At 38.5% G+C, this 54673-nt stretch overlaps 1 protein-coding gene across 1 annotated transcript; it reads right to left on the bottom strand.

Moving 5' to 3' along the window:
- Nucleotides 1-14259: 14259 nt before the first annotated feature.
- LOC139696179 (transcription activator GAGA-like) lies at nucleotides 14260-51132 on the bottom strand. The gene is made up of 10 exons (XM_071594856.1): nucleotides 50778-51132; nucleotides 47329-47539; nucleotides 41052-41234; nucleotides 35809-35914; nucleotides 33472-33542; nucleotides 27752-27876; nucleotides 25434-25606; nucleotides 23169-23384; nucleotides 18110-18629; nucleotides 14260-15921 (listed from the first exon to the last, which is right to left on the bottom strand). The coding sequence occupies exons 2-9, from the start codon at nucleotides 47512-47514 to the stop codon at nucleotides 18124-18126; spliced, it is 1566 nt and encodes a 521-aa protein (XP_071450957.1). The 5' UTR covers nucleotides 47515-47539; nucleotides 50778-51132; the 3' UTR covers nucleotides 14260-15921; nucleotides 18110-18123.
- Nucleotides 51133-54673: the final 3541 nt, after the last annotated feature.

Consider the following 54673-nt stretch of genomic DNA (forward strand, 5'->3'; position numbering starts at 1 on the left):
TAGAATAACCAACTTTCAACTGATTAAAGAAGAGAAACCTACACCCGAAGGTAAATGAGCCAAATGCTCAAGGAATTTGAATTGAAAACAGGCATAAAATTAGTGCCAAAGAGTGAAATAATTCAAAGATAGAATTTGGAAATGAGACACATCCATTGGCAACTATTCCATTTTGGCCTGGAATGCAATTACAATATGATTTTGGATGAGCACCTTTCCATAAAACGATACGGAAAAGGATCATTAGTGAGAAGAGACACTCAAATACATATAAGCAAAAGAAATGAAATGCAAAAACAACTGGCATCACTCAGAAAAAATGTATTGCGGCATCTCCTGTGCAGGCAATTTATTACTACTTTAAGTTCTGAATGGAATTCACATTCCATGCTCATTTTTTTATACCCTTGAATGCTATTAGTGAACGTATTTCACATCTGCATCTTTTTTTTTTCATTTTTAAACACTGCTAATCTGCAAATTATTATTACGTGGTATTCGTAAGCACGGCATATATGAACCGTGCAAGGGTCATAATTACATCACATATATACATGGAATACTATACAGGACAATGACCCCACATAGATGCCAAAGCAACAAGCCATAGCTGGCAGCAGGAGAAGCAGGGATTACTCATGTTTATTTGCCCTCTAGAGCCAGCAATGCATCATCCAATGCAGAGTAGACCATAGAGATAATGGCAGTTATTGCTCCGACAGCGACACTTCGAGATTGTTAACTACAGCATAGTTTTTAAACAAATTCATATTCTGATACTTTAAATAACATTCTTTATTCCTTTGCATAAGTGAGGTAGCCTTGAAAAATCCAAGAAGGTGAATTGATTGGGAAAAGAAATGAAAACTCCAGGTGAATTGTTACCAAACATATTATATTCTCTGAGAACTCACGAGACACTACAAACAATGCCGAGCAATTTTCAATATATGTGGCTGATTACAAGAAATGCCATAAATTATGGTGTGGATCACATACTTTATTTCCAATTACATAATATTTACAACTGTATTGTCACAGGAAAACAATGAAGATTGCTGAACAATAAAATTTTCAATGCCCATCCTCATCAAGTGATAAAGAGCACAAATATCAGCAGATGTCAACATCCCTAGTATCGTGAATTGAACAATGGATGTTAAGGAGAGAAGTTTTTGAGAAGATTATAAAAATATCAAGCAATGAAGTAATTGCCAACGAACAGCAAGCAGAATTCCACAAATGACCAAAATTCCATTCTACAGTGAGCAATGGCTCAGTGAGTCACTCAACAAAGCAACATAGAATACAAACAATATCTACTGCATACAACAATGAATACGGACATGGAAAAATGTCATCGGCATGACCCAAAGGAAAGTATGCATAAGTATGAAGCAAAACAAAAAGAGTCTTCCTTTAGGAAATAATAATTAAAAATACACAGCATGTCGAGAGGTGAGGCCAGGCAAGCTCTACAGTGCATAAGGTTAGTGCATAACAGCAGTTGAGCACATTATTTGGAAGTCCACCACAGCTGGGATGTAAGGGGCATTGTAGAGGTCACAGCCTCCTTTGGATCTTCCCACACGGATGCAACAAGTGGGGATAAACCACAGAGAAGGACGTGACAGAACAAGGGAGGCATGAAACACAAGCAGCCAACAAACCAGGAAGCACCCGAGCAGCCATTTCCATGGCCAAAGACAATCCTTCTGGATAGTAGTAAGCACTTCGCCCCGAGCCAATTGTGATATGGCACTTAAAAAGTGATTACCCAACTTATCAGGAATCACAGGTACATATGCCAACATTGCTTTCCCCTTGTGATGACACTTAACCTACATAAACCCAGTAGTATAAAAAGAATTGAATATAAACCAACGGAAGGGATAAGCATCATAAAACTACTATATGCAATCACAAACATTACACATCATTACATTCTTAAGCAGAATAAGGATAAGGAGAGGAGGAAAAATCAGTTACCTGGCAATTGAGCTTTTTAGAAGATTGAAACATCACTAACTGCATCGTGAGCTATTTTTCCCTGTTTAATGGCTAGTATTCGGAGGGTTTTTTTGGTATTTCATATTTGAAAATATGGAATCAGTACACAGCACAGTCTTTGCAATTGTGGATGTTCACTAGAGACAAATGGGAAGAACAAAGGCAGAAGGGCCAAAGGCCAAACAAAGGAATACTATACACTGTCTCTCTCTCTTGGGAGTGGGGATGTCTTTCGAAGACCTACTCACTTGAGCAGGGCGAAAATTTTGATGGGGTCACTCAAAATGCTGACATTGGATGAATGAGTAGCTCTTAGCAAAAGGAGATTCAGAGTCCAAAAAGTTTAACATCCCATTTGAAAGATAGGGAAGTTCTGTACATTAATTGCCATTCACTTGGTATTGGAGTGCAGATTAAAGTTTAATTTAAAATTAAGCAAAAATTTTCTTCCAACAGGCTTGCATCTATGGACCTCATCATAATCAATAATTTATCTTATAGATTTACTTCAATTCCTCAAGTGGAAAACGATTCGGACTGTGACCATTGACCTTAGTGGAAGCATTGGCCAAGGCCAAGACGGTTGACAAACCTACTGCGTACCAGAAGTGAGATTGATCAATGGGCTTGTGGCACACATTGGAACAGCAAAAGGAAGTGAAGCACCTACCATGACGGTCTCAATAAATAAATTTGAAATGTAAGCATTATGCTAGAAAGTGAGCTTCAATGGATTTATTAGTTATATTGGAATTAGTAGGGACTCTTCTCCATGTCTTTCATGCGCAAAAAATACAATTTTTGACTACTTTCAAGTCAATTCTAAGTGATACCATTGTATTAAGGGTGAAGACCACCAAGGGAGAAAGACCAAAGCTGCAATAAAAGACTTTCAGAGTAAAATTTATTGGTCTACTTAACCAAAACCGAAGGCTCCTTTTTTGTCTTAAAAAACGCTTCTCTTATGTCTAATCTGCACTTGACCAAAAGCTAGCAGTCAAAGACACATTGATGAGGGCATAAGAAATATGTAGTAGTAGTTTTAGGGGAGGCGACTGACACCTAAGGTCATTTGCGCCAAGGGGTCCGCAGATTCACGTCCCATCCGACGGACGTCGTACTCACTCAAAGTGCTCTCCACTAAGTACCTCAAGTAGGGATTGAGATACCACGAAAAAATATCTACCACCTCCAGGATTCGAACTCGAGCCCTCTTGATGGGAAGCCAGTAAGTTAGCCACAGCACCATTCCGATTCTCACAAGAAACATGTATAAAGATTGCAAAATTTGGGGTAAAGCCTCTTAACGGAGTCACTAAATGTACAATTCTGTCAGCAGTTTGACACAATAATGTAGTAGTATAACACCTATGCATGATGTTAATATCACCAATCGGTGGAGGAACCATGAAGTCAGTCCACCAAGAGTTTCAATTTAATCAAAGATACAGTACATACCTGAATATATTATGATACATTGTAGAATTTAACTGTATACAAAGGCCTACCATAAAACCATCCTGCCAGAACCCATTCATTACATCACCACTGTTGAGAGGGATCAAACAACGGAGAAAAACCTCTTGAAAAGGAGACCTTAGCTCCTATTAGCAAGACCCCAATAACGTTACGAGGCAGCAAAAGTCATGGCCACACTACCAGTTTTTTCAAAGAAAGTTATGCCCAGAATTACAAAATGCTGTTGTGGGGCAACATCTAATGTGGCACAGCCAAAAACAAGTCAAGGTAGGAGTCCAAGATGGAAATGTCACCAGTAATATCAAAAAAGACACCAAAGCATCCATCCTTGTCCGCTGCTACTGCTACAATGGAAGTTCTAATTGGATTGCCAGAGTAGAATCGTCACTAACTCATCGCCCTGCAAGCTGCATCCGCGGAGGCATCCCAGATTCTAAATAAGCGTCACTGGAATTAGCCATCCTAGGATTGGACTTTCTAAAAGGGCATGAGGTAATTCAGCCTAGCATGGCTGCGCAGGGATTGTGTAGGGCTGAGGTGTAATTACGCTCACACTAACCGGTACAGAGGTGAAACAACATGAAAACAATTGAAGGAACTCATCAAAGATGCATCCTCAGATGGATGGATGATGCAACCTTAAATGAAGAGGGAAACTCACAATTGGCGGTGAGTTAGTAAGGTGACAACTCTATTGCCAACATGGATTTTTTAAGAAGCACTACTCTCAATCATCAGCAGTTCCATATTTGAATTGGTTCTTGAGTTTTAAAAGTACATGATATGCACTGCAACACAATCGCCACCCCATCTCCCTCACCACTTCGCCTCCTCTCCTCCCCGCCCCCAGGCCTTGCCTCTCCCCCACCCCAAGAAACCCATCCCCCCCCGCTACCTCTTCCCTCACCTGAATGCCCTCACTTAACCACGGGAAGTACTTCGATAGTGTTGTCTTCCCCATTGTCAAATTCTCACTCCTGTTGATGGTCACCTAGCTGACCAGAATATCGGTATCAAGTTCCAAAAAAAATCAATATTGGTGCTTCGATCATCACCATGCCAATGCCACCTTAAAGACAGAGAGGATGGCAGCATTGAACAGTCTCAAATGGAACCTCAGAAAAAGGCCAATAACTGAATTGAAGCATGATGTGACCTTATCTAAGACTTAGATCAATGGAGACATTCACTAGCTGATTAGAAGGAAAAGAAAACGCCTCCCATCAAGAGTAACTAAAAGATATACATCTTGATAGGCAGTTACCCTATTAGGGAGGTATGTGGGAACAACATCTATAAGAATGTGGCAATTGTTAATTAAACAGATAACATTTTGGTGGTTCACCGGATAGAACACCGATGGTGCTACCAGGGGTGACCTTTCTTGCTGTCCATTCATACATGAATAGTTGCCATCTGGGAAGGGTTGAAAGGCATGGCTTCGATGCAGGGCTTTCCGATGACACAGTTTGAGAGAGATAGCACATGGGATGTGTTTGGGCAGGGTGACAGGCTGCGTATTGTGCATTACGAAGAGATGCAGATGACTCCATGGATTTGTTTTAAGATGTGCTGATGGTGACCTGCCAACCATCTTGATGGACTCACCAGATCTTGGTAAGAGTCGTGGAAGTTCAATGAACGAGTTCACCTATTCCAAAGAAACTACGGGAGATGCCGCAACAGTAACTTTTAACGGAGTCATCCGCTAATGTGCATTTCAATGCAACAATTTCAGAGTGTAAAAATCATTCGCCTTGACTGGGATTCGAACCCAGATCCCTCAATATCCGGTCGAGCGCTTTAGCCACTTAAGCTATCGAGGCGTCCTCTTAAACTCTGAAATTTTTGGGGCTTTTTTGGAGCTGTAGATGGTCACTACTGGTGGTCTCACTGACACCGCACAAGTGCATTTACTCAACAATAAGATGAATAAGTCATAAATCATAATGTAGAAGCCTTCAAGATACCCAACATAAGATCTTTCCCAATGACTTTTTGAAGTTGGTGGTTTTTGAGAAAGACAATGGAAATAAAACCAGGCAGTTTGCAGGAAAAGACAACGGTTCTTTACATTGCGGCCATTCCCATCACAGTTGATATCTATGCTCATGCCCATGAATTTACGCTATCGCCTTCACTGTTGAGGGAATAAAATAAATTCAGGAATTCAAAATAAATTGAGGAATGAGGTGGACAACACGCCAGTGATCAAATACCTCTCACTCTTTGTAAAACTTCAGCACTCCCGAATTCACAAACCCAACGCCATGACCCATCAATTGCAAATTGGCTCCTAAGTTCCAGAGAATTTGTTCACTATAAATTGAAGCATCAAACCTGTATTACATGCAATATCTTCTCCTGTGGATTTTTCTTTCTGAACTGGAAAACAAATATCAAGAGGCATAGACCATTCAAACATATGTCCTGCAGGAAATGGGGACTGGAGAAATTTCTTCATGCAACAGTAACTTTCTGAGCAGAAAAGAGACTAAAGTGGAAAAAAGTGACTCACTTCTGAGATATAAAATCAATTGTTGAATGACTTGACCATAAACAGGCACACAATATCCTGGTTGCTGATAATGCACAATTTACCATGCCTAGGTACTTTCTTCTAATTACAGAAAATGAAATTCTACAGGAGAACAATTTATACAAAGGCAAAGATAAAAAAATCTTTACACTTCCTTTTGAGCCATGCATAACCATGCAATAATGCCAAATTCAAAGAAATCACATGTGGAAAAAATTAGAGAAAACATTTTAAAACACAGGTGTTCATGCTTTGAGGCGTGACCTAAATAAAATATGAATACATTACCAATAAATCCAATTTTATGATTCAAATACTTGGCTGTTCACATAGAGGTGTTCCTCATATCAGATTCCATTATATCTTGTAAATCACAGATCTGTACTCATTTGGTCTTGCTTAGAGACTCAAATCTCTCCAGTACATAACCATGTTGTCTTTGAATTGCCATGTGACCATAAACTTCACCCTCCATGTTAAGTTAAATAAAAATGTAAATTTCACTTACATTTAAACTTTTGGAATGGCAATAAGTTGATTAGGCCTCTGCTTCAGTAAACCCCATCAGCTTGCTCCAACTGCTGTCATTACACAGCCCTAGATAGAGATAATAGGGTGTATTTAAATCGGATGTCTCACCCTACCATTTATATGCACCATGAATCTCCTGTGCACATGCAAATATTACAAAACAGTGTGACATGTAAACAGTGGGGAACCAGCAATCCAGAATTTTCGCTCAGCGTTAGTACACTTTGCAAACCAAGAACATCATTGTCAATGGTAGGGAACGGCATACTTCGTTAACCTACACCAAGTGGACTCTTGAACCCCCACAAAATATTACCGCCACAAATCCCTAGTCAAATCAAAATATTATCGCTATTTATAAGATTTTTAACATCCATGGTTTCAATTTCAGATTTTGCACAAATTATAATCATGAAGCTTTACCGAATAACTTAGAGGTTCATGTAACATTCCCGCTGGAACGTAAATCCAGACGCATTCGCATTGTATATACCGATACTAAGGTACAACATGATTAATAAGCAACTGTTTGAATGACTCATTAACAAGAAATCCGCACTAGTAGAAAAAATGTTATTCGCCCATACGTTCAAGACTGTCACTGACACATCCAGTGAGATTATGGCTATTATTTTATGGAAGAGCCGCAATAACTATCAGCTTCCAACCACGTTTATCACTATTTCCGTTTGACGGCTAGCTTTCATCAGATAAGGACCTTAAGTTCCAGATTGAGGACATAATGAGACCTCAACAAAAGTTGACATTTTTAAATGACATGGAATTATGCGGAGATAAAGGTATTATCCGAGACTGAATATATCGTCTACTTCACAAATGAGACTAATGAAATACACAAGTTTCCAAATATTCTGATGACCAGAGACAATGAATTACTCGAAGAGGTCTGATAAACTTGCAGTGCTAATATTTACGTTGGCCAAAAATTAAATAGAATGCCTTTCATTGCTAACCATGCCAATTAGTCTAGCACTTATAAGAACTGAAAACGCACCATAAAATAGAAAAATACGCTAAATATCTGTATTACAAGACACACACGACTAAGTGTAATGGATTTCCACTTGCTCGAGGCAGTTTACAAGTGCCCTATAATTAATTTAACGGTATGCAACAGACTTACAATTTTTTCTCGGGGCAAAACAAAACTTTACAAATCATCAACCAAGAGAGCAATAAAATCAAGGGTCAATTCAGTCAAAATTCCTACAGAAGAGTCATCACACGAAGAGCAAAAAATTATTCAACCTAATTCTGATACTGATTTCCCGAAATGAGCAATTGCGACCATAGCAATGGAAGAGTTAACGTCTTGACTTAGCTAAATAAAACATTTGAGAGCAAAAGTAAGCCACTTACACTAATTTTCTTTTTGATTTCCAAAAGATTTCCGCAAAAGCACAATTCCACAACCTGAGGAACGTCACGAACGTCACGGCGGGTCAACAGTTCCACATATTTCCTTGCAGAGGGCCACAGTGGAAAGGTAAAGAATGTAAGGAATGAAGATTAAACCCGGGAAACTAATTCGGTTGAAAATTTTAAATGCTAATTCTTTCCATTTTTCCGGGTTTCAGTGGGTTTTTCTCAAAATATTTGCTCTTATTTACTCTTCCGACAACTTAATATACATATTTAGAAGTATTTTTTCTTGCACCCAATGTACTGATTCACTTACTGCAAATAATATCACTAGTGCGCTCATTGATAAGAACCAACTATATTATACCTCTAAGTTGTGGATAAGAGATAACCTCGTGATTCAGAGGTGTATTGTAATAGCAGCAAGTTTATCCAGTGGACGCTGTGTTCTAACCATGTAAAGTGTTCTTTTTTTCCTTGAGCAACAACCTATGTCAGTTCCACATGACTCTCTTCATGACAGACATCTCGAATAAGGCTCTAATTAAATGTTCAGCGTATTAAGGCAACTTCTTCTATCCATTCTTTCCATTAAAAACTCTCACATTCCATACATGCCAGAGCATGCCCAGAAGACACATCTCCTTTTTATACATGTTTTAAGAACAAAATGCTACACTTTTCATGAATTTTCAAAATGAATTATTGTACTTATTATATACATTTTACGGTCATAAAAATATAATTAAGTTGCATATAGCTAGTTTTAATGACAAATTTAACGCAACTTGATAATCTCGTTTCCGTGTACTCTTGTCACCTTTTGTGCTAATTTAATTTAGACCACATACGTAGGTCATTTCATAGTCAACATCATGATGTTGATCCTGTAAAATCAGCTGCGTCTCTGTTAGTAGGAAACACTTTTGCTGGTAGAATAACCATTTTTGTAGAAACTGAAAATCCTGATCTTCAATAGTCTAATACACAAGTGGATAGGACAAATTGTGCTTCTTACTGCCTCTTTTTAGACTCACTATATTAAATAATTCTTCCTTAATAAAAAAAGGGTTAACCCTTTACGGCTTAAGGAAATATTATTTAATATAGTCAGTCTAATACACAACTATTTAATTCTTCTTCTACTTTTGGCCATTTTGCAATTCCATGTTGCAGTTTGTGTTAACTATAGCTTTTTCAAGTATAGCTTTTTTTAATTCCTTTTCCTGTCTTAACCAAGTTCTTCTCATCTTTCCAGTTAGCAGGGACTGGAAGTCCTCTCTGCTGCCAATTCCCCATTCTTTGGCATATCACTAGTAGCTTGAATGCAATATCATGTGTGATGTATTCCATATACGTCTTTTAGTAACCAATAGGCATCATATCATAAATCTCATCATTATTCTTCAAATGAATCTGTCTGACATGAATGAGCTCTGTAGCAAATGTCTAGTTGTGACAAGACTGATTCCTTATAATCATGGGAAAAATTGTGAAATTTAATGCCTTGCACTTCTATATTTAACTAATACTATAAAATATATTTTTAATAATAAATCTATGTCCATGGAGGCTGTCAAAATTAATATTTAAAATATTTTACAATCAATCATTTATGAATACCTGTATGTACCTAATTCAGATAATCATCAAATCTCAACTTGGAATACTTAGAATCAATAATTGCTTGGGCCCAGTTACCTCAATATTTCAAGTTCACAACCACTTTGAGTAAGATTTGCATGAGGTTTCTCAAAATCAATGCTATCAACTGATTTTAAACTTTGGTTAGCTACCATTTTTATACAGGTTAGAATCTATAGGCAGAGATATATTAATAATTTCATTAGTATGACATGCATAATATCCTAATAACCGCAATTTGCATTATGCATTTATTTTTTCATTTACTAATTTAATGTGAATATCAATGCTTAGTAAAATTTTAATGCATTTCATATATCCTTAAATGTCTTAAGAAATAAAATGTGGCCATATCTCAAGTGGAATGATTGTGGGATAGTTTGTGTATGTTGTGCAAACAAAAGTGTTGTGGTCTGTGGTAAATAATGAAAATGCCAGTAAAATATCAGAGCCTGGAGCTTCTCAATAACTATTGATGGGAAAGAGATCACTGATCCTCAAAATCTGGCTAATGTATTCAATGATTTCTTTGTAGAAATCATTGGCGAAACAACATAACAGAAAAATGTTGTAATGATAACATAGAAAAAGTAATGTACATAGGTGAATTAATTTACTTAAATCCCACCACAGAAAATGAAGTTATAAATGCAATCAAGAAATAAAAAATCCAATGGGAAAGATGGCATATCAAATTATCTAATAAAACCTTGTCAAGAATCCTTCACTTTACCTATTACCAATATAGACAATGAATTGCTTCTAACTGGGCGATTTCCTGAAGAATTAAAAATAACCAAAGTTATTCCACTATATAAAATGGAAGCCAAAGACTAACTGAATAATTTCAGGTCAATCTCACTAATTTCATATATTTCAAAAATTGATGGAAGAAAGACTATTACAATTACTCATAAAAAATAAAGTTCTTTCTCAGTCACAGCGTGGTTTCACAAAAGATAAAAGTGTAGAAACTGCAAGCAGTGATTATGTAATGAAATTTGACCAAGCTTTAAGTGATAAAAAGCATGGTATGGGGGTAAATATGAATCTATCAAAAGCCTTTGATTCTGTAAAATCTAGCATTCTTTTAACTAAACAAGGACATAATGGTATCAGAGGAGTAGCTTATCTCAGGCTTACATCTTTTTTGGAAAATAGGAAACAGTAGGCAGAAATTTTTGGAAAAAAGGTGCCACCTACAAATCAACAATGAAAACTATTAAATATGGTGTTCCACAAGGTTCCGTATTTAGGCCTTCCCTTTTCCTGGTGTATGTGAACAACATTAAAAAGCCATTATCCCTCCAGAGAATAATAACATAGTGCTCTATGCAGATAACATAAGTGTAATAGCAGGTCATATCAGATTATCTTAATTAGAAATAGATATGAATGCTATGGTGAATTCATTTGCTCAATGGCTGCATGTTAATAATTTACAACTAAATGCAAGAAAAACAGTTAACTTGGTATTTAGTAATAGAGACCTTCAATCCAATATTTCTGGAGATATAGGAAACCAATTGATTTCTGAGTTAGAACATACAACTTTACAGGGTTTAGAAAGAGACAACAAGTTAAGCTGGAGGTTCGAAGCGGAAAAATTTAGCCACAAATTATGTTCAGCCCCATTCCTTTGAAAAATTCTTGCCAACTATTGTAATATAAAAGTATTAATCCCAGTATACCATGGTATATTGGAGCCCATAGCTCAATATGGCATCGTCTGCTGGAGGAGTTCAGCACATGGAAATATCAATAGAATACTCACACTTCAAAAACGTGCATTAAGGGTCATATTTAAACTAAATGCAAGAAAATCCTACAGGGATTATTTCAAATGTCACAAAATCATGACCATTCCCTGTGCATACATATATGTATATTGTGATTCTGTATGCCTGGACCAAAATTCCTTCAATGGTCAGAAATGGGGATGTTCACATGTACGACACCAGGTGTAAGGATAATTTAAATAATGGCCATTGCCGAATAGCAGTGCTACAAAGAAACCACCAAAGTTTCAGGAAGACTGATGTTTAATCGACTTCCCAAAGAGTTAAAACTAATACTCCTCCAAGAAAATAAATTTTAAAAAATGTTAAAAAATTTCTTTGTAAATAATATTTTTTATAGTGTCCAAGAGTACATAGAAAGAGCCAACCCAGGGAAATCTGTTTTCTAAATCCTTACAAAATACTCATATATTTCATGTACATTATTATTACCATGAATTTGTATATAAGTTAATGCATCTATAAATGTAATTGTATCTTAACGAAGCTCATACAATTATGTATTGTTCTATGGCGAATAAATCTATCTATCTATCTATGTTTTCCTTGGTGGACATGTTTCTAAACCACAACGGGGAAACATAGACATGCTGGAAACTTTGTAAATGGTAGGAAAATCTACTGCAAACAGACATGTGATTGTATTTCTCTTAAGTATGGCTCATGATGACAAGTAGTGTTTCTTTAAAGAATTCTAGGCTTCACAAAAAGAAAACCACTAGCCCTGATATCAATGATGAGGCATGATTTAATGAAGATTACTCAGCGGTAGAAATTGTTTTAAAGAGTACAAAAAAAACTCATTACATACAAAAGGCATAGCAATCCCAGGAGTCCTACTTCCTTCGCATGACTTTCATAATATCCACTGTCTAACACTGCCCCTTATCCCATGTTTTCCAGTCTCTCAGTAGGAATGTAGTCTGGTTCAGGTTTCATTTCATGGACTAGAATGTTAACCCTCTCATTCCTGGTGCTATTTTTGTGTCTAGTGATTAGGAAACTACCTCCCGGTTCTTCTACCTGAATTCAAATAGTTCATTTCAAGATGTTTATCAAACATTTCTCATGTTCCAGAAACTAAAAGCAATAATTTATTTTCACCTTTGAATCATTGATGTATATATTCCATTTGCTTGCACTAAAGGTGTACATCTGGCAGTCAGAAGTAGGTGCATTGGGATTGATCACATTAGTTCAAATTCATTTTTATCCAGGTCTCCATGGCACTTTTTTATCTTTTCCACCTATGGGCTTTGCTCATGTGCCTTTCCAGTAATCAATTTAAATCACAGTTTCATCAACTCTTGACTCACCAACACATTGGTATGCAAATAATTGCCTGCTCACACCACATTTGCACCAGACCACCAAAATGTTATCTGTTGCAACACCCTTAAAAAGTAATAAAACTTCTTTAAACTACAGTGTATAGGTACAATGTCATGGGCTACCACATGGATCAAAAGTAGACCAGGGGGATTAAGTGCTGCTGGGGTCAGATAAGCAATACTTCTGTTGTAAAGCATACAAAACTAACACATTTTTCTGCCAGAGTTCATTGGGATTTCCAGTAGACAGTAAAGCTAAATTTCTCAATCATTCTACTCATCAGAAGTAACCAACCATAGAGAAAAAATATTCAATAACAGGATATGAACATAGATTCAAGGGTGAGGACAGACTGTAACACCACCAAAAATGCTGAATGCTGTTGCTACTGATGTCTTGATTGGTGAGATCACCTCCAAGCCATACATATGTACTTTGATGATGCTCTGATACATTACCATGATGAGCAGTGCTCTGATGACACAAGGGACATCTAACATACAGGTGGCTATATGTTGTAACATCATTGATCTCTGGTGCCACCCATGTCTTGAATTGACATCAATCATCATGGTATAATGAAAAGCCTAAATGAGCACTACTAACCCATTTGAAACAGCACATTCTATGTATAACGTATGGCAGGTAGTTCCACGATGTTTACATTTGAAAAAGCAATACTGATTTCTTGGGAATATCTCAAATTTAGATAAAATAATCCAGAGAATTTACAGCTAATTTATTGGTTTCATGATAGAGGCACTTTACACAGGCTTTGAATTCATCTGAACTAACCACCATTATAACAGTGCTTTCCAATTAAACTTGGAAAACTCGATCTATAATTTGATATAATAAATATTTTATATCAATGAATAAGATTAACTAAACATAGTTTAATTTTTGGGGGTAAAGTCATTTTTAGGAGATATTTTTAACTGCCATTTGCCAAAGACATGGAATTTGCTCAGTTAATGTCAACTGGGGTGGATTCCACCACATGGTGAGCAAAGTAACCTTGAACGAATAACTACTGCCGCTGTCTGTCCAAAGTTCTACCTTATTAGTGGTAACTCTGGTCATTAATATCATTTTCTTTGGTATTTTTGTACATTCAATATCAAAATCAAAAAAAATTAACCAAAGAGGCCTATAAAGTATCACTCCACTCAGGTAAACTGTCGTTTTCTTTCTTTCTTAAAAACTCGTGCAGGCTCTTCCTAGGAAAAATTTAAGAATATAGAGAAATGACATTAAAATAGATTAAGAATCTGTAAATAAAAGTCAATTTACACATACGTTTAGTAACCTAATCTTACACTGATTAAGGTGAATAAAAGTTTCCATTTTAACTCATTTTCATCATGATTTTAATGAAATTACTAAAATTTATAGAAACAAATTATCATTAATTGTAACATTTGGTAAATTATCTCATGGATGAAGAAATAATTCTTTTCTTAATAACAATTCTAATTTTTACCCAATTAAGAAATAATTCATTAAAGTTACAATAACGTAATCTTTTAAAGCAAACCCCACATTTCCTGTAATCCAGAACACATAAAATACTAAGAGAGGAGTAAAAAATATTATTTTAAGTACACTTTAAAATTGAAATCTTTGCGGAAAAACAACAATGGAAAGTTTCAAAGATGTAAAGAAGATATCATCAATGACAAAGGCCATCAAAGGCCTATTAGGCAGTCTGGGAGTATCAAAATATACACATATATGCAAATGTGTTCATTGAAGGAGACTAGATTCACTACAGACTGACAATGGAGAGGAAATCGCCAGCAAAATATAAAGATGCCAAGTAGATGCACAAGGAAAACAAATACACAATTTTAAGCAAACATTTTTATCACAGAGTGAAAAATTAAGCAAGTGATGCCAACACTGCCACTGAATTTAAATAATTGCCACATAAATATATTTAAAAACAACATTCCAAAAAAATACATCAAAATATAAAATGAAAAACACTCAAAATTCACTAACAAAATTAAAATAAATTTTTTTTGTTTTTAGCAAAAACTAAATATAAAATAGACACATGTACTCCAACTCTTCAGAGGGCAATAAAATTTTGAAGTTAAGCGCCAAGCAATGACTAGGACAGGTATAAATTTTTCAAAGAGAAAATCCATTATCGCTAAGTACCTGTTTGATGATAAGAATACTAAAGTGATTCATGGACAGTTATAGATTGCCGCAATACCCTCAAATGAACACAGGATTCATAAAACTCTCCACACACAATCAAATATTACACATTAGCTCGACCTACTATGAAGAAGATTCTCACTTCTATCCATATAAACAGGTCCGTCTAACAATTATGAACTTCCACAGCAACGCACATAAATGAAAATTCCTGAGAATGCTTCCAACTTAAGTATTTGCTGATATTATTATGCTCTCAAAGCAAAAATTAAAAAAAAAATAAATAAAGTATGAAAACAATGTCATTGGATTGCTTTACTTTATAAATATATAGTATAACATCTAAACACCATATACTTTCATAATGTATCATGAACACCTTCAAAATTTGGTTAAGAATAATTACATTAATGTACATTTGACTATTCACACTCACTATAAATTTCTTATTTGATTTTTGATTTTACAATCTATTACCAGATCAAATTTTTAGTGTCAACAACGCAAAGCTATTTTGTATTGCACCAAAACATAATTCATCGCTGATCGGCTACAATATTTTCCGTAGGGTCCTAAGCAAGCACCACAGCAGAGAGCATGTTTGGCATTTGAGAAGAGATCACTCTCACTGCTTTTCTGCTAATTTCCTAAGCAACAAATATTTTTATTTTTTGGGACATGGATTGCACCTTTAATCACTGAAGAATGCATTCAGTCAGAATATAATTTTCACACAAGAACATTGCCCAAGACAAGTTTTGAACATCAAAGAGGAAACCAAGGAATTGTTAGTACTTAACACATCAGCAGTAAATACATATATTGTCTTCCACTATGAGCACATTGTTCAAGCAAGTTTTAAAATATTCGGACTGGAAAATGTACGTGTCACTTCCTCATTTTCCACATTACTAGGGCCCATCACTTACGCTAAAATTACACCACAAGAAAAAGAGCAATGCGTTTCACGGTTGGCCGTTTCTGTCACTGGCATTGTTCCAATACCTGTCTTCATTTCCACTGCTAATACTGCACCTAAAATTAAAAAAAAAAAAGAACTGCCATTATAAACATGGTATTACTGAAGGTACTCTTTTTAATTATGGTATTTCCCAGCCTAAAAGGTACACTTTTTTGCTACAAAATTTGCTATAAAAATTAGCCTGCATCTTATGGGTCGGGGGTTTGTAAACAGTTAAAACTTTGACCTATGAGCGCAAGCCGTTTTGCCATAAAAAATACATACTTTAACAATTTTTCCCAGCATCAGGCAGAGAAAATGGTTGTCTTCATTACAAATTTCAATGAAATCACTATTTTGGGCTAGAAGCAAGCAAAAATAGTTTTAATACTTCCTTGAAAGTACTACCAAAAAAATTCACAAATAAATCCCTGGGGATGTCACTCCTCTCCTGAAACATTATATCTCTCCTGATAAACTTGGAGAAAAAAAACTTAATGCTCATGAGCTCCTAAACGTCAAAGGCTTGGGGAACATGTTTAAGAACTGGATAATAAAGCACAAGAAGAACGGGATTACTGTTACGACAAAAATTACTTTAATTGAAGCGAGCAAATTAGTGATACGTTATGTGCATAGCCACTTTTTCTGGGAAAACTTCATGGTGCGTGTAATTCATCAAGAGAAATGGTATGAGCAAACATACCAGGGTTGCAATACGAAAAAATTGCCACTTGAATACGAAAGAAAGATCATTTGGCAGCAACTCATAACCTCACACAGATGAGAAGAATGAAAGGGATGTCAATTTATAGTGTTTGTGATTAAAAAAGTCCTAATAGAAAGATGCATGTGAGACTATCGTAATGTCTTTCAAAAAATGTGAAATTAGCAATGCACTACACGGAAGTGAAGATGATTTTGCATATGAGGAAAGTTAAAATAAGGGCAGAAATGATCAAGTAGCAGTGATAATGAATTTATGGGATACCATGATGAACAAAGGTTATAGCTGCTAATTATTTCATGTAAAAAATCCATTTACTTCATATTAAGTCCTAATATTAAAATATTGTGACCTTATTCTGTCTGATCCAAATATTTAAGTTCTCAACCAGAAAAAAACAAAGTGCATCTTCTATATCAGGAAATACTGTAATAGTAAGTATATTTTCAGCAAATTGGCTTACATCTAATAGGCTGAAGTTATATGTCAATACCCTAGGCCGGTATGATGCAGGCTGCTTTTAGGGCACATTTAAGAGGCAAAAGAGAGCATCTGTTGGGCCTGGAAGTACAAAATAATATTTTCATTTTATTAATGCCATTCCTTGTGATTCTTTACATGTTTACAGTGAATTTTAATTAACTTATGAGATGATTTCTTTTATAATGAGAGTTTGATTAGAACATCTCAATGTATACACATCGCACAATTTTATGCATTTCAAGAAAGTAGATAATTTTTAAAGTTGTTTTTTGATTAAATTGTTCAATTAAAACCTAAATTTTAAATTTAAAACGCAGTGCAAGAAATTCTAAATGAAAACTAGCAGAATATTTCATGACCAAACTGATGATAGAAACAAAATTTGCACTTTTCCACATATTTAAATATGTGGAAAAGTACAAATTTTATTTTTCTCATAATAACAAACTTCCACTACATCTCGCCTGAATCTGCTGAATATATTTTGACCAAACTGTTACAGTTAATACCTTTGCCCCAGTTAACACAAATGGATAATTTTCCTGAACCTGTAAACCAATATACATTCCTTGTAAATACAACAGAAAAGGAACTTTTATTTTAATTTAATTGAAAGGAAGCGTGTAGAGAAACCCGGTGTCGGCATTAGCCTGCTCTTGTCGAAAGGTGCCAAGAGTTCCGCAGTTTAACGTCCTATCTGACGGATATCATACTCACTCAAAGTGATCTCCACAAAGCACCTCAAGTAGGGATTGAGATACCACTGAAAAATATTTGTTGTTTCCAGGATTTGAACCCGGGCCCTGCATTCACCAAAATTGATAGAATAAATTAACCTTATTATCTTCTCAACCAGCACTTTTTCAATCGTTTTGCAAATGGCACGTGATGTCTGTGGTGCTGAAAGGGATTCTCAATGCATCTCTGTGAATCTCGCATCAAGGGACACAGTCCACCAGCGTGGTACAGAAGGACGACCTCTCAATGCACTGCCATGCATTAGTGCTCTGATGTGGGCCTACCGGCATGAATGATCCCCAATTGCCCCTCACCCGTGCCCGCCCCTTCACACAATGCCCCCGCCAATGGCCGAGTGCGAAGTGCTGGCCAAGGGGCTCCCTCCACGATTGGCCCTCGGGTCAGAGTAAATGGCCGCGCTTGGATCAGGCTGCTCCGGTGCTCTCCTCAGCATGAGGTCGGTGGGTGCGGGTATTGTCAGGGGGTGCGGCAGGTGTTGTGGGCCCAAGGGGCCTGGGGAGGGGTCTCCGAGGCCCGACCTCTCCGCCCCACTGCTGACTACCATCAAGGGGTTGGCGGGCACAACCATGGAGATGGTGGGGTGGTGTGGGGAGACGAGGGAGATGGGGGAGGAACTGCCCTCCCGCCCCTGCTCCCCCGGCCTCAATGGCTGGTGGCTGAATGACCGAGACTTGACCCTAAGCGACCCTCCTCGTGTGGACGATGCACCAAAGTGCAGTAGCTCGAGGTGCCTCCGGAGATTCCTCGACTGCCTGATGGTCGCACCGCAGAGGGGGCAAATGGCTGGTTGGTCACTGACGCCACTCTTCTTCCCTGAAACACACCATTCAAAACGCTGTTAACTGGAGAGAATTCGGACAGTTAATAAGTGCATACTTACGACTGTATGCTATCAAGTCATTGGTAATTGATACCTAATCATTTGATGATTGCAACCAATCATAAATAATATTGACTCGTCTCATTGGGAGATAAAATACACAAATCAATTCATTCATGCCTATGAAATTATAATTTTGGCTCAAAAGGAAGTGTCCTTCTTATATATATATGCTGAGGGTTATATGTTTTACAAAATCTTTCAAAAAAATGGCATATTTGTGTGCAACGTAACAGTTTATTATATGCTTTTTAGAGAAAATTTGCATGCTAAATAAAATACCATCCATGCAGGTTGTATCTTAATACTTAATATCAAATCTAACGATACACTTTATAAGCAATGATTAAGTAATTAAATTTTTGTATTTAGTGATCTAATGCATTGGGAATGGAGTATTCAAGGAGCATTGATGGTAATAATAATAATGCATTTATTTGTCAATGTAAACATGAAAATATACTTGGAATTTGACAAAGTGGGAACTGATGAGGAGCTACAATTGCAGAAATTCATTTGCACAACCTATGCAGTAAAGATACGAGAGATAAGTTGATGATGAGGAAAGAGTGGGTTCTGCAGAAATGGGTTGGGCCATGAAAAAACTTATATTAATGATAGAAAAGAATGGAGGAAGCGTGCTTTGCTACTTTGGCCATGCTTGAGAGAAAATGGATGGTAAACATTAACGCTATAAGCAATCTCAGATTATTTTCTGAAGACATGACGGTGTACAGGGAAATAAGGAGCCAACTAGATCGCGAGCTACCCTCTAGAGACTTAGACTCAATATCAGAATGGTGCAAGGAATGGGGATTAATGTTTAATGTAGACAAATGCGCGATTTTGAAATTTTGGAACAAAGGAAGCGACCTACAGGATATAAACTACAAAATAGAGGGTTCAGTACTGACTATGGCCAATCAAGTTAAATATTTGGGGGTTGTTCTAACACCAAGCCTTTCATGGGGAGCACATATCAGGACAATATGCGGATCAGCTTTAAAGAAACTTGGCTTCATAAAACGGGTGGTGGGGAAATTTAATGAGAAAGAAAAAGAGAGGTGCTATTTTGCTCTAGTTAGACCTCATTTGGAATAGCCCGCAAGTATTTTGGATCCTTGGGAGAAAATTTGGCAAAAAGAATTAGATAAATTCCAGAGAAAATCCACTAGATTCGTTAAAAATTGTTATGATAAGAACACAAGTGTGACAGGTCTCTTAGGGGATTTAGGCTGGGTACAACTTGAAGTATGGAGACAACAAGCAAGGCTTAGACTTTTAGAAAGGTCCAGAACAAACGAGTTTAACTATGACACCGAAGGAATTATAATGGCCCCACACTACTTAGGTAGATCAGACCACAAAGATAAAATAAGGGAGATAGATTCCAGTGCAGATAGGTACAAATACTCATTCTTTCCCCGAACAATCAGAAATCATAATAGTAAGGAACCAAAGTCACTTTAGAAATATTGGAAACATTGAATTTACAAGTGAGAACAAAAATTAGCCATAGCAAGGATATAAGGTGTATTTGAAGGTGCATGTGTATATTTTCAGGTATACTACCTCGATCAAAAAGTTCCCGGAATAATCACCGTGTGGCGCTCCCATCGTTCCGATTTGAGTTCTGTTTTTTTTGTTAAATTGGTACATCTGTTGTTGATATTCCCTTTAAATCTTAGTGTCATAACTTGACATTTGCAAAAGTTACGTAGCCAAGAGTACATCTATCTCTGTGTGTGTTGGCGATTTTGTACAATTTCAGAAACGCACGGACGTTGGAAATGTTGGAAAAGTGTTTCGGCAACGATTCTCTAAAAAAAACGGTCGTTTACCAGTGGCACGAGCGGTTCAGAAGTGGTCGTGAGTCAATCGAAGATGATGAACGCAGTGGCAGACCATCGACATCGAAAGTCGGTGAAAAAATTGATAAAGTAAAAGAAATGTTGGTCAATAACCGCAAATTAACCATCAGAGAAATAGCGGAGGACTTGAACATTGCCTATGGATCCGCCCAAGACATTGTGGTTAATGATTTGGGTTTCCGTCGTGTAGCAGCAAAGTTGGTGCGCCAAAAGACCTCAATTTCATGCAAAAAAGAGACCGTGTTGACGTCGCAAAAGACATGATTTGCGAGGCTGAATCCGATCCCACATTCATCAAAAGGATCATTACTGGAGACGAGACGTGGGTTTATGAGTACGACACGCAATCCAGACATCAGGCAAGTGAATGGCGTTCACCAAATGAGCCGAGACCAAAAAAACCACGTCGTTTTCAGTCAAAAAAGAAGGCAATGCTGACGGTTTTCATGGATTACAACGGTGTAGTGCATCATGAATTTTTGCCAGAAGGCCAGACAGTAAACAAAGAGTATTATTTGGGCGTTATGAGACGTTTGCGTGAAGCAATTCGCCGAAAGAGACCAGAAATGTGGGCAGAAAACTCGTGGATTTTGCACCAATGATAACGCACCGTCGCACAGTTCTATCATTATTCGTAATTTTTTGACGAAAAATGCAACAAATATCATCCAACAGCCACCGAATTCACCTGATTTGGCTCCCTTTGACTTCTTTCTGTTCAATCGAGTTAAAAAACCATTACGGGGAACGCGTTTTAGCAGCCGAGAGGAAGTAATGGAAAAATCGCAGGAAGCACTGATGGACATACCGAAAACCGACCGTAACTTTTGCAAATGTCAAGTTATGACACTAAGATTTAAAGGGAATATCAACAACAGATGTACCAATTTAACAAAAAAAACAGAACTCAAATCGGAACGATGGGAGCGCCACACGGTGGTTATTCCGGGAACTTTTTGATCAAGGTAGTATGTGTAATATTTAAAATATTTAATGTACAATTTGGAACAAACTTAAAACATGGTATGCATGAATGCATACCATGTTTTGTCTGTGGAATGTATGAATTTGTGGCTTTCACATGCTGTTTGTTTTCTTAATTACAGATGGCGCCCTAACACCCCCAGCCACACGACCTTGCGGTGGCTAGCAGGGTATTAAGTAGAAAAGCACCAAACAAATGCTAGAGAAGAGTGAGAATGGTTTCTTGGGGCTCACGTTGACAACAGAAAAATTGCAGATGAGATGTGTTTGTGCAGCGAGTGAGGACATCTGCATGGAAATCTATGATATCATCGGGGCCAAAAAACGCCAAGGTGGAGGCTTCTGCTGGGAAAGTCAGAGCCCATCACTTTCTGAAAATCAGGGAATTGTGCTTCGGAATGCTATGCCAGAAAACAAAACCGTAAATGGAGCATATGGAAGTACTGAAGGGATTCTACCACTCTAATACTATATAGATGCACTGAAAATTCCATAAAATAACTTTAAAAGTTCGCATTTTAAGCAACACCATGTTGTACCAATCATGAATGGCTGCATGCAGCATATTTTGTCGTCAAGTAGCTCAAGAAACTCTACATGAAGTGTGTCCCCTATCCTCTCCACAGTCCAGACCTAGTGATAAGTGACTCTCTCCTGTTCCCCAATTAAAAGAAACACAGTCGCGGAATGCATTTTTCAACATCAGTCGAGGGCATGGGCAAGCTGAGCATGCTTCAATTTGTAATGCCTGCCATTGATGCAACACTGGAGTTAAAATAATAAAAGTTTGCCACGTGTAGATATATCAGATTGAATTGCCAACAATGTTAGATTAAATTAAAATTTTGCCCATTAAATTATGCAATTAAAACCATATGATCACTCTTAATAGCAGAGCCCTTGTATTTAGGAGTCAAGCCGAGCATTGCATGCATTTCTTGAAATTAGTCATAATAGAACACTTACAGGTAACTATCAGAACTACAGACGTGGTTTTGGTATGGAATGAATGGGGTGAAGATAGGAAAAAATTGAGAGGTGTATAAGGTAGGGGGAGGGGGGAGAGGAGGGGTTGAATTCAAGGGAGGGCAGAGGCACTGTACCAAACTAATTGTGTACACTGACTGCGACAATATGAGAAAAGTCTAAATAAACCGAAAGAAAAAACTAAAAATATGGGAGCAAAATTGAGTGGCAGGGTGGAGAGGGTTGGGTAGTATGTAGGATTGATTGGAAAGATGGATTGAGAGAAGTTAACACCAACCCTGCCTAACGACATTAGCCTCCCAAGGGAGTCATAGCTTGTATAAAAATATACTTGCAATCCGAGGGAAATATTTGGATCTAAATTTACTTTAAATTTTTATACATTTATAACTCAAAGATCAGCCAAAAGAAATTAATTTGGGAACTCTTCATACGCGCAATCATGGATATCCAAATTAAATTCATCTTCATCACTATTTACACAAAGGATAACAAATATCCTATCACTTTTCTCGAATTTTCACACCAGCAGCAGACTTAGCCCATTGCCTGGCAAGCACTACTTAAATCCTTTGCTAATATGTTTCCATACATGATTGCTAAATCTCCACTGAGGCTCCCTTTGCTTACCTGAGAAGTCCTCCCCGTTGGAGGCCGTGGGTGCTTCGCCGTCAGAGGCCGCCCCCCTCTGCTGGCTCTCTCCGCCCTTCACGTCATCTGGGTCTTCTCCCCCTCCATCCGATCCGCCCACGATCCCCTCATCCCGCTCCGCACGTGCCCACTTCCCTCCCGTGTCTCCTCCGCTGCCAGGGCCACCCCCTTCCTGGCCACCACAGAGCCCTCCCGCTGTCGCCAAAAGGAAAAACATGACCACGGGAGTAGATTACAACACTGACACATCATCAACATACTATCAGACCTTAGTTGCAAAAACGTTTGGACAAGTTAACATTAGCAGAATCAGGTGTGACTCATGCAAGTTCTTGATAACCAGAATGAAGGAACTTAATAATTGTCCACACTTGTCTTCATACATGAATGTGCTACAGGTGTAGTGAAATGCATTGCACTACTACAAAACAAAATGTGGAAAATTACTTAATTCTTCTTCATTATGAATTTTAGACAATTACAAGACATTTTTGGTCATTACCTCAATGGTTTTAAGATTACATTAATTAACATGATTGTAATTACGTAGATACAACTGGGTTTTGTGCCTTAACTTTCACAGACCAAAATTATTCCTATTCCAAATTGTTTCCTTAGGAGTGTGAGATGGCAAAATTTCTGGGGAATATAAATTAATCAAGAATCTTCCACATGTACGTTTTTGTGTGGATGGTTGCAATAAATAAAGGACAGTGGTCTCATCTGGTTCAGAGAATTCTTGAATGTAGATGTACGAGGGCGGTTCAATAAGTACCCGTGTTTGACGACAAAGGGCGTTCCTGAGGGAAGTTTATGTTATCATCGTGTGCTGCCATCTATCAAACGACGGTGAAACAAATTTCAGACTGATTTAAAGGTTAGTTTGAATTTGGCAGCCATTCGAGTAAGACGTGTTTCGTGATTTTCGCTGAGATGGAAAAAGAGCAGTATAGCTCGGTAATTCGCTTTTTGTTTTTGGATGGGAAGATGTGCGAGGAGATAAAAGCAAAGTGGGATGCTGTTTATGGGGACACTTCGCCATCTATGACCACAGTTAGATATTGGTTCCACGAATTTAAACGTGGGCGAACATCTGTTTTTGATGAGGAGCGACCAGGACGCCCGGCTGACGTGATTACCGAGGAAATCATTCAAAAAGTCCACACCATGATTCTCGCTGATCGACGAACAAAAGTGCGCGAAGTAGCAGAGGCCGTGGGTGTGTCGACCGGAACGGCAATTAATATTTTACATGATAAGTTGGCGATGAAAAAATTGTCGGCCCGATGGGTGCCGCGATTGCTCGCAACACACCAGCACATTCATCCGGAGTTGTTGCTGCCAAACTGCATGAACGACGTTATGAATTGCTGCCACACCCCCCTTCGACTTTTTCTTATTCCCTAGTATGAAGAAATGGCTTGCGGGAAAAAATTTAGCTCAAACGAGGAAGTTATCGCAGAGACAGAGGCGTATTTTGGAGAGTTCGACAAATCCTATTTTTTGGAGGGGTTAAAAAAATGGCCAGAACGTTGGGAGAAGTGTATCTTTCTAAAAGGTAAATAAGTTGAAAAATAAAAAAAATGTTTTTGAAAAAATGGTTTTTCATTTCTAATACGGGTACTTATTGAACCGCCCTCGTATTAGAATGGGTGAAAAAATAGGTCTTCAACTAACTGAAAAGTGGACTTTTTCTTTTATCAGGGGTAGCCATTACCTGGATGCCCAGAAAACTTTCTCAGGGCTCATTTAAAACGTGATACGTGGAGTACTGTCATATTCCACACCTAAAAACCTTTTGATTGCCCGGGAGAATAGGAATAAATAAGGGAAAATTGTAGCCAGAGTAGCTACTTTACAACTAAGCAATAAACAACATATGATTCTTTGCACTTGGTATCTATCTGTTGTGTTCCTATCTAGAATCATTCAGACACCCTCAAAAATTGTCGATCCATCATGTGCATGCACTACTGCCTTCAACAAATATGGATATTCATGTCAAAGACGTATGTCACGATGTACTACCATTACATTATCAAAGAGTGTCTCTTTGCTCATGGGCCACAAGCCAATAACTTATGTCTTCCATCAAAAGGCAAAAAAATGCAAATCCCAGCAGGTCTGGTATTTAGATTTCATTGCACAATTTGCTGCAGACATGCAATATAGTACATAGAGGATAAAAATAATGTTGTCGAAGGCCACATACCAAGACTAGATGAATTACCCAACACCACTGACTCTCCATCCCTGGTGAGGCTATAGCCCATAGATGAAGAACTTTAAGCACTCCAGGAATTGTATCAGAGGGTTTTGGCCTCCATGCATCACTTTTCACATTGAGGTATTGAGCAATACAATAGCAAGGCAATAGCACCAATAGTATCAAGTCAATAGCTCCAAGGGTCTCATACCTATAATTACAGATTGCAGGGCTTGGGAAAAGAGCTTCATCTCACGTCAATGGGCAAATACATCTCTCACCAAGTTAAGATTCTGAAGAGTTGCTTAAGGGCATCTCAAAAGTTTGGGCACATTGATGGAGCATTGCTGATGTCTCTAGGGTCCAGGTATTGTAATATGTTCATTGATTAATTCACCCATTGGCCAGAAGCCATTCCTATTCCAGATATCACCACAGAAATCATCTCTATGGCGATTTTGGAAGGTGAATTGCATAATTTTGGAATCCCATTCTGAGTGACGACTAACAGAGGAAAACAATTTGGGTTTGAGCTATACTGGCCTTGAACCGTGCTCATTAGAAAAGCTCCCCTGAAAAAAACTGCCTGCCATCCAGCCAAAAATGGTATTAGGGAAAGATTCCATTTGCAGCTAAAATCCTGATAGTATTTGGATCTGACCAAGAAATATTTAAATTCTTTCCTATTATGCTTCCGCTTATATTAACTTTGATAGCTTAACTATTTCCAGTATCATCTAAAATGTATAAAAAATCACTCTCTTGGTTTGCAGGTCCCTAAAATCACTACCTCCCAGTCATCACCCGTAAACCATTATTCCTTTAAATTCCCAATTAAGTCATCGCACACCCAACATCTAACCCCCACGGCAGGACACTTGCAGCAATACACCCCCCAGCAACACCCTTACCACACGACGCCCGGGCATTCCTTCCTGCTCAAAATAACTTGAGCCCCACAGGCAATATCACTGATCTTTAAATACCTTGACCCCCACAGGCAATATCACTGATCTTTGCCCATCATGCACAACTGAATTCCTCAGAAATGACCTTGAGTCATCACATTTTACCCAACCACACACAAATACCGGTGCCGATTACAGCAAACCTTTTTCCCCCAAAACCCTTTTGCACCAGAATTCTTCCCTAAAAGCCACCATAGACCCCTAAATTCTCTCGTGCCAGAATTTGTCTCTTTCCAACTTGAAGATAAAAATGTCTCTAAATCTCTCCTCCCCAACCATTGATCTACATGAACGATATGTGCCTCCAAGCAAATTCCTTAACGATCAATTAACCTTATGCTACATTTTTAGATCTCAAACTCATTCTTTTCAAATAATTTACCTCAATGCCCAAAGTCTCTCTGCACACCTTGAAGAATTAAGCCAACTTCTACCTGACAATAATATTCATGCCATTTCCATTGCAGAGACTTGGCTTAAGCCTCATATATCTACTACGCCGGTTGATATTCCTGGATACAACTTCTATCGACATGATCATGACAGTTATGGTGGTGGATGCATAGTTGTCTCCGTGAGAAAAGATTTCTCATTCAAAATGATATCAAAAAGTTGTTCAATTTACTGCAAAAGACCCGAGTTTGCATTCTTAGAGATAATCTTCAACTTACAAAAAATTCTTTTAGGCATCATTTAACGCCCACCCAAGGTGGGCTATTTTTCTAACTCGGAAGAGGCCTCATTTTCCCACCTTCCAAACTAGGACCATGTTGAAACGAAATGAAATGATCGACTTAGTAATTCCACACACTTTATTTAAGCACATAACCCCAGTTTCAATGTCGAACTTCATCATCAGCTGATGATGACAATCAATGTCGAAACCTGGGTTGTGTTTTTAAATGAAGCGTGTGAAATTACAAAGTCAATTCTTTCATTTCAATATGATACGCAAATTCCATAAGTTATGCTGGAGACAACAAATATGACCATGTTATTATTACCAGGGACTTCAACGCCAATTTTCTTTCCTCATCTTATGACTCTAAAACAATTAATATCTCTATGTCATACCTTGGCCTTAGCATACCTCCCCTAGAACCTTCCCACCATACAGCTTAATTAGTCAAATGGCTTGATGCAATAATTACAGCCAACCCTTACAATATAACAACATACGGGCAACTTTCTGCCCAAGGAATATCCATACATGATGTATTATTTTTAACATATTCAGTTGGATGTCCTAAATTTAAGCAGAAATTCATTCTTACTAATGATTTCAAGTCCATAGATGAAAAAGATCCAGCATCCAATGCTGCTACCATTTCATGGCAGTTTATAGAATTCATTGACAACATAAATGAAAAAGTAGAACTATTTAATACATTGTTAAATGACCTAGGAGACAAACATCCACCATTAAGAAAAATCTGACTGTCAAAACCACGCTCCCCATGGTTAACAGATAAAATAAAAGCCTTGATTTGCGGTTGTGATGCAGCCTATAAGCCTATTTAAAAAAAACATAAAAATGAATGGTCATTCAATATCTACAAAAAACTGTGTAACAAAACTAAGCAAGTCATCAGAAATTCGATAATTAGATATGCCTTCTAAATATCTAAAGAGCCCAATCATAAATTCGGAAAAGCTTGAAGCACCTTTGTGTCAGCAAAACTAAAAATCCACACTCCCTACCTGCCACCGACATTTCACCAGATGATCTAAACCGTTTATGCGCAACCCCGCCGATGGAAATTGGTCTTGATGCAAAAAATGAATTCTTACACAATCTATACGATCCTGGACCAACTCCAGTTTCTGCTGCCAGCTCACTCAAAATGTCTCCAGTTACAAAAAGGCAAATCCCGCAGGCCCTTAAAAAATTCTTCAAGTCCTCCTTAGATGGAGCTGATGGAATTTTAGCTATTCTTGTACAGAAATTACTCCACAGTGTACTTACTGTTATAACTCATATCTTTAATTGATATATCCGAACTGGACATATCCCTTGCACTGGAAAATCACCCTCGTCCATCACATTCCTAATAAAAATCCACACCCACCAAAATCATCAAATTTAGGCCAATCAGCATTTTGACTCCTTTATGATAAGCATTTGAGAGACTTGTTTATGAAGAAATATCAAAGTTTCTCAATGAAAATGACTTATTTGATCCTATACAATCAGGCTTTCGGTCCTCTCACAGGACAGCTACCACTCTCCTAAAAATGACAGATGACATCTTCTGACATGGATCGCAAAGAGGTGACAATAAGGACTCTCCTAGACTTTATCAAAGCCTTCGACTCTATTGGCAAAGTTATTCTCTAAGCAAAACTTCAAATCCTGAATTTTTTTCAATGTCTTTACAATGAACTCCGTCATACTTAAGTAACCAATTTCAAAGCATCATCACACCTAATTCATCCTCTAACTGGCTTCAAATACACAGGGGTTTTCCACAAGGAACAATTCTTGGACCCTTGCTTCTTTCCTAGTATATAAATGGTATTAGTAAAGTATTTCTAATTGAAATCATCAGCTACCAAGAATTATTAACTAAATGAATTCAGATCTTGCTGCTTTGTCGCTATGGGGTATAAAACATTTACAGAAAATAAACCCCATCAAAAGTCAGTCCATTATAATCAGATACTTACAGTCTTAGACTACATTCAAAAATAAAAATAATGAACTCCCACCACTAACATTGCAAGGATCTATCATACCATACCTAAGGACAGTAAATAATTTAGGTGTAACCATCAATGGAGCGTTATCTTGTACAGATCATGCAATTTCTATTTGCGGAAAAGTAAATTCATCCCCAAGAAGGTTAAATCACATTGCTCCCCCCTCCTTAAAGATGCTTCTTGTATCCTCTCTTCTGATACCCCATTTTGATTACTGTAATATGGTACAAGACCTTTCAGGCAAACTAAAAACCAAACTCCAGAGGACCCATAATTCCTGTGTGCAGTTCATATGTGATCTTAGGAAATACGATCATATTTCTGACTCATTTACAAGAATATCCTGGTTAAAAGCTATAAGGTTGCAGGCATTTACATGTTCTTTCAATTTTCTAGAGGTTATTTTCAAACCACACGCCTAAATATTTATACAAAATTTCCTCCCCATCAGCTCAATCCAGACAGCAACTCTACGGGATATAATAAACTTCTCGTGCCACACCATCGCATGATATTCTACCACAATTCTTTTCATGTAACAGCACGCTGTCGGTGGTACTCTCTCCAAGATGATATAAAATACTCTCCATTCCCAAAAACATTCAAGAGAGCACTTCACAAGTTCATTTTCATCAGGTACGAAACTTAACCTTCCCTCATTCCACTCAGCTTCTATACAGGTCACCGTTTCTAATTTTTCTTTTGCATCTCAAGCAGTAGGATTTTGTATCATTATTTTTAATTAATGTTGTTTCACATTACTTCTCATGTGTTGTCAATGTAATTAATTTCTTCATTTCAGTTTCAGTCACAAAATAATAGTATACTATGTGACAAATAATTGTTACAATGTATATATCATTCCTCTTATTCATAGGGTTTTCACAGGTTTTTCATACCCCTCTCCTCTTCGTGCGTGTTTTCCTCTGTAGGTTTATACTAGGTGAGCGATGCCACACTCTCCCTAGCTTTCCCGACAAACCTCATTATTTGCTTAGACTTTCCCTATTTTACTGTCCTCTTCCTTCACTGCCATTTAATTTGAGTATGTGAGTATGCTTAGGTGCATACTTAATTTACATATGTATGTATGTGGGTTGTGGTAGTCCAGGCAGTGGAGCATTGGACTGCTGACCAGAGGGTCCCGGGTTCAATTTCCGGGCACCTGCAGCTTCACCTGAGCTATGTGATTTTTCGGGTACCAGATCTTCCTGGGAAACCATAACCGGCACAGGAAAAGGAACTGGCCCCTCTACCCTGATGTGTGAATTTCACACGCCATCAAGCTTAGTACTGGGTGAAATCTACCATCACGTAACCAACCGACCTTCGGGTTGATTACTGTGTTCATGGTTTTTTTATATGTATGTATATATAGATATTCCTATACATTTTTTTCAATCTCCAAATCTGTTATGCATTATGTATGCCTGCTTGTCTACATGTATTTATGTGTAGTCATGTAATTATAAATTTGATTGCTAATATAATATGATTGGAATCCCTCCCCGGAATACAACCTTAACGTGGTGGAAGGGCTTGTGCGTTCCGATGACCCCTAGAGCTGTGCTGGCGGGAGTAATAATAATTGCTCCTGGTAGCGTCACCCATGCCAGATAGGTCGAAGGTTAGGAGCCAGACGAAAGGTAGTCCACGCAGCGTCTGTTCCTCAGTGAGGCGGCTGAAATGGCGTCTGACCCCAGTGGGGCGGCCAGTAAGTGATGGTGTCACGTTAAAAACACTATTGAGGAAGCCAACGGGAAACCACCTCAATTATCATTCCCAAGATTTAAATGATTGACAATACAGAGATTTTGAGTCCTGGCAAATACAGGGATCGGCCCAATCGGCCGTGTGCCGTGCCCGGCAGCAGGGGAGGCAAGGCCTCCGCGGTCGTCATCCCACGAAACCCTTGCAAGGGAAAACCAGCAGCAGGAGGACAGAAGATCCAGGAGAAGAAGGCCAAGTTAGTTAGAATAGGAACGTGGAATGTTAGGACAATGACGAGGACAGGGAAACTGAAGAATATTAAGGGAGAGATGGAAAGGGGAAAATAGATATTTTAGGTCTCTGCGAGGTGAGATGGAAAGATAGCGGGGATTACGGGAGTGATAAGTATAGAATAATATACAGCGGTGGGGACGAGAGCCAACGAGGGGTTGCCATAGTATTTAATGAAGAGGTAAGAAGAAGCGTAGTCAACATAGAGCAGGTAACAGATAGATTATTACTAGTAGAGATAAAAGCAGAACCGACGAACTTGGTTATTATTCAGGTATACATGCCACCGAGCAACCATAAGGAAGAAGAGGTAGATAGGATATACGATCAGTTAGAGGACATAATCGCGTGTGTTCCTGCAGGGAAACATTTGATAGTTATGGGGGATTGGAATGCGATGTTAGGTGAAGTAAGAGATGGTGATGAGGTGGGGGACTACGGTTCAGGCATGAGGAATGACCGCGGGGAGAAAGCAGTTGAGTTCTGCAGGAGACAGGGGTTAGTCATCACCAACACTTGGTTTAGACACCAAAAAAGATGCAGGTATAAATGGAAAATGCCAGGTGACTCAGAAAGGTATCAGCTAGATTATATTTTGTTTAGACACCAGTTTAGGAACAGTGCGATAAATTCCCACAGCTTCCCGGGAGCGGATGTGGACACAATTTAGTTGTTATGAAATGTAGCGTCCGTTTCAAAAAGATAAGGCAGGGGCGGCGAGTTAGAAAATGGAATATAGAAGCATTGAATGGTTTGAAAAGGAAGGAATACAAACAGGCGTTAGAGGAAATCATGGAGGATGGTAAAGATTTAATACTATCGAAGAAAAATGGGGAAAGTGTCAAGAAAGGGTTATCGAAAGTTGCAAAAGACACTATTGGAACCGTTAACGCTAAAAGGACTAGGAAACCATGGATCACGGATGAGATGATTACAAAGATGGATGAGCGGCAAAAATGGAAGAATGTAAATACAGAATTGGGCAAAATGAAGTACAAAGAATTAAACAATAAATTAAGGCGGGCAACAAATAAAGGAAAAAAACCATGGTGGAAGACGCAGTATGAGGATATGGAAAGTTTGCAGAGGAAAGGTGAAATTGGTGCCCTGTACAGCAAAATTAAATCTTTATCGGAAAGTAAGAAAGGGAGATCTATGCTAACAGTAATAGATAAGGTGGGTAAGATAATAGTTGACACAGGAAAGATCCAAGAGAGATGGAAGGAATATATAGAAGCACTGTATAGTACAGAACTGAGACCAACAAAGTTAGACAGAAAAGGAAGATGACGTAGAGGAAGATAGCTTAGGTCCAGGTTGGATAGATTAGACGATGAGATAGAAAGGGCATTAAGCGAGATGAAACTAAATAAGGACGTGGGGGTGGATAACATTCACGTGGAACTATTGAAATGTTTAGGAAAATGTAGGAGGAAGAGGCTATATGGGCTGATTCGTGGTATCTATGAGGAAGGTATCTGGCCAGAAGGCTTTGTGAGATCAGTGTTGGTTCCTATTCCGAAAAAGGTAAAGGCATCATCATGCGAGGACTACAGAACAATAAGTTTGATATCCCACGCAGTTAAAGTTTTTCTCAGGATCATAAACAAAAGGATAGAGAGTAGGGCAAATGCTTACTTATGGGATGATCAATTAAAAATAGCAATTTTCCACAAAAATAAAGTTTAATATGACTGGTTTCAATGTTACTACATCATCATCAGGTGACAGTTAAACCTCAGAGTCCAGTATATATTCGATTAAAGGCAAGTAAGGGGAGGGTGGAGGAAAAGAGGGGAAGAGGAGGGAAGGTGGAAGGCAGCAGGGGTGACTAAGTGAGTGGGGGAGGTGAAAGGGTTGGGGAAGACAAGGTGCAAAGACCCTAGGAGTGCGGAGAGTGCGTCGTGGCCGAATGGACGGTTGAGGGTGTCCCACGGTGCGGCGCCGTGCTCTTTGGGCCGCGGAGGAAGGGGACGAGATCGGGGGTTTTTCCCCATGGTCATGGTCTGGGAGCAAGGTATCAAAACACAAAGAAGCACTGAGTTAAAGGGTAAAGACTGGGATCACTGTATAGTTGTAAGGGGGTAAGGGGGCGCCCTAGCGAGGTTTTAGGGAAAGGGTGTAGGAGGGAATGTTATCACTCGCACATGTCGAATGGGGGGGGGGGTGTGGTTTGTCCCGCAGCAGTGAACCTTCCCTCATCGTCCGTGAGGAAAGAGGGTGGGGACTTGGGGTTTCCCACCTTGTTCGGGAAAGCATGGTCTCCGTGTGCTCGGGGGGGGGAAAGGAAGGAAATATCCAATGAGATGGGGACAAGGGATCACTGGTCACATGTACGTCGTGGGAAGGTGATGGAGAGGAGGGGGGAGGGTGATGATAAAAATTGGACTTCGTTGATCAGCTCCAAGTCCTTGCGATGTAAGATTTCAAGCTGTTCCATGGCATCCAACGTCCTTCCTTTTTCCAAGTTGTGAAGCACTTTGAATTCGAAATTGCAGAAATGGTTAGAATCAAGTAAATGTTTGGCAAATAAAGAGTTGTTATGACCTGTAATGTAGCCTTTCCTATGTTCCCCGATATGTGTCGAAAAACTCCTGCCTGTCTGACCAATGTGAATGGCCCCACACTCACACCAAATTTCATATACACCACTTTTGGTGTTGCAGTCAGTATTAAATGAAATGCAGAATTTATCTTTGGGAAACCTGTTAGCGATTTTGTATTACACAGAGTTATGGAACGGAAGTTTGCACCATATGTGCTCTGAGACAGTAGTGACTGCAAGGGAGATGTTTAATTTCAGGGCCTGTTCCTCAAGTTTTTTCTTCAGTATATTATCTATTATGCGGACATGGTAACCGTTCTTAAAGGCTATGTGCTTGATCGTATTGAGCTCTCATTCGAAGTTGGATTTGGACAAGGGGATACTGATTAATCTGTGGATTATGGAATTGAAGCTGGCTAGTTTGTGGGTGAAGGGATGCAGTAGTCTGAGGGTATCACTTGATCTGTATATGTGGGTTTCCGAAATATTGAAAAATGATGTGTGTTTCTTTTTATTTCAATTGTGAGACGCAGGAAATTGATTTTATGGTCCACTGCCGTTTCCATGGTGAAAGTTATAGATGGGTGGATGGAGTTTATGAATTATAAGAAAATGTCTAGCTGTCTATCACTGCCTATGCTCCAGCAGCACAAGATATCATCCACATATCTAAACCAGTATAAAATGTTATTATTGAATTTATTTTCACTTAGGATCTTGTCCTCTAAATTATCCATAAAAACTTCTGCGAGGAGAGGGGAAAGGGGTGACCCCATAGCCAGACCATCCTTTTGTTTATAGTAGGTGCCACAGAATAAAAAATAATTTTGGTCTACACAAATTTTGAGAAGTGAACTTAATTCATTAATGAGGTGTTGGTTCACTTTGGCTTAGATTAATATATTTTGAGCGTAAATTAATGTTTCATGCGTTGGAATGGAAGTAAAGAGACTACACACGTCAAACGACACTAGCTTAGCATTGGGTGGTAAGGTGAAGGGCAGAAGACGTTCAGTTAAGGAAATGGAGTTTTCTATTGAGAATCTGGGTTTGAAGCCTGAGAGTTGTCGATAAATCAAGTTTGATTTTGTTGCTAATTTAGACCATAAAGTCTTGGGGGTAAAGGGTTCATGGTTGTCAAGAATAATTTTTCTTTATCGTTGAATATTTGGACGCAAGAAGCGATGGCCTCTTTGACACGCTTTTGATAATTGGGAGTGGGATCCTTAGGGAGAACATCACAGGCGTTGGTGGATATGAACTTTAGGCACTTACTGGTATAATTGTCCCTATCTAGGATGATAGTAAAGCTCAGACAGAGTGCTCAGTAAAGCTGACAAGGGAAACTGCACTGTCATCCTAGATAGGGACGATTATACCAGTAAGTGCCTAAAGTTCATATCGGCCAGTAAGATATTAGGAAATATTTGATTTAGTAACTAAGAATTATCATGCAAAAAATTTTTAAAAGTTGCCTATTGGTCAAAAAAATGAATATATGCTTCCATTAATGGCCTTTGCCCATGAAAATCTGATAGGGAATCCAATATTGCATTAAATAAGTACACATACTACACCATCATGGCATTATTGCATTTGATAAATTGTGTCACCTTGATTTGAACTAAATTGGGTATAATTTGTTGCCTCAGGCGTAACTTTATGGAATTTGCATAACATATTGAAATGAAATGAAATAATTGACTGTGTAATTCCACACACTTTATTTTAAAAAACACGACCCAGGTTTCGATGTTGAACGTCAGGTGATGATGACGTTCAACGTCGAAACCTGGGTCGTGTTTTTAAAATAAGTGCGTGGAATTACAAAGTCAATTATTTCATTTCATTTCAATAAATTGGGTATATTGCGTGGTCATATTTATCTATCATTATATAATGCATGCAATATGATATGATGCATTTTTTAACTTGAATTAATTGTGATGTACTAATTGAAAAAACTCATGGATGATTGTCCCAATGATATTAATACATTCTTATACCCTCAATTATTACAGCGGTGATTTTTTTTCTTCTAATGACTTGAAAGCTACTCAAAACATATTTTCACCACTCAAGATCCTTAAATTATGGATTAATGATTCTCATAGGATCAGAATTTTAGTTAAAAGCTATATTTCCTAAGATGACAGACTCTGCATGAAATCACCAGCAAGCAGGGCATAGCTAACTTACATTTGTGTCGGTTACGCTTCCTCCTCCTCACTGGCAGAAATGAATTGATCACATTCCTCGTTAGATTCTGGTGGACGGCCGATCCCATGCTCAGCTCATCCAGTTTCTGCAGAAAATCCAAATATTGCCCTTTAATAACCTTGAGAATGCAAAGCCACTTGCAAGAAACACAAAATAGAGGAGCAAGGAAATTACACGTTGATACCATGAGCATGTTTATGAAAACGATTCTTCAATGAAGTTTGGAGGCGTTGGAAAAATTAACTTCACGAAGCTGTTGGGGAGACCTAAGCACTCCTGATTCTCTTTTCATTTGCTGCAAAAGCTTTTGAATTTGCTTGGCAAGATCGTCTGGGGTCAAGGAGGAAAAGAATATGTGGATAGCATACCCCACATTCTGATTTGGAGAAAAGACGTGAACTCTTTAACTTATTGAAATAATTGAGTTACTGTGCATTTAAATACTTTTGTGACACATAAAATCTATTTTTAAAGATAAGCATACAAGAAGAAAGCATTTTGCAACATCATCTACAAGTATTAAATTACAATAACATGCACAAAAAACTTTTTATGTGGAAAGATATAATATCTTTCATAAGTCGTGGCAAGAAGCAATCATTTTTTCAAGAAATTGGCTTCAGTATATGCCAATATTATAATAAAACCAATGGCTACCAATCAGTGAAATAAAAACCCATTGTCAACATTTTTTTTAATTTTCCCAGTTGTAGAAGAATTATGTACTTGTGAATTTGGATATTTTTTAATGAATGCAATTTGAAAACTCTTGGAGGACATTGCCAACCCACCTATTTCATCACAGAGAAAATATTGAAATTAAGATATGAAAGACATTATAGCTCCTGAGTTCTATGGTAACTCAAACTGAGGATGTAAAATTTTTCCCTGCAGGAGATTGCTTAATTTAAACAATATCTCTGAATTTGCTCATTTTTAAAAAAAAGCCTTCAAGAACTAGGTCATCATTACTGCCCACAAGGGCTTGAAAGCTGACCTGGCCAACTAGCCCATGTTCATTTTCAGTTTATTACAGCATACTCATACTCAACTCGACATTATCCCCTGCTGCTATTTGGATAGCATCACGATATCAACCACATGAAATGGCAACAGAATTAATTCTGTTTAAGTCACTAATACCATTTCTGGAATCCATCCGAGTTTAGGGTTATAAAGGCCAGGCTATAATTATTATTATAGGTATTCCACTGTTAAAGGCAGATTTTGGATGGAAAAATAGTGCAAAAAGATAAATTTCTTTCATCTCCTGAAAAAACACAACCTGACATCCAACTTTACAATAAATCCCACTTCAATTCTGAATATTTCATCCCTCCCTTCATTCCATCCAACATGCCTATTCCATTCCATGTATCAACCACATGAAATGGCAACAGAATTAATTGTTTAAGTCACTAATACCATTTCTGGAATCCATCTGAGTTTAGGGTTATAAAGGCCACGCTATAATTATTATTATAGGTATTCCACTGTTAAAGGCAGATTTTGGATGGAAAAATAGTGCAAAAAGATAAATTTCATCCAACTTTACAATAAATCCCTCTTCAATTCTGAATAATTCATCCCTCCCTTCATTCCATCCAACATGCCTATTCCATTCCCGCCCCTTCCTTGCTTGCCTATTGATCTCCCCTCTATCACAGTCTTCAACATTCTATCATCAATCAAAACACTCAGCGATCATCTTTCCTGCCTCCTCCACATTTCTCCCCTCTCTTCCCCACCCCACTGTGCCTAGTTTCACTTCCTCATTTGTTTTCCTTTCTCGTGCATGCCTTTCCCCTTCCCAAACTCATCATCACCCTTCTCTCAAGTCATCATCTGCCCTCCTCTTGATCCTAAATACCACCTTAGCTGTGTGTTAAATCAAACTTACTGTTCTATAGTCCTCACATGACATATTTCCCTTTTTTGAGATGCTAATTAACACTAATCCGATGATTTCTTCCAGCCATATTCCCTCCTCATTATTGATATGAATTAGTCCATAAAACTTTTCCTCCCACATTTTTCTAAACCCCTAAGTACTTCAACAGGAGTGTTATCTATTCCCATCGCTTTGTTTGACTCCAATTTCGCAAGTGTGCCTGCACTTTAGCTATCCTCATCTACGCCGTATTCTCTTTCTATGTCTAAGTTTACTGGCATAGTATCTTTGCCAGGGGTAAACTTTGCGACTAAAATTATTCATTTTGAAAATAAAGGTCAGGGGCTTGATGCTTTGGAGCAGTTGGAAATTTTGTAATGCATCTGTTGCAAGGATGAACTGGCCAACGAAATTTCGTACCCCTCCCCTCCCACTCTTCCAAGTCAGCGATTGACACTGAAAGATGTAATTCTCTTTTCCTCCCAGCTACATTTTTTAACCTTTTTACCCCTCCACCGTCCCTTACCCTTCCTCTCTGAGCAACCCCTCCCTCCCTTGATCAGAAGTTATATATACCAAGTTTGCGGGGATCGAGATGGTGCGGGGGCTAACGTACTGGCTTCCCACCCAGAGGGCCCGGGTTCAAATCCCGGCGGTGTTGAATATTTTTCAGAGGTATCTCGATCCCCAGTTGAGGTGCTTTGTGGAGGGCACTTTGAGTGAGTACGCCGTCCGTCGGATGGGACGTTAAGCTGCGGACCCCTTGGCGCCTTTCGTAAAGAGTAGGCTAATGCCGACGCCGGGTTTCTCTCCACCCTTCATCCTTTCCTATCCATCCCCTATGGCGCAAATGACCTCAGCTGTCGGTCGCCTCCCCTCAAAACTACTACTACTACCAAGTTTGCTTCTATGAGGACCGCCTGATGATGATGTTCAACGCCGAAACCTGGGTCATGTTTTCAAATGAAGTATGTGGAATTACAAAGTCAATAATTTCATTTCAATATCTAAGATTGAGTAGCTTCAGGCATGATGTGTTGGAAGTCGAACATAATGAATAACTGATCGAAGCACTTTTCCACTGGATAAAATTTTATTTTTATTTTAAGACCAGGGTTTGGACATCGAAACCAGGTCGTAAAATAAAAAAAAAATTATCAAGTGGAAAAGTGCTTCGATCAGTTATTCATTATCTAAGATGGTGCTTTAACAAAGTGTTTGTTATGATTAAACCCTGACTTCTGCATAACTCTACCAATTTCTCTCAATGATCATTCATGTTTCTCAATTGTAGTCCCCTACCTCACTACCATGTTCCAATCCCCCAGTACTATCATCTGTTCTTCCAGTAATACCATCAATTATTTCTTTTAACTGACTGTATAGCCCAATACTTCCTCCTTATGATTGCTGGCAGGCATAGAGACCTGAGCTATGAACAAGTTCATTTGCTCAGCTTTTACTTCTACTAATAGGTAATATTTTATTACTCACTTGGTCTATGTTTACTATGCTTCTTCCTACTCTTTTGGTTCAATGCTATCATCATCCCTGTTTGGCTCTTCCCTTCTGCTGTACATTACCCTACAACTATTGCTTCAATAATCCCCACTATCCTTCCATCACACCTCACACAACCCTAAATTATTAATACTTCCCCTCTCTATTCCCTGCTTTATATATTCGAATTCCAACATCACCCTAAAATTTCAAAACCGTATTCTAACTGGCTTGGTTCTCTTCTGTCTTTTCCCCTGCTGCTTGTATCCATTCCTCTTTGCAAGGATTTCATGACATGACAACTGCGAAAGCCTTGCCTCTTTCCCACTATCACATACAAAATCGGGCAAAGTCCCCAATTGACCAGGACTCGCACTCAAATCTATGCCCATCATTGTTTGGTGGTATAATAAGTTGAGGTGGTTTCCCATTGCCTTCACAATAGTGTTAACTTAACGTGACATCACCACCCAAATGGTTGCCCCACTGGCATCACATTCTTTTGCTGTCACCTCACTGAGGAACAGATGCTGCATGGAATATCTTTCGTCTGCCTCTTACCCTTTCACCTATCTGCTACCTGACTCTCCCAGGAGCAAATATCATCGGTCCCGCCAGCACAGCTCTACGGGATCATTAGAATGCAAAGCCCTCCCACCAAGTCAAGGTTGTAGTCGATAGGGGGGGCCACCCTCTTGCACGCAAGCGAGATATCTCATTCCCCTGCAGTTGCATCTTTCGAGTATCCACCCATTGTCCATGGACCCACCTTCTCATGCCCTTCCCTCAGTTTGCATGACGTGACCCCTCCCTTTTACCCTCCCGTCCTTATTGCGATGAAGCATTACTTAGAGATGACCAACACAATGGACACTTTGCAAAGTGAGATTATTTGTAAACATATTACTCATAATACATAAGGATATGCAGCCACATATTGAAGCTTCTATTCAGCTAGAATCTCTTGTACATGTACATTGAGAAAGATTAGACTCTGCTTAAGCAACCTCCTATGGTTATAATAGATTATTAATTCTTTGAACACATGCAACACAAAGACAACTAACTGGTTCAATAACATTTTTAACCCATGATACAGCATGATCTTCTTATTATATTTCACACAATTTCAAATATATTAAGCGACATTAGTGGTTTTTAAAAAAATTTAATTGTTCAAACTTCATACTTGTGGGAATATTTTTTCAAGTCTTTTCACATATTTCCATGCAGCGACATGCTCGTAAAACTTGATAAAACATTACTTGGTCAGAAAAATATTCACAGGAATCACACAAGCCACACATTGAACAGATCACTCTTTTCAAAACTAGTTCTGTTCCTAGTATGAATGTATACCCTACCCTAGTATTCCCAGTATGAATGTATATATATTTAACATAACTCATCATAAGAAGTAACTAGAATATGTTTAGCCTTAAAAAAGATATTCTCTGTCAAATTGACATCAGATGCATGTATACCATCACCAAGGGAATCACCACCATCATTTCTCTATCAAGAGATGCCAAAATACACATTCTATGCATATATTCAGACCATGTTCAAACTTTTAATTCCTCACATTAATTCATCATGAAGTCCAAAATAACAGAGACAAAAAATTTTGCAATTTTCAACTTCATAAAGATTTATTTTCAACTAATTTTCATGTACTATATCATTTTCAAGTCCCAAAGACTAGAAAAAGATACAGAGCATTGTAAAGTAAATCTTTAATTAAATTTATTCAAAATGTGAAAACCCAATGCCTTCTTCACAAACGCCTTTGCGTCCCCCGGGAGATGCGTTTACGACAATGGTTGCTCACTTCGGAGGCAACGGCTGCTGGGGCAAGGCCTTGTATGTTGAGGTAGTGAGCGGCCTGGAGGAGAGAGGGCAGCTGGTTGGGGTCCACCGACACCTCTCCACGGTACACAAACTCCAGGAGGGCCTCGAGGTCATGGGCTGCCACTCCGGCCAGCAGCAACACGGGGTGCTTACATGGGGTGCTCTGCGGCACAAAACAGGGATGCCACATTCATGCATTTGCAACATACCCAGCAGCTTTCCCTAATCGAAATTCATAAATTTCCCAGTCCTCACTGAAGGAAACCTGCCACAGAGTCAAACTGTCAATTCCACTCCAAGAAACTGCGGGAGATGCCACAACAATTACTTTTTGATGGAGTCATCTGCTAATATGCATTTCAATGCAACAATTTCTGAGTGTGAAAATCATTCGCCTTGACCAGGATTCGAACTCGGATCCCTTGATGTCTAGCCGAGTGCTTTAGCCAGTTAAACTATCGAGGTGCCCTCTTATACTCCTAAACCTTGATAGTTTAACTGGCTAAAGCACTCAGCCGGACATCATAGGATCTGGGTTTGAATCCCGGTCAAGGCGAATGATTTTCACACTCAGAAATTGTGGCATGTTAATTCAATGTTCTAACCAGTGGAAGGGCCAGAATCACTACAGTGCAGCCACACATCCGAATATATTTTTAAATGTCACTTATTTTCAACACTATTGTGGTCTACGGATGAAGCTGAGTTAACTCTACTTTTCAGTTTTCTTCTTCCTCATTTGATATATTATTTTTTTGACAGAAACCTTGCTTCTTTCTGATATTTGCAATCCTAAATTGGGTTTTAATTTTTTTATTTAATGACTATATATGGGCAAGATTGAGACTATATAGTCCCTTCTTTCACCTAACCCCTAAACATTGATGACAATTCCAGACAACCATGCCCTAGGTGGAGGAAATGCCACCCAGGCAGGAATTGAACACGAGACCTTGAGGTTGGCAGGCGAGGATGTTACCCTGCCACGGCCATCAGGGTTACCATGGGCAAATGAGTACTCTATTTGAGGAAAACATCATTTCTCTCTACTCAACTGTTGTGCTCATGGTGGTGGAGTTATCAATGCAGTGCAGAACACTTGCCCCTTTTAGACTTAAAATTACATGAAAAATTGATGCACAGTATGTCCTTGTTTGTATTGATGTTGGTCAAGTGTCATTAATAACTTGTTGTCTCAATATAACTCCAAGATCTGACAAGATCCAGTATAAGATAATCCATTATGATATTACTTGAAAAGTATTCTTTTGTTCATCCAAACTTAGAATTTTTAATTCGTGGCGATTGCAACACATGCTTTCTTCACTAGCTTCCCTCTACTGATGTATGAATGATATAATGCTAAAAAGTGTCATAACAGAGTTGGAGATCATATGTTTACCAGTTATCCTAACTTGAGAAATTCATTCCTATTGCTCATTGGTACTTGAAGATTCCTATCATACTGCAGATTATAATAGAATTAGATTAGAATATGATTACTTGTAATACAATTTCAGGAATGAAGAAAATGAAAAGAAATAATAATCAAAGAATTAAAAGAAATGAAGTAGAAAATGTTTCCCAATTGGTTTACTTCTGACTTGAGAACATTAATTGGGAAAAATAAAATAGCTAATTTCAAGTTTTACTTAATATCAAGTCTAGATGATTACGCGACATTCTATGTATTGAGGAAAAAATGCACACTGCTAACCAATTCATGCCATAAAAAGTATATTTCTAGAGAGGGAAATCATATGCGCAGTGATGAATCAAATTTCTGAACCATTGTGTAACAAGTTTCCAGGAGAGAAAAGCATCTAGGATGGCAGAGATGTTTCATTGGCCAATCAGTTTTGACCTACATACCAGCGACAATATAATTGGTAGTTCTCAACAACTTTAAATGGAATTGATCAAATTTTTCTTAATTCTTGTGACCTTGAACAGAAGTTTTTCAAAAGACTGGAAAACTCAAGGACTCAAATATGTAAGACATATTAGAATTCCCAATTAGAATACCCACAATTTTATTAGCAAATATGTTTTCTCAGTTCCCTTTACACATCATAAATTATTGTGATTATGATTTCTTCAATTTCTTCTTCACTGTCCTGAATGGGAAAAGAGTAGTAGCACCAAATCCTGTTTGTGACATCATAGCCCTTCAAACGTTAGATAACCCATTAGGGGACCACAATGGTGTGGTGTCTAATGTACAGGCTTCTCACCCAGAGGGCTCAGGTTCAAATCCGGGGGACAACAAATATTTATCAATGGTATCCCAATCCTTACTTGAGGTGCTTTGTGGAGAGCACTTTGAGTATGACATCCATCCGATGCGACATTAAACTGTGGGACCCCTTGGCACCTTTCGACAAGAGCAAGATAATGCCGACACCGGGTTTCTCTTCACCCTTCCTTTCCTATCCATCCCTAATGGTGCAAATGACCTTAACTGTCGGTCGCCTCCCATTAAAACTACTACTAATAGCCCATACAAATTTTCCTCACTTTCATTGTTCACATTTTTACTCTTCCTATAATAAATAAAAAATGGTGAGTGACGAGGCAGAGTTTGTATGATTCTTAATTAAGGCGAATGACATTTTCCCCAAGGATGGAGAAACGCCTTTACACATTATTTGAAGACCTCAAAAATAAAATCAAATTTCCTTCACACACAGGAGCCACAAAGGTCCATGACTTAGTAATCAAATGAGAAGACTGGCGAATAACCTTCAACTTAATACAGATATTATGGTTAATATTTTCTAAAGTGTAAGATCATCTGAAATATTCTAATGAGTTTCCTTGAAAAATGATTAAAGAAGATATCAGAGGACTTTAGAAAACCGAGTGTTTGACTTGGTCAGAAAAAAGCCATACTGCAACTTCAAATACATTCTGTTAACATTTTCCGACATGGCGAGGCCCAGAAGTACCCGGCCTGACCTAGAGATGGCGGTAGTTGTTTGAAAAGTATCACTGCATTAGAAAGTATGCAATCTATTTAGCATTTGTTTTAAGTTCGAAGACGCTACGTTGTTTAGTATATATTTGGCAGCCATCAATAGTAAACGTTTTCAGTGAATTTGTGAAAATGGAGAAAATTGTTATGTGATACAATACTTTTATTTGAAAGGCCTCAGCCCAACCAATATGAAAGTTGAACAGGATTCTACTCTGGGTGAGTCTGCCCCTTTGTTCACAACAGTAAAATATTGGGTAGCAGAGTTTAAACGAGACCGTACAAGCTCTCAAGATGAACATTGCATTGGCCGAACAAATGAGTAGTGATACTAGTATTTAGGGGAAGCGACCGACAGCTGAGGTCATTTGCGCCATAGGGGATGGACAGGAAAGGATGAAGGGTGGAGAGAAACCCGACTTCGGCATTAGCCTACTCTTTACGAAAGGCGCCAAGGGGTCCGCAGCTTAACGTCCCATTCGACGGACGGCACAATCACTCAAAGTGCCCTGCACAAAGCACCTCAAGTAGGGATCAAGATACCTCTGAAAAATATTCAACACCACCGGGATTTGAACCCGGGCCCTCTGGGAGGGAAGCCAGTATGTTAGCTTCCGCACTATCTTGATCCCCCTGACCAAATGAGGTCACGACTCCAGAAACAGAGAAGAAAATCTACAAAGTGATACTGAATGATCGTCGACTGAAAGTGCGCGAGCTATCAGACATAGTGGGTATTTCAAATAGTGCTGTACATTGCATGTTAATTGAAAATTTGGACATGAGAAAGCTGTGAGCAAGATGGGTCCCGCTGTTGCTCACACTCGAGCAAAACCAATGTCGAGAAGATGTTCCAATTGAGTGTTTAGCAAAGTTTGACAGCAACTAAGCAGAATTTTTGCACCATTTTATAACCACAGATGAAACATGGGTCCATTACTTCACACCTGAGACAAAAGAACAATCAAAACAATGGATTCAAAAGGGAGAACCACTTCTAAAGAAGGCAAAGACAGTTTCATCTGCAGGCAAGGTCATGGCATCGCTTTTCGAGATGCGTGCGGGGTAATTTTCATTGGCTACCTTGAAAAGGAAAAACTATCAATGGCGATTATTTTGTGGACTTATTGCAATGTTTGAATGAAGAAATCAAGCAAAAGCAGCTGCATTTGGACAAGAAGAAAGTGTTGTTTCTTTAAGACAATGCACCAGCTCACAAATCCGTTATTGCAATGGCCAAAATTCATGGATTAAAGTTTGAATTGCTACCTCATGCACCCTATTTGCCAGATTTAGCCCCCTCGGATTATTTTCCGTTCGCAAACTTGAAAAGATGGCTCGGTGGTCAAAGAATTCCCAACCGTGAAGAAATGATGTCGGCAGTTAATGACTATTTTGAGGAGCAAGACAGTTCTTATAATAAAAATGGCATTGAACTTAATGAACATCGCTGGGAAAAGTGTACAGAGCTGAAAGGAAATTATGTTGAAAAAAAGATACATTTTTTCTAAAATTTGTGTGTATTCTTTGTTAAGTTGTTTCTTTCTTCTTCTGGGATTACCCTCGTCTGTTGCCTTCCACTAAAATTTGTATGCATTCAATTGTTCCCGGCTCAACTTTGTGGAAGTTCACGTCTATTAAATGAATAATAATAATATGTGGTTTTCCACTGTCCTTTAATTTATGTACAACTAGTTTCAATGATCAAGCGTCATCATCAGGTACAAATTAATAAATTCGCAAACCATTTATATACCATTCATGAGGGAGAGGAGGGGTGGGTGAGAGAGGGGGGAGAAGGAGGGGAAAAAAGTCAGGTTGCAATTGGCGTTGGTGGGGAGGGGAGAGCTGGAAATCAGGAAGAATTTAAAAACGGGTCATTTGGTTAATATATTTGGTTAATTATTGTTTGAATACCTCTCCCTAATCCTGGAAGTACCTCTTTCCTTCACAGAAAGACCCAACAAACCCCACCACCCCACTGTGAACCCACCAATCACCTTTCCTGATGCTTGACACCCCTCTCCCCATCCCTCATCAACACCGATCGCAACCCCACTTTCTTTCCCCTCCTTCTCTCCCCCCTCTCTCACCCATCCCTCCTCTCCCTCATGAATGGCATATAAATGGACTACGGCTTGATTAATTTGTACCTGATGATGATGCTTGAGCGCTGAAACTAGTTGTACGTGAATTAAAGGACAGTGGAAAGATACATTGTATTCTTCAATTAATAAATTTGTATGCATTGGTTATGCATTCAGCCAAAATACTTAAAAACTGACTGATATTTCTTTGATGGGTTTCTTCGATTACTACCTAGGTGCTTGTATACTGATGGTGAGCATGAACAAATACAGAACAGCTATTTAGGATTAATTTAACTCATTGAAAAAGGCAAGCAAAGTAAAGATGCAAAGAATAAATATTGAAAACTTTGATAGAGAGCATGTTATTGCAATGCTAGTAACCTTGGTTGCTCAGGCAATATGATAGGCTTAATGTAGAGCCTTCAGAGAAGTGAGTGCTGAGGAGAATAGAAAAAGTAAAATGGACGGAAAGAAAATCAAATAAATTTCCAGGCACGATGAGGGAGGGAAGAATGCTGCCCAGTGAAACTCATAGAAGGTAGCGAAAATGGATGCATGGAATATTTGAGTCAGAATTGGATGTTGAAGAGAGTTTTCGAGAGGAGATTGCTGGGAAAGGAAGGTAGAGGCAGAAAAAGAATAAACAGGCTGGAATGAAGGGAGGTGGAAAATATGTGCAGTTGAAGAGTGGCTAATTGTAATGAATGGTGATTGGGCATTTAGTGTGGTCTACGACAGGTCTTACATGTGTAACAGTGCCAATCCTCAGCATCCACCAAAAATATATCATAATCAGTAAAATACATTTCAAAATAATATACAAAGCAATCTATATGAAGTGTATTCCAAAAAACTGAGACAAGGGGTTGAAGGATGGGAATGAACTAAATGTCTTCTTCTCATCGAAAAAAAAAGAAAAATTACACATATGTTTATAATTACTTGCATGAGTTTAAAATGGAAGAAGTAATTTGGTGATTCAACACAGAATTTATTAAAATACGACCTAGGTTTCGAAGTGGGACATCATGATGATGACGATGTCTAATGCCAAAACCTAAGTCAAAATTTAATAAATTTTGTGTGGAATTATCAAGTTAGTTGTTTCATTTTAAATAGTTAAGTAAATTCCATTTATTTACACTAAAGACAACAAATTACATGAGTTTATCATTATTACTATACCTTCTCACCTTGATCAGATCGAGTAAAAATGGACTGGCTGCGGATAAGACGATTTTGTGGGCCGGGAAACTTCTACCTCCTGCGGCCAACGTCACATCAACTAGATCACCATGGCAACGAAGCAGCTGGACCGTAGAGACAAGTGATGTGCCAAACTCCCCCCAGGCAAGGCTGTAGAGCTGACTACTGCCCATGACACGCAACTGTGCACGAGAAACACTTGACAGAAAAAATTCAAATTAATTGAAGTTACAAATATAAAAACCTCTTGGTTAATTCCAAGAAAATGCAGGAGATACCGCAACGGTAACTTTTAACAGAGTCATCGGGAGTAATCCCAGGTAGCCTGGTTCGAATCCCAGACAAGGCAAATGATTTCTACACTCTGAAATTGTTGCATTGAAATGCATATTAGAGGATGACTTCGTTAAAAGTTAATGTTGCAGCATCTCCTGCAGTTTCTTGGAATTTTTCAAGGCATAAACAGCCTTAGTGTTTAAAGTTGGCTTTGATCTCGTGGACTGTGGTGCGTCGCGCACGACTACAAATGCCTGTGACATTGTATCGTACATACGGGTATTTCTTCACAACATCTTGTTCCTTTAAAATACCCCAAAATTCCAGAGTCTAGGGAGTACCCCTCCATTGCTTAACTGGCTTAAGCACTCGGCTGGATATCAAGGGATCCGGGTTCGAAACCCAGTCAAGGCTTTACACTCTGAAGTTCTTGCATTGAGCCTCTTGGTTGTTAAACATGAAATGCATGTAAGGCTCATTTGTACTTCAAGAAAACTTAAGTGAATGAAGGGGACAGGCCATCAGTTTGTATTCTGTGAAGAGGTATGAGATTAATTCGAAATATAATAAAAATGAATCGGAGGGTTGGGGGAACATTTTTCAGAGACATCCGTCGTACTGGACGTACGAGCCATTTCTGAAACATTTTGCAGCCAGGACTTGATATCACGTAATGCCACAATGGATAAATAGTGAAATAAGAGTGAGGTAATAAATAATAGGATGTAATAAAACAAATTCTCTGTATAAATGGCAATGATCACAAATTACAGCAGAGACAACTTTTAGAATTTCATACAGCTGACCATGTCACGAGTTAATGCATGAAATAAAACATATTTACCAAAAAAATCTCTTTCTCCACCACAAAAATTTAAAATATTCGGCCTCAGTGGTGGCAGGGTAACATAACCCGCAGGCCAACTCAGAGGTCACAGGTTTAAATCCCGCCTGGTTGGGTTTTCCTTCACCCAGGGCTTGGGTGTTTGTAATGGTTGGGATATTGTCACCTATATCATTGTTAAAAAGTCTGATGTAAAGGCAAAAAGGTACTGTTTTCAGCTTGATTTTAAATAAATAAATTAAATTGCATAAAACTGACATTTTCAATCAAATTACTGTGGAAAGATTAGTTGATGCAATTATGAAGATATTACCATTCCTTTGCCAGAGAAAAGTATAATGATACTTTGACATGGATTTTTAGCGGAGTGCATCACTGTATCAAGACATAGCTTCAATCATAGATCATTCTTCTAGGTAATCCCTATTCATTATGCAATTCTTCTGCACAGCACAGTTTTTAACAATGAATGCTGTGACCCAAATCTAATGATTAGTGGTAGCACCATGAATCACATCATGTAGATGTTTTGATTTGAAGAATTGGAAAATTTGAAGAATGCTGATAGAATATTCATCACTCATTGAATATATAATGATAACCTCTATCCCTGCTCAGAAGTAACGGCAGTCAGGCTCTGGATCTCTGGAGGCATGAGGATGATTGTAAATTGGAGGCCTTTAGGATGTGGGTGTGGAGTTCAAATGAGGCAGAGAGAGTAAGATGACCTGCTGGATGTGGTACAGTGGAAGAGAGACTGTTGGGGGGAATGCAGGAGGGAAGAAAAGGAAGAGGGGGCGGGGCAGTTTCCAAGGAAATATAAAAAGGAGAATTGACGACAAGTTGGGAAGGACAATAGTGAGTGTCAAAAAGCTAAATCCAGTCGGGCAAAAGAAATTTATTTGGGTGGAAAAGCTTTGAAAGACCACAGCATGGTTATTATCCTTTTCAAGGGAGCACAAACCCTACTCCTAATCTGTAAACTACTTCTGATGATGATGATGATAATTATGCCATTTATGATAATTCCTGAAAATTGTTCACAAGAAAAATTTCGTTTATGGATTTTTCTACCTCTACCATTCACTGATACTGTCTAAGCATTCTGAAAAAATTGAAACTACGAGGGAAAATGCCAGTTAATATGGAGAGAGGTCTATTACTTTGCTTCTGCAGAAGTTTTTTGCTGGTACAAGCAACACTGACATTCAATAGGCCATTCTTGGCTCGCCATACTCAATATCCATGCGTGTTTGGATTGTATTTAATGAGTTGGTGTGAGGAAAATTATGGGTGAAACTGCGATAAGTTTTATATGAAATGGTCCAACAAAAAATGTTGAGTTATTAAGAGGAAATTTGGTTGAATAGGTGTTTGTGTACTTCACTACTTGATTTTAAAGGGCTCGTACATTTCAGACCAAGAAAATTGTGCTTCCACGTGGACTAGTCGAGGATTACAAAAATAAGGAAATAAAACAAAAGAGAATATTACCAGTTTTATTTCAACAAGGGATTGAACTTCAAGAATTCGATGCAAGAGTTTATGACTTACCAGATTTTATGACCCTCGAATCTTACAACTTTCAAAATAAACCACATGGGATAACAAGGGCATGATCGCAAATGAAGTTTAAAATATAATTTCAACTTATTCAATGAAGTTCATGTATTTGCTATCTGTTTTCCCAGGGTAAACAGGAATATTGGGGCCCAAGTTATGTTAAATGGTTTTAATAACTCATACACCTCCAGCGAGAATTATGAGGTTGTTCAGTCTTTTCAAAATATGCATTTTACCTGTCTTTCAGTCAGCAACAATCCAGAAATTCTTTACCTTTATATTAGGTGTACTTTTAGCAAAACTCCCAACTATGTGCAAAATATTTATTCATCATAACCTCAACAAAATTTCATATTTTTCAAATTTTGACGCTCAGTTTTCCCAAAATAGGATCATTTGGATAAACCAATAATTAATTTGCAAGTGGGCTAATTATAGCGGCGACAATGGCATAGGAGATATCTTCGGGGCAGCAACAACACTTTCCCTACCGAACGTTGACATACATTACGCGACTGACGAGAGAAGTTCCCCACAAAAACCTTAAATGTGCGACTAGATTACAGAGTTGAAGCTGCAATTTCTAACAACGCTTTAGTCACTGAGTACGCAATTAAAGTGCAACAACATTCAATATTAGTCTTTGATCCCGAAGATCCCGTAGAATGCATCAACGTAAGCGTATTACGACGAGCGATAATTAATATGGAGTACAATAATAATACTATTTCAAAAATCTGAAAATATTCTTACCAATGTTTCACAGGTCAGCTCACTAGTCTGCGTAGACTTGCCAATGACACTCACACATCTAGCGTGAACATTCCAGTACTATTAATGCATCATATAATTACCACAATGACAATTACTGAAGATATATAAGTATAACAGAACAGCCAAAATTATGGCAATCCTTCAATGTACGCAAAAGATTGAACACAATATTACAACGGTACGATTGTTCGCAGGATTCGAAATGTGAAGGAATCCAAAGATCTCAGTTGTATGCACCCATAGAACCTTAAGTATGAAGAGAGAGACTACAGAGACTGCACGCCGGTAAGATCTAACTTTCGTCTATTTGTAAACAAATCTCCCCACACCTCTGCAAAAAGAATGTATGACTTCACATGTAACACTGAGTAGAGGGCGTAAAATGATAACAGGGATAAAAGTGTTTCTTTGGATAGTCTACGTCGCAGGATACCTTAACCCTTCCCCTGTGCAACATCGATGTGTGATAGGGGGCTCGCAATCAATGTGAACATTCACTGGAACATGAAGTTTTCATAGATTTTTCACGGGAAAAAATAACTTATTCATAAATATTTTAATATTATGCTTTAATCTGAGGATTTTAATATTATGCTTTAATCGGCGTCCAAGCAATCTAAGTAGCCTTTACCTACAATAATGTAGATTTACATTCGAGGTGACTGAATAGTTCACCAAATCATCATAGCTGAAAGCACCCGGTTTCACCGTCATTGACAATACATGAATGTATACTTTATATCTTATTGACCTATACGGGCGGACGATGAAGTTAACAAAAACCTGAATATTTGTGGTCATCCCGTACTAAAAGCTGTACAAATCAGGGCTGCCAGGTACGAGATTCACACGAAATTGTAGAGGTCCTTTGTACGGGCCTCCTGCTGTTTCCAAAGAGAACCATACCTGTACGATATCTAGGCGAAGCAACGGGGTTTGGAAAACGTCACCCGGGTCAGAAACCGGCATATCCCCGATTAGTAAACCTAAACGCTACCTCCCTCATATATCACGTCAGGAACCTTAAATCAAGCGTTAGTGAGCATGGCAAGACAAACAATAAGGACATTTTTAAAACATGTCCGGGAATTGAACCCGGGCCCTCCGTCAATAGTCCGATGCTCTGCCCCTGGACTACCGCGATCAACATATTTGTTATAAATTAATCACAAAACATATGGTGGCCTTAAACATGCAAAATTAACGGGGGGGGGAATTGGAATGATCAAGTGGGACTATAAGAACAATGCGTGATTGCTGTGAATTAGAGCTCCCTGAACGGCGAACCAGAGTAGTGTACTATACCAATTGACTTCGGCAAATGTAATGATAACGTTTTTCGCCACTGAGAGACGTTTATGATCAAATATTATTTTCGCTTTACCTTTCACGCCATGGTGGGCATTTTAAGTAAGGTTCTCTCAGCTTCCCTTCGTCATCGCTATAATTACAAATTCTGCTCATCTTGTTCGTGTTTTTTAATTGCAGCTCAAGTTATACGAAACACTCTTTTATTTGAGTGCGTGATTATTTTTGTGCCATTTGCAGAATGATGATCGTTTTTTGTGCATTTTGATGAACTGACCATGGAAGACATTCTTGCTTGGATCGAACTTGGTGACCATCTCCAGGTAACCCTGTTGAAATCAGTAGTCACAGCATCTCCCATCAACCCGTTCCTTTCTCTTAATTATCCATTCAGAAGAACATGTTTATCCATTGTTTTTTGATATTGTAATCATCGCTTTGCTTTTGGAAGAAGCAAGGGAATTCACCTCAGAATTCCTATATATTGTTTAAGGTGGTTATCAAGAAATCTTATAATCGTCAATTGGCGACTCACACCAAAGTTTAACACACCTCTCATTGGTTTGAAATAAGGAAGCGATCAATTTTAAATTCCTCCTGATGAGGTTGCTTTTACGCCTCACACCTACGCCATTTAGCGATTTCAACCCCTCCTTGGGCACCTCTCAACTAGCTTCCAAACATCAACTGCATCTTGTTTAATCGGCGACTTGGTTTCGGAATATCACAACGCTGCGCTCCATAGCAACGTTTACGCGAATCGTTTTTTCCTTTCGTCGTCTTTACTCAAGGTCCCTCTCCCTTGCATGGGCAAATTGTTTTTTATCAAACGGAATTGTTAGAAAACATTTCATTTTACACTGCAAGCAACCGTTAGGGAGTGTGGCAGAGGGTGATTACACACCAGACTACTTTGGATCCAAAATACTTTTCCTTCCTGGTACGGTCGGACAATGTTATTCTAACCCCTTATCGTCCGTGGAAAAAATGACATCTTAAATCTATCCGCCCTACACTTAATTGTCTATCTAATTTCACTAGCATGATCTGTCCTACCGTAGTACAGTGGGGGTAATAATGCATTTTTAACATCACTGCTAAAGAGACCTCCTTCCAATTCGAATGCAAGTGTTTTAATCTGTAATCTTCTCTCCTCCGTGAGTGATTCCCAGCCTAGATGCTCTAATATTTTGGATACGCCACACACTTTATCATAGCAACTTTTTACCAATCTAGCTCCTCTACGCTGCACGCGATCCAATGCGAAAATTAATCCAAATTTGTGAGGATCCCATATACTCGCAGCATATTCTAAATGAGGCCTAACCGGCGAAAGTTAGGATCACTCTTCAACGTTTTCATCACATTTACCCAGTGCTCTTCTAATAAATCCTAATCTTTTGTTAGCTTGTCCGCATATTCCCCGCATGTGTTTCACCCAGGAGAGGCCTTTAGCTAATTATAAGTTTAAGAATTATTTTATTTATCTGATATTTTACGACCCTGCAAGCCACCGTCAGGGTGTGTGGCAGGGGATGAATTGTACACACCAGACTAATTTTGACCCGAATACTAACACGATCGGACTATGCTATTATGATCCCTAATCGTTCGTGGGAAAAATTACATCTGAAATCTATCTGTTCAAAGGTTAATTGTCTCTCAAATTTTATGTACAAGAACTCTGATACCGTAGTGCGATGGGTGTTATAATGCATTTTCAACATCACTGCAAAATGAACGTCCTTCCAGATCACGCAAGAGATATAATCTGTGACTAAACCTTCGCTCCATTGAGTGATTCCTAGCCTAGGTCCTCTAATACTAGTGATACGCTTATTGCTCTCCGAATGATCCAAATGCCATGCTCGTGTTAGTCAGGATTTGTTTGAATTTCTTGAATTTTCAACACTACACTTATCCCATACCCTCCTACTTTAAGATGCAACGAAGTCCTATCTTGGGAATCTTATCCAATTCAAATAACACGCACTTTTGACGAGATAAAGGGTGGTACAAAATATGTTGGGCTTAAGAATGACACAGCATATTGAAATCCGTTGGGTATTAAGTGTAAAGTTAAGCAATACTTGACAGTGTTGTAATCCTAGTTGAATCGCGAAATTTGTGCAAGATTTTCTTAGTTTTCCAATAAGATTGCTCCCGATTGATAGAAAACGAATGCAATCAATAATATACATAATTGGTCAATACTGGTGCCATTAATGCCAACTGCTGTTGACATTAATGCTAATGGTAGTACCCTGTCCAATAATTACGCGAACTGACGCCATAAAATCTTCATTTCACAAAATTTAGTCTACGTCGATTTTGTCCCCTGTTCAAAGTACTTTCCACTCGTGGGCTATGCACTTATTCCATCTTGTTTTCCGCTGTTCGAAGCACCCTTTGGAGGTCTTTGGCAGTTTGGCTTTTTAGTTTTCTCGCCGTTTCTTGTTTTATTGTGTCTTCCACATCTTCCCAGTGATGTCCCCTCATCAATTTTTTGCATTTTGGGAATAGGAAAAAGTCACAGGGGGTGAGATCTGGCGAATAAGGAGGGTGAT

The sequence above is a fragment of the Hetaerina americana genome, unplaced genomic scaffold (assembly GCF_022747635.1).
Source record: "Hetaerina americana unplaced genomic scaffold, ioHetAmer1.1.p SCAF_1, whole genome shotgun sequence".
Taxonomy (NCBI): domain Eukaryota; kingdom Metazoa; phylum Arthropoda; class Insecta; order Odonata; family Calopterygidae; genus Hetaerina; species Hetaerina americana.

What these genes read in the sequence shown, in the direction of transcription:
- LOC139696179 (XM_071594856.1), bottom strand. Translation starts at nt 47,514, where the DNA reads ATGGGCAGTAGTCAGCTCTACAGCCTTGCCTGGGGGGAGTTTGGCACA. An exon ending in CTCCTAGGTCATTTAACAAT is followed by an intron (nt 25,607 to 27,751) that starts GTATTAAATAGT and finishes CTGTAATTATAG; the next exon opens with GTATGAGACCCTTGGAGCTA. An exon ending in AGCCTCACCAGGGATGGAGA is followed by an intron (nt 23,385 to 25,433) that starts GTCAGTGGTGTT and finishes TTTTGGCGACAG; the next exon opens with CGGGAGGGCTCTGTGGTGGC.